At 45.1% G+C, this 72,089-nt stretch overlaps 3 protein-coding genes across 3 annotated transcripts in view; 2 read left to right on the top strand and 1 right to left on the bottom strand.

Moving 5' to 3' along the window:
* Positions 1-45,288: 45,288 nt before the first annotated feature.
* On the top strand, positions 45,289-45,624 carry LOC147973769 (uncharacterized). The gene has a single exon (XM_087524782.1). The coding sequence runs from the start codon at positions 45,289-45,291 to the stop codon at positions 45,622-45,624; it is 336 nt and encodes a 111-aa protein (XP_087380908.1).
* A 9,345-nt stretch (positions 45,625-54,969) lies between these two features.
* On the top strand, positions 54,970-56,240 carry LOC125506371 (uncharacterized). Its single transcript, XM_048671196.2, has 2 exons — positions 54,970-55,591; positions 55,711-56,240. Exons 1-2 carry the CDS (start codon positions 55,121-55,123, stop codon positions 55,858-55,860), a joined length of 621 nt encoding a protein of 206 aa, XP_048527153.1. The 5' UTR covers positions 54,970-55,120; the 3' UTR covers positions 55,861-56,240.
* Positions 56,241-70,581: 14,341 nt separating this feature from the next.
* LOC147973768 (uncharacterized) overlaps positions 70,582-72,089 on the bottom strand; it is a 2,872-nt gene continuing 1,364 nt past the window's right edge. Inside the window, exons 5-6 of the mRNA XM_087525089.1 lie at positions 71,952-72,042; positions 70,582-71,852 (exon numbers count right to left, since the gene is read on the bottom strand). Coding sequence (XP_087381215.1) covers positions 70,693-71,852; positions 71,952-72,042 — 1,251 coding nt within the window. The 3' untranslated portion in view covers positions 70,582-70,692. The remainder of the gene's footprint in view (positions 71,853-71,951; positions 72,043-72,089) is intronic.

Genomic DNA, 72,089 nt, shown 5'->3' with positions numbered 1-72,089 from the left:
GGGCCTGAAGGAGATGATGGTTCGCTCCGTCGCCGGCGAGATAGCCATCCCCGAGCTGGAGATGGTGGCCGCGGAGGAGGCGATGGAGGAGGAGCCGGTGGCCGCGTTCCACCTGGGTCTGCCGGGCCAGGGGTAGGGCTGGTCCTGCACTACACCGGAGATGGTCGCCGTCGTGGGCGTGAACTGGTGCGCCACTCCGCCGCGGTCACCGGAGCGGGAGGCGTCGTCACGGGAGGAGGTCGTGCAAGCACCTCGCGCCGTCCAGCCCGCCCCCGTCTACCACGCACCGCCGGCCCACCTCTGGACGCCACCAGCCTACGTGGACCTCGTCAGCGACGACGACGACGCCGGCGGCCACTGAAGACGGCGACGGCAACGGCATCGACGGACACAAGCAGGAGTGCACTGGCGGCGGCCGTTTTTTATTTTCTTTTTTTATGTTTAATTATGTCAAGTTGGACGTGAAACTGGGTCGTTTTGTGGCCGTGGCGACCGTAACTAAGTTTTATGTTTATTAAACTGTGCTTATTTAATTTTTTAGTCATTTTATTTATGTTTTTCTATTTTTTTAAATTATATCCAGCGCGGATGTGATTTGGGGTACGGCCGCGCGATGAGCGCACACACGATCCAACGGACAAGACTGGATACGGGCGAACCCGTCGACGCTTCAAAGGAACCAAATCCGATCAAACTGGACGTTCGTTTGGGGTCATGCGGTGGAGTTGACCTTATCTCCCTGAAAATCAACCAACACACAAAATCATGCATCTAAGTGCATACTCCATTACTCCTAGAGCTTAGCAAGGAAGAAAAAAAAGTAAATCAAAGAAAGGGAGGCAGGTGGCTGTTGAAGGTCATACTGTGGCGTGGCTGCGCATGCCTCTGCCAGCCGGAGCGTGGTCGAGTAGTGCGCATGCATGGTGTACGGCCCCCATTGCAAGGTCGACACGTCGAGCGCCTGCTCCGGTGGCAGGCACATGTCATCACGGCAGTGATCAGACAAAAGGCTAGCGGAGACGAGACCGTGCCACGCCAACACCACTGCCCGAGACCGAGACATGCCCTCTCTCCTCTGTGCTTGTGCTATCTACTGTATGTAGCTAGCCCGTGGCCGGCCGGCGAAACGAAAGCATCTGCGCGCAGCACGCCCGTCCTTTCGCTTTGTACGCCCCTGTTTCAGTCGGACCAACAAAACCCATCATGCAAGATTTGCCGCGAAGCAGACGTAGACTGGCGCATAGATATAACTGCAACACTTTCATAGGCCGGTTAATTGCCACACCTTTCTTAGGCCAATTCCAACCACGACCCCAAACAGAGGTCTGATTCATCCGCTTTTCGTCCGTTTGGGGCAGGAAAACGAACACGGGCGTCCGCTTGCGGTCATGCGCGCATCGGTGCGCCCAATGGGCTGCCACAAAAATAAAAAACGTAGACTTGCAAATAATACGAAAACATGAATATAAACATAAAACGTCGATACGCCTATACGTCCATAGTACCACATGTCTTAATTAAACTAAAACTTAATAAAAGACATAAAAAGTAGACAAAGGTCATCGCCGGTGGCCGCCGTTCAACTCGTCGTCGTCGCCGGTGAGGTCGGCGTAGGGCGGTGGCTGCCACAGGCAGTGGCGGAGCCAGTATTCGAGTATAGGGGGGGCCGAGTACGTATATTGATCGAATCTTGTTGATAATTACTATTTGCTTCTACTAAAATTGTTGATCATTGGGGGGGGGGGGGCAGGCCCCTGCTCGTCCCCTGGCTCCGCCCCTGGCCACAGGTGGGCTGGTAGCCCCTGCCAGACCGCACCAGCTCCTCCCGTGGCTCTTGCTCGTGCTTTGGTGACCGTGGCAGTGTGGCTGACCATGGGCCGACACCCACGGAGTCAGCCATCTCCGACGCCGTGCACGACCAACTCCATGCCTGGCCCAACAGACGAGGGTTCCACGCGGCGATGGGCGCCTCATGCAGCACCTCCTCCCGCACCTCCTCCTTGATGTCGACGTCCATCTCCGGGATGGCCACGTCTCCGGCCCCCGACAGGGCCAGAGCGATTTCCTGGCCATCCCATTGCCGCTCGTCGTACGTGTTCATGGAGTCCTACATGACAGGCCTCATGAGCCGGGCCTCCTCCTTCTCGGTCATGGGTTGCGGCGGTGGCGGGGACGGGGACGGAGAAGGCTTCGGCGTGATGCCACGCACACGCCTACGGACCCTCGTCTGGGAGGGCTCTTATCGGCACGAGGAGGACGCGGGCGGAGGGGGACGGCCGGCAAAAAAGGATTACCTCTGGTAGTGCTCGTCGCGGAGCCAGGTGTCCCATAGCGGCCAATCTATGGCGTACCTGGAGTCCGCCAGTAGATCCGGTGGGAGGCGGCGGCGCCGTCGGTTGATCTCCTCACAGTGGGCATGGCCGCTCGCGGGCACCAGAGGGATCGGCACACGGTCGGCGGAGAGATGCCAGTTATTTGGCAGGTGATGGGGACATCAATATCATTGTTACACCCACAGCATCTGCTGCTATACATAGTGGACCAATTACTAGAGCTCGCGCACGGCAATTAAATTAACAGGTACTTTTGTTTATTGGTAATGATTCTAATGTTCATGAGAATATGATGTTGCCTAAATTGGATACATTTGTTTTGCTTACAAATGAAGGGCCTAGCATGGATAAGAGGGATGAACACTGAAGCAAGACCAAGCATTGAGATGATGGCAGGCGCAAGGGATCAAGAACGGAGTTACAAGTGATTATTTCAGGACTTTGAAGCCGCCATAAGGAGTGCATGAAGCCTTAGACGAAATATATAAGATGCCACATCATAAATTTCGTCCAGAGGCTATTCTAGGTGTTGTGTCACCTTATTATTGGGCTATGCCCATGTATTTTCGAAATACTTAAGTATAGGCTGTTTTTAGAGTCCGTATGTGTGGGGAAACAAGAGTTAGGGTTGGTTTCGGACCCCTCCTCCAAGAGCCACGAAATCCCCCCCCCCGCTTCCTCCATATATATAGCCCTTAGGGCGTCGTTTAGACTTTGGGTTTTGTTTAGATTAAAGTTTGCATAGCTGCAACTTCGCGTACTTTGTTTGTGTTCAACGACCAGACAAAGTCGTCATAGAACCCCACCTTGATCAATAAAGCTTTCCTCTTATATTCGCAATATCCAGATTGCAATCTTAGTTTCTTGCTTGTTCTTCGTTTGCCTGCAGTAAATAGACCTTCGTGGTCAGGTTGATCGTGCTGCGGCATGGTCAATAACCTCTCGAAGTTGGTTTAGCGATTGCTAAGGCGCGACGTCCTCACACGTTCGTAGTCGGATCGTCAAAGTCGATTTCCTTCAAAACGATAGCCACCATCTCATCGAAAGACGGGACACCTTTGCCTCTATCAAGTGATATCAGATTTCCAGGTTGCTCGGTGATATTTTACAGTTTTTCGTAGTTTAGATCGAGTCTGTTCTTCATACCTACAGTCCACGAAAAAGCCAAACAAATTAGGGTTAGTTCATCATATCCGAACCAATCTGAGCCTTTGCATAGTCTTTTTAGTATTTTGCTTTGTTGAATTTGCGGTTGCATCGTCGTGTCTAGTTGCTGGTCTTAGAGTCTAGTCTTGTAGAGTTTTGAGTTCTGGTCATAAGTTGTCACGCCGCCGCCGCACCATCATCATCGCCCCTGCCATCTACCACCACCGCTTATCCGCCACCGATCCGTCTCCATATACCATCACCAATCCGTATCCATATACCACCACCAATCTGTATCCATATACCACCACCAATCCGTATCCATCTACCACCACCGCTGCCATATCCTACCACCATATATCCACCACCAATCGGAGTCCTTTCATATTAGGTTTGTTTTCGAGATCCATCTAATTTCCGATTCATGTTTCCTTGCCTGAGTAGGTTTCGAAAAAAAAGAGTCTGGAGACCCCCGGGCAGTTTTTAGGCCAAAATTTTCGCAAGCAAAAATATTTTTTCCCTATCCTATATTTAGGATTTTCCGAGTCTTTTGAGCCACGCGCCATCATAGTGATTTTTTGTCGCACTTTTTCGTCATCGCCGCCCTGATTTTCAAAAAAAAGTCAAAAAAAATCGTGCCCATCCTCTCAGTTTGACCTGGGAAGAGTTTTGAGACACTCGCCATTATAGTGATTTTTTGCAAAAAAAAGAGGAGTGCCAAAAAAAGAGCGAAAAAAATTCCAGAGTGTGCTTTTCCCTTGTTTACATGCAGCACCGTGATTTTGTTAGTGTTCTAGGCTCGTGTCTCTAGCACGGTCTAGCCTAGGACCAGCACAGTAACGTCGTTGAACGTTTATTCAACTTTGCATCTCTGAATTGATTATTGCTAATCTTTTTGCTACCATATTCTAAGCCTTCCTAGCTCCACATAAATCTACGTCATGCGTTTGACTCTCCCTGGTAATCGCTCTATCCAAGCTTTGAGAGTTTTGACTACATCGGTTGCCGATCACCGCCTGCTGCTGGGTAAGAACTGGTAAGAATTTGAGATTTGCTTGATGGATTTGTGACACCCACCACCACCATTTTCTAGTAGTTTGTAGGATCATATTCTTGTGTGTTTCTATTGCTGCTAACCGTGGCAGGATCACAAGTCGATAAGACTGACTGGGAGAACATAATGAATAAGGAGTTGCATGATAAGTTTCAGCAAATGATGAGTGGACAGGTGCAAGATGTGCTAAACAGATTTGAAGATGCCATGGAGAAGATAGATGGCATGGATAAGACGTTCGAAACAAAGCTCGATAACAAGTTTAATGAATTGCTCGCGCGTCTTCCACCACCACCGGCTGTACCTAACGCACCTCTACAACAACAACAACAACAACAACAACAACGTCTACCTCGACGTCGCGAAACAGCCCTCCGCCGAGGGAGCCGCGTCCCTCTTGCGCCTGGCCAAACTGTTGGTGCTGCTGTTGATACTTATGTGGCTCCTGCTGCTGATAACAAGGAGGATGATTATGCGGGAGATTAAGATGATGGGGTTGATCAAAATCAGAACTAGGTGCAACCACTAGCACCACAACCACCCGGTCGTCCACATGCAAATAATGGCAATGGTAGGGCTCCCCCTTGGGTACGAGATCATGACCATCTTCCTAAACTGAAATTGAATATTCCACCATTTGAGGGTAGACATGTTCCTGATATATATCTTACTTGGGAGTTAGAAACTGAACAACGATTTACATGTTTACAATATCCTGAGGAGAGATGTGTTCCTGCTGCTGTTTGTGCTTTCACTCGCTTTGCATGTGTTTGGTGGTCTGAACATTGTAGATTATATCATATTCCAGCTACTTGGGCTGCTTTGAAAACTGCTATGCGTACTCGTTGGGTTCCACCATATTATCAACATGAATTACTTAAAAAATTGCAGCGTTTAAGACAAAGAATTTTTTTGGTAGAAGAATATTATCAGGAATTACAAACTTGCATGATTAGATGTGGTATTGTTGAGGAGAATGAAGCTATGCTTGCACGTTTTATGGGTGGATTAAATAGAGAGATTCAGACCATTCTAGAGTATAAGGAGTATAATAATATCACTCGTTTATTCCATCTTGCTTGTAAAGCTGAACGTGAAGTGCAGGATCGACAGGCATTGGCATGAACTAACTTTTCTGCAGGTCGATCTACATCACGGATACCATGCGCATCCTCTACTTCCACTACACCAGCACCTCCATCAGGTGCCACCTCCAGCCGTGATACAAGAAAGCAGGCACAACCACCACTATCTGCCAAGAGCACACCTGCCGGGCTTGCGCAGAGCTCTTCTTCTTCCATGGCATCAACAGGGCACACATGTGATATTATTTGTCGTCGTTGTAAGGGAAGAGGACATTTTGCAAGAGAATGCAAATCTCAGCGTGTGATGATTGCTACTGAGGATGGTGGGTATGAGTCCGCTAGTGACTATGATGAGGAGATTTTGGCTTTTATTACACATGAAGAACACAGTGGAGATGATTCTGATCATGAGACGCAATACATGGCCGCTGAATATGCTCACAAGTATGAATTTTTAGTTTCTCAACGTGTTTGAGTGTGCAGGTTACACAAGCTGAGCAAAATCAGAGACATAATTTGTTCCATACAAAGAGAGTTGTGAAGGAACGTTCTGTTCGTGTCATCATAGATGGAGGGAGCTGCAACAACTTGGCTAGCATGGAGATGGTGGAGAAGCTATCTCTCACCATAAGACCACATCCACATCCTTACTACATCCAATGTTTCAACAACAGCGGCAAGGTTAAGGTAATACGTATTGTCCGTGTGCATTTTAGTATCTCTACATATGCTGATTATGTTGATTGTGATGTGGTACCTATGCAAGCATGTTCCTTATTACTTGGTAGACCATGGTAATTTGAGAAAAATTCTGTACACCATGGTAGAAACAATTAGTATACTCTTGTTCATAAGGACAAAAATATTACTTTGCTTCCTATGACTCATGATTCCATTTTGAAAGATGATGTTAATAGAGCTAATAAAGCAAAACAGGAGAAAAAAAAAGAGTGACAATCAGATTGTGGCAAAAGAATTTGAGCAACAAATGAAACCTAATAATAAACCATGTAGTGTTGCTTCTAAAATTAAATTGAAATGTGCATGTTTACTTGCCACAAAACCTGATATTGATGAGCTAGATTTCAGCAAATCTGATTGCTATGCTTTTGTGTGCAAAGAAGCATTATTTTCATTCGAGGACGTGCCTTCCTCTTTGCCCCTGCCGTCACTCACATTTTGCAGGAGTTCGCTGATGTCTTTCCACAAGATGTGCCACCGGGATTACCACCTATTCGAGGGATTGAGCATCAAATTGACTTAATTCCCGGTGCATCGCTACCCAACCGTGGACCATACCGTACCAATCCAGAGGAGATGAAGGAGATTATGCGTCAAGTACAGGAGCTGCTCGACAAATGTTATATATGCGAACCTCTTAGTCCTTGTGCTGTTCCTATTATACTAGTGCCTAAAAAGGATGGTACGTCGCGTATGTGTGTTGATTGTAGAGGCATTAATAATATTACTATTTGTTATCGTCATCCTATTCCTAGGCTAGATGATATGCTTGATGAATTGAGTGGCTCTACAATATTCTCCAAAGTTGATTTGCGTAGTGGATACCATAAAATTCGTATGAAATTGGGAGATGAATGGAAACAACATTTAAAACTATTCGTTAATAATATTCTCCAAAAGGCATTAATAACATTACTATTTGTTATCGTCATCCTATTCCTAGGCTAGATGATATGCTTGATGAATTGAGTGGCTCTACAATATTCTCCAAAGTTGATTTGCGTAGTGGATACCATAAAATTCGTATGAAATTGGGAGATGAATGGAAACAACATTTAAAACTAAGTTTGGATTATATGAGTGTTTAGTCATGCCTTTTGGGTTAACTAATGCACCTAGTACTTTCATGAGACTGATGAACGAAGTTTTACGTGCTTTCATTGGACGATTTGTGGTAGTTTATTTTGATGATATACTGATTTATAGCAAATCTTTGGAAGAACAATTGGAACATTTATGTGCTGTTTTTATTGCTCTACGGGATGTATGTTTGTTTGGTAACCTTGGGAAGTGCACCTTTTGCACCGACCGAGTATCTTTTCTTGGCTATGTTGTTACTCCACAGGGAATTGAAGTTGATAAAGCCAAGATTGAAGCTATTGTGAGTTGGCCGCATCCCAAAACGGTCACACAAGTGAGGAGTTTTCTTGGCCTCACTGGATTATATAGGCATTTTGTGACAGATTTCAGCACCATTGCTGCACCTCTCCATGAGCTTACAAAGAAGGATGTGCCTTTTGTTTGGGGTACCACACAGGAAGAAGCCTTCACGGTATTGAAAGATAAGTTGACACATGCTCCTTTACTCCAACTTCCTGATTTTAATAAGACTTTTGAGCTTGAATGTGATGCTAGTGGAATTGGATTAGGAGGTGTGTTATTATAAGATGGCAAACCTGTTGCATACTTTTCTGAAAAAATGAGTGGGACTAGTCTGAATTATTCTACTTATGATAAAGAATTATATGCTCTTATTCGGACCTTAGAAACACGGCAACATTATTTATGGCCCAAGGAATTTGTTATACATTCTGATCATGAATCTTTGAAACACATTAAAATTCAAGCAAAACTGAACCGTAGACATGCTAAATGGGTTGAATTCATTGAGACTTTCCCTTGTGTCATTAAACACAAGAAGGGTAAAGAAAATGTTATTGTTCATCCATTGTCTTGTCGTTATACTATGCTTTCACAACATGAATTTAAAATATTTGGTTTGGAGACCATCAAAGATCAATATGTGCATGATGCTGAATTTAAAGATGTATTGCAGAATTGTAAGGAAGGGAGAACTTGGAACAAGTTCGTTCTTAATGATGGATTTGTGTTTCGTGCTAACAAGCTATGCATTCCAGCTAGCTTCGTTCGTCTTTTGTTGTTGCAGAAGGCGCATGGAGGAGGATTAATGAGACACTTTGGCGTCAAGAAGATGGAGGATATACTCGCTACACATTTCTTTTGGCCAAATATGAGACGTGATGTTGAGCATTGTGTTTATCGCTGCACTACATGTCAAAAAGCTAAGTCACGACTCAATCCTCGTGATTTATATATGTCTTTGCCTGTACCTAGTGTTCCTTGGGAGGATATATCTATGTATACTGTTTTAGGTTTACCTCGAACAAAGAAGGGGAGGGATAGCATATTTGTTGTCGTGGATAGATTTTCGAAAATAGCACACTTTATACCATGTCATAAAAGCGATGATGTTGTTAATGTTGCTGATTTGTTCTTTCGTGAAATTATTCGCTTGCATGGTGTGCCAAATACTATTGTTTCAGATCGTGATACTAAATTTCTTAGCCACTTTTGGAGATGTTTATGGGCTAAGTTGGGGACTAAACTGCTTTTTAGTACTACTTGTCACCCCCAAACTAATGGACAAACGGAAGTAGTCAATAGAACATTGTCTACTATGCTTAGGGCTGTTTTGAAGAACAATAAGAAAATGTGGGAAGAATGCTTGCATCATATTGAATTTGCTTATAATCGTTCATTGCATTCTACTACTAAGATGTGCCCTTTTGAAATTGTGTATGGTTTCCTACCTCGTGCACCTATTGATTTCTTGCCTCTTTCATCTTCGGAGAAGGTTAATTTTGATGCTAAAGAACATGATGAATTGATTTAAAAAATGCATGAGTTAACTAAGGAAAACATTGAGCGTATGAATGCTAAATATAAACTTGCTGGAGATAAGGGTAGAAAAGATGTTGTGTTTGCACCTGGAGATCTTGTTTGGTTACTGTAAGTGCATCTAGTGCCCCTTAGTGATTTTGGTGTATTGAAGACTTATGCGTTTGTGAGTGTACACATGTCTATAAGTCTATGAGGAGTTTGATATTTACAGAGAAAGTCGACCCCTAAAAATGAAGTTCTTCGACTGAAGACTTTGGATTTCTGAAGACTTTCTGAAGACTTTGAAAGTGAAGAAATTGGTGTGATCCTGAAGACTTGGTATTCATTCGAGGAACATGAAGCATGAAGACTTTTGTTTCCGTAGTTTCATTTTCTCTTTCTTGAGTCATAGGAAACACCGTACTATTAAAGGGGGTCGAGGAAATACTAAGGAAAAATTTTCAAGTGATGCTCAACTCAAATACTACATCTACCAATCCCTTCGAGTGAAGCCATTGGAAATCTCATACAGTTCAGTCAATTTCTTCAGTGACAGAGACAAAGTTCTTCTGGACTCTGAGGAATTTGTTCTGACTGGGGAGTTAGGAATTCGCCAGTGCGGATTTCCTACACAGTGAGGAACATGATAGCCCTGAGGAATTTGATACTCAAAATTCCGACCGTTGTTGTGCTATGCGCCAGCTATCCCAAAATATCTACCAACCTAACTGTCATATCATTGATGGGCATTTATGTCTTATCATGTCGGGCTGCTCCCTAGGCTATAAATAGCCACCCCTACAACCACGAGCTGGTTGGCTGCTCCGAGAGAAACTGACACTTGTCATTTGAGAGCATCCCATCCTCCTAGGACTTTGAGTGAAAATCATCAAGTGAGGAAACCCCAAACCCAAACACCTACAAACCCAAAGTGATTGAGCATCACTGAAGAGGTTGATCCTGCGTGGATCCGATGCTTGTTACCTTTGAAGATTGTGCATCTTCCAGACGGTTAGGCGTCATGGTCTAGAGCATCCAAGAGGAAATTGTGGATCGCCGAGTGACCGAGTCTGTGAAGGTTTGGAAGTCACCTGAAGACTTACCACGAGTGATTGGGCGAGGTCTGTATGACCTTAGCTCAAGGGGAATACGATGAGGACTGAGTGTCCTGAGCTGCGTGTTGAGGACTGGGTGTCCTCAGGTTTAAATACCTAGCCGCCCTAACCAGACGTACAACTGTCACAACAGTTGGAACTGGTCTACCAAATCATCGTGTTCACCAAGCTACCTGGTTCCATTTCCTCAACCCTTCCATTTCCTCATTTCTGTCTTGGGTGCTTGTTCATATCCATTTGAAGACTTTGACTGAAGACTTTCTCTATTTCCTCAGTTCAATTTCTTCAGTCTGTTTGTCTTTATCCTGTGTTATCCTGTGTTTACGCTTTCTATACTCTGTGCTTGTTTTCATTTCATCATGAAGACCATGCTCATGTACTGTTATGTTTACTTCTGAGTACTTATTCCGCTGCAAGTAGTTCTTCACTCAGGAATTTCCTCACCCTGAAATTCCTCAGTAAAGAATTCATAAAAATCGCCTATTCACCCTCCCTCTAATCGATATAACGCACTTTCAATTGGTATCAGAGCAAGGTACTCCCTTGTTCCGTGTGATTTTGGTATAATCGCCTAGAGTTTTAGTTATGTCGACCACAGGTATGATCAAGGTTTCTGCTGGGTGTCCTACCTTTGATGGGACGGACTACCCTTACTGGAAGAATAAGATGCGCATGCATCTTGAGGCAATTTACAATGATCTCTGGTACGTTGTGGAAAATGGCGTCCCCTCTGTCACTCCTACCATCAACGCTGCTGATGTGAAGGGATTTAAGCAACTCGACTCTCAAGCGAATAACATCATATGTGGCCATCTGAGCAAAGGGCAGTATGGCAGAGTGAGTCCTTTGGAGACAGCTAAGCTTATCTGGGACAAGCTAACCAAGGTCAATGAGGGAGTCTCAACACAGCATGACTCTCGAGTTGACGTTCTTCGAAATCTCTTCAACCACTTCAAAATACTCGACAATGAGAATGTTCAGCAAACCTTCGATCGCCTCACTGACATCTCAAATAAGCTTCAAGCACTTGGTGCTACTGATATCACCGATCATGAGGTGGTGAAGAAATTGTTGTGATCGCTTGATTTCTCATTTGATACCTTGGTATTGATGATACAAGAACGTGGAGACTATAAGTCACTTGATCCCGCTGATATCCTTGAGAGACTAAGCACTCATGAGTTCCAGCTTGCTGAGAAGAGAGATCTCTATAGACCAAGTTATCGTAGATCACGTGCTCTGAAGGCCAAGGCAATGTCTGAATCTGAAGGTGAAGATTCTGGCAGCAGCCTTGGTGACCCTGAAGAACTGAGCCAGGAGCTAGCAATGCTCGTGAGGAAGTTTCAGAAGTTCTCAAGACGTGGTCACTTTGGTAAATCCTCAAGAAGTGGTGACTTGAGATCAGATTCCTCATCCCATGATTACAAGAAGAGAATCTGTCACAAATGCAAGAAACATGGACGCTACATTCAAGATTGTCCACAGTGGGAAAAGGAATCAAAGAAGAATAAGTACAAGGATTACAGTTCTGATGATTCAAAGAACAAGAAGAAATCTTCAAAGACCTCTTCATCAAAGTCTTCAAGGTCCTCATCTCACAAGAAGAGTAGCTCCAAGAAGGCTCGGGCATTCATTGGCAAGGAAATGGACTCTGAGGCTGAATCTGAGGAAAATGAGGAAGAGGAAGAATCTGAGGAGTCAGACTCTGGTGTGGTGAGCCTAGCTCTCGCTACCGCATTCATCAGCAAGTCCATCTTCAACTCTGAAGAAAAGGACCTCTCCAGCACTACTGATGATGGCGATGAGGACTACACTCCCACCTATTGCTTCATGGCAAAAGGCTCAAAGGTACTCAAATATCCCTCCCCTGAATCTAGTGAGAATGAATCTGATGAAAACCTCAAACCCAGCTATTCTAAACTTGCTAAGATGGTTGTGAAACTGCAAAAGGCTCTTGAAAAGGTTCAAAACATGCTAGATAAAAGCGATGATATGTTGGGCGAGGAAATGGATCGCACTCAAATTTTGACTGAAAATCTTCAAAGACTTCAGTCCAAGTTTGACAATCTTCAAGGTCATCATAACACTCTCCTATCTGATCATGAGAAGCTTTCTTATGAATTTCTTCAAAGAAAGCAAGATCTTGAGCAGTTAAGAGTGAGTTATGAAGATTTTCAGAAAGAGCGTGATTCATTACTTGCTCAACAGATCAGCGCTACTCAGGATGAATTTGTTCCTCCTTGTTTGAAGTGCATTGAACGTGAAACTGCTAATTCTTCACCTGAATGCTCAAATGCTTCCATTGTTGCAAATTCTTCAACTGTCTCTGCTATCACTAATTCCTCATCTGAGGACATTGCTAGTATCACTGATGATGCATGGCTGAAGGAATTGTATATGACAGGCATGTACAAAAGCCTCAAAGGGCATCAGGCTCTTTGTGACGTGCTCAAAAAGAAGATCCTCAACAGGAACCCTAGGAAAGAGGGTATTGCCTTTGAGAGGAAACTTAATGCTGATGGGACCTACTGGAAACCTGAGCAGTATCCCAAAACCTCATGGGTTGTTGCAAAGGGACCTTCAGTGGATCCATCTACTTTATCCGGCCTTACATGTGAATCTTCATATTCTTCTGATGAGTCATTTGACTCCAATTATAAACTGTTCAAAAATCAGAATGGTGAAGTATTTGCTAGATATGTTGGCACTAACTGCAGGAATGGTTCTCCTATGAAGAAAATATGGGTTCCCAAAAGGTACCTTGAAAATCTTCAGGTGAATGTCATCATGACACCACTTGTGAAGAATAGGAACCCCAGATCAAATTCTTCATATGGATCAAATTCCTCACATGGATCAAATTCCTCAAAAGGATCAAAGTCCTCATATGAGCATCATCGTGCTAACCTGTCTGTTTCGCAGGGAAGATCTAAGGATTATGGATATGTGCATTACTCTTCAGATCATTATGTTCATAAGTCCTCGAAGAATTTCTCTGCTTACTCTTATGCTTACCCTAACCCCTCTTATGTGAAACGAAGTGGATTGACATCTATGCCACCTTTCTCTTATGGAGCTCGCAGAATGATGAACTCTTTGCCACCCCTTCAGATGTGGGTGGTGAAGAAAAAGAACTAACCTCTTATGCAAGGTCAGGTGTCTAGACGAACTTAATCGTCTGAAGAATTTGCTGGAGACCTGAATATGCTTGAAAGGACGCAAGCAAATCATGAAGAAATGAATTTTCATTTCTCACGTCCTCATACTGCTTTATCTGTTCTATTGCTTGATGAAATTGATACCATATTCTTCACTGATGAAGTATATGAGTTCGTAAGTTGCACTAATTCATCTGTAGGATGATCAACCCAAAGCCACTGAGTGGGTCCTCGATAGTGGATGTACAAATCACATGACTGGTGACAGGAGCTTATTGATGGACTCTGCTTTATCTCCATCACATCTGAAGCATATCACCTACCCTGACAAAGGCAAAATCAAGGTATTGGGTCTAGGTAAGGTTGCAATCTCAAAGGATCGACACATGGACAAAGTCATGCTTGTCGAGTCCTTAGGGTTCAACCTCATGCATGTCTCAATGCTTTGTGATCTTGATATGGTTGTTGTATTTGGCAAGTATCGTTGTGTTGTGATCATGGAAGCTGGCAATTCCAAAGTCTTCGAAGGCTTTAGGAGAGGAGATTTGTATATTGTTGATTTCTCTATAGGACCACAACCTGCTACATGTCTACTTGCAAAAGCTTCAGAAGGCTCGCTATGGCATCGACGACTTGGTCATGCTGGCATGAGGAATCTGCACACGCTCGTGAAGAAGAAGCATGTCATTGGCATTGAAAATGTCAAATTCCTCAAGGATCACTTATGCAGAGCCTATGAAGCTGGAAAGATGACCAAGGCCAAGCATCCAGCAAAGACTATCATGACTACTACTCGACCATTTGAATTGCTTCACATGGATCTCTTTGACCCTACTCACTATGCCATATTTACTAATGCTGCATTTTTATATGGCTTTGTCATTGTTGATGATTATTCACAAAACTGAAGTGCAGGAAGTCTTCAAACGATTTTCCTCAAGGGCTTCAACCAACTTTGGTGTGAAGATCAAGCACATCAGAAGTGATAATGGAACTGAGTTCAAGAACACTAGTCTTGATGACTATCTTGATGAACTTGGTATTACTCATGAGTTATCTGCTCCTTATACTCCTCAGAAAAATGGCGTCGTGGAGCGCAAGAACAGGACTCTTGTTGAGATGGCCCGCACTATGCTTGATGAGTACAAGACGCCTCCTCGCTTTTGGCCTGGGGCAATTGATACTGCGTGCCACATCATCAACAGGGTATATCTTCATAAATTCTTCAAGAAGACTGCATATGAACTCCTGACTGACAAGAAACCCAATGTGAGTCATTTCAAAGTCTTCGGTGCTAAATGTTGGATTAGAGATCCTCATTACAATTCTAAATTTGCACCGAAAGCACATGAAGGTTTTATGCTCCGTTATGGTAAGGACTCGCACACCTACAGAGTCTTCAACACCTATCATCACAAGGTTGTTGAAACTAAAGACGTGCGGTTCGATGAGACTAATGGCTCGCAAAGAGAGCACCCACCTCCTGTGACAGATGAAATACCTCCTAAGGAATCTATTAAGTTCAAGGCTACTGAGGATGTCATTCCTACCAAAGAATCTGCTGAAGAAGTCATTCCAGAACATGAAGAACGTCATACTGATGCACCTGAGGAAAATGGTGCTGAAGAAAATACTGATCAAATTCCTCAACGACAACCCGCTCATCCTCGCGTTGCAAATGAAGTGCAAATTGAGAAAATCATCAGCGACATCAACATTCCAGGTCCTCTCACACGCTCAAGAGCTTCACATTTATCTAACTTTTGTGGGCACTTTGCTTTCGTCTCTATCACAAAGCCCACTAAGGTAGATGAAGCATTTCTGGAGCCTGAGTGGATTCAAGCTATGCAAGAGGAATTGCATCAATTTGAGCTCAACAACGTCTGGGAATTGGTCAAACGTCCAGATCCTCACACGCACAACATCATTGGCACAAAGTGGATCTACCGCAACAAGCAAGATGAAAATGGCCTTGCAGTGAGGAATAAGGCACGGCTTGTAGCTCAGGGCTACACATAGGTTGAAGGAATTGATTTCGATGAAAATTTTGCACCTGTTGCTAGACTTGAAACTATTTGCATATTACTTGCTTATGCTAACCATCATGATATCATCTTATATCAAATGGATGTGAAAAGTGCATTCCTCAATGGTAAGCTTGAGGAAGAAGTATATGTTGCTCAGCCCCCAGGTTTTGAAGATCCAAAGCATCTTGACAAAGTCTTCAGACTCAATAAGGCCCTCTATGGCCTCAAGCAGGCCCCAGGGGCGTGGTATGATACTTTGAAGGAATTCCTCATGAAGAAAGTCTTCAAACCCGTTTCATGATGTCTACTACACAACCTTCTTCTTGTAGACGTTGTTGGGCCTCCAAGTGTAGAGGTTTGTAGGACAGAAGCAAATTTCCCTCAAGTGGATGACCTAAGGTTTATCAATCCATAGGAGGCGTAGGATGAAGATGGTCTCTCTCAAGCAACCCTGCAACCAAATAACAAAGAGTCTCTTGTGTCCCCAACACACCCAATACAATGGTGAATTGTATAGGTGCACTAGTTCGGCGAAGAGATGGTGATACAAGTGGTATATGGATAGTAGATAAAGGTATTTGTAATTTGAAATTATAAAAACAGCAAGGTAACAAGTGATAAAAGTGAGCATAAATAGTATTGCAATGATAGGAAATAAGGCCTAGGGTTCATACTTTCGCTAGTGTAAGTTCCCTCAACAATACTAACATAATTGGATCACATAACTATCCCTCAACATGCAACAAAGAGTCACTCCAAAGTCACTAATAGCGGAGAACAAACGAAGAGATTATGGTATGGTACGAAACCACCTCAAAGTTATTCTTTCCAATCAATCCGTTGGGCTATTCCTATAAGTGTCACAAACAGCCCTAGAGTTCGTACTAGAATAACACCTTAAGACACAAATCAACCAAAACCCTAATGTCACCTAGATACTCCAATGTCACCTCAAGTATCCGTGGGTATGATTATACGATATCACACAATCTCAGATTCATCTATTCAACCAACACAAAGGACCTCAAAGAGTGCCCCAAAGTTTCTACCGGAGAATCACGACGAAAACGTGTGCCAACCCCTATGCATAGGTTCATGGGCGGAACCCGCAAGTTGATCACCAAAACATACATCAAGTGAATCACGTGATATCCCATTGTCACCACAGATATCCACGGCAAGACATACATCAAGTGTTCTCAAATCTTTAAAGACTCAATCCGATAAGATTACTTCAAAGGGGAAACTCAATTCATTACAAGAGAGAAGAGGGGGAGGAGAAACATAAGATCCAACTATAATAGCAAAGCTCGCGATACATGAAGATAGTATCATCTCAAGAACATGAGAGAGGGAGATCAAACACATAGCTACTGGTACATACTGTCGGTGTCAAAACCGGCGGATCTCGGGTAGGGGGTCCCGAACTGTGCGTCTAGGCCGGATGGTAATAGGAGGCAAGGGAAACGAAGTTTTACCTAGGTTCAGGCCCTCTCGATGGAGGTAAAACCCTATGTCCTGCTCGATTAATATTGATGATATAGGTAGTACAAGAGTAGATCTACCACGAGATCGGAGAGGCTAAAACCCTAGAAGCTAGCCTATGGTATGATTGTTGTTGTCTATGTTGTCCTACGGACTAAAACACTCCGGTTTATATAGACACCGGAGAGGGTTAGGGTTACACAAAGTCGGTTACAATGGTAGGAGATTTACATATCCGTATCGCCAAGCTTGCCTTCCACGCCAAGGAAAGTCCCTTCCGGACATGGGACGAAGTCTTCAATCTTGTATCTTCATAGTCTAGGAGTTTGGCTGAAGGTATAGTCCGGCTATCCGAACACCCCCTAATCCAGGACTCCCTCAGTAGCCCCTGAACCAGGCTTCAATGACGACGAGTCCGGTGTGCAGATTGTCTTCGGCATTGCAAGGCGGGTTCCTCCTCCAAGTACTTCATAAAAGATTTTGAACACAAAGATAGTGTCCGGCTCTGCAAAATAAGTTTCCACATATTGCCATAGAGAGAATAATATTTGCACAAATCTAATCTGCTGACATATTCCGTAGCATGACACACCACGGCCAAGCCTCTATCCGAGTCGTTTCATTATCCCACCTCAGCGCGTCATGCGAGGCGGTTTCCTTGGCATTTCTTGTCAAAGTAGAGATTGTGTCCCCTTATTCCGGGATTCTCATCAATACGGGCGTGGGTAACCCAAACACGCCATTGATTACGGCGCTTGGAGATAAGCGAGTTTTACCAGGCTGGTGGAGACACGTAGTTGCGTCCACCCATATAAGGGGATAATGTTGGGTTTCGTAGTAATTTCAAAAAAATTCCTACGCACGCGCAAGATCATGGTGATGCATAGCAACGAGAGGGGAGAGTGTGATCTATGTACCCTTGTAGATCGACAACGGAAGCGTTAGGTTGATGTAGTCGTACGTCTTCACGGTCCGACCGATCCAAGCACCGTTACTCCGGCACCTCCGAGTTCTTGGCACACGTTCAGCTCGATGACGATCCCCGGGCTCCGATCCAGCAAAGCGTCGGGGAGGAGTTCCGTCAGCACGACGGCGTGGTGACGATCTTGATGTTCTACCGTCGCAGGGCTTCGCCTAAGCACCGCTACAATATGACCGAGGTGGAATATGGTGGAGGGGGGCACCGCACACGGCTAAGGAATGATCACGAAGATCAAATTGTGTTCATGGGGTGCCCCTTGCCTCAGTATATAAAGCATGGAGGAGAAGGAGGCCGGCCAAGTTAATTGGTGCGGCCAGGATGCGGAGTCCTACTAGGACTCCAAGTCCTAGTAGGAGTCCACCAAGAGGGGAGGAAGGGAGAAGGAAGTGGAGGAGAAGGAAAGGTGGCCGGCCCCCTTTTCCCTAGTCCAATTCGGACCAGAGGGGAGGGGGGCGCAGCAGCCCCTTGGCCCTTTCTCCTCTTCCCACTAAAGCCCATCAAGGCCCATTGCTTCTCCCGTAACTACCCGGTACTCCGAAAAATACCCGAATCACTCGGAACCTTTCCGATGTCCGAATATAGTCGTCCAATATATCGATCTTTACGTCTCGACCATTTCAAGACTCCTCATCATGTCCCCGATCTCATCCGGGACTCCGAACTCCTTTGGTACATCAAAACTCATAAACTCATAATATAACTGTCATCGAAACCTTAAGCGTGCGGACCCTACGGTTCGAGAACAATGTAGACATGACCGAGACATGTCTCCGGTCAATAACCAATAGCGGAACCTGGATGCTCATATTGGCTCCTACATATCCTACGAAGATCTTTATCGGTCAGACCGCATAACAACATACGTTGTTCCCTTTGTCATCGGTATGTTACTTGCCCGAGATTCGATCGTCGGTATCTTAATACCCAGTTCAATCTCATTACCGGCAAGTCTCTTTACTCGTTCCGTAATACATCATCTCGCAACTAACTCATTAGTTGCAATGCTTGCAAGGCTTCAGTGAGGTGCATTACCGAGAGGGCCCAGAGATACCTCTCCGACAATCGGAGTGACAAATCCTAATCTCGAAATACGCCAACTCAACATGTACCTTTGGAGACACCTGTAGAGCTCCTTTATAATCACCCAGTTACGTTGTGACGTTTGGTAGCACACAAAGTGTTCCTCCGGCAAACGGGAGTTGCATAATCCCATAGTCACAAGAACATGTATAAGTCATGAAGAAAGCAATAGCAACATACTAAACGATCGGGTGCTAAGCTAATGGAATGGGTCATGTCAATCACATCATTCTCCTAATGATGTGATCCCGTTAATCAAATAACAACTCTTTTGTTTATGGTTAGGAAACATAACCATCTTCGATTAACGAGCTAGTCAAGTAGAGGCATACTAGTGACACTTTGTTTGTCTATGTATTCACACAAGTATTATGTTTCCGGTTAATACAATTCTAGCATGAATAATAAACATTTATCATGATATAAGGAAATAAATAATAACTTTATTATTGCCTCTAGGGCATATTTCCTTCAATCTCCCACTTGCACTAGAGTCAATAATCTAGTTCACATCGCCATGTGATTTAACAGCAATAGTTCACATCACCATGTGATTAACACCCATAGTTCACATCGATATGTGATCAACACCCAAAGGGTTTACTAGAGTCAGTAATCTAGTTCACATCGCTATGTGATTAACACCCAAAGAGTACTAAGGTGTGATCATGTTTTGCTTGTGAGATAATTTTAGTCAACGGGTCTGTCACATACAGATCCGTAAGTATTTTGCGAATTCTATGTCTACAATGCTCTGCACGGAGCTACTCTAGCTAATTGCTCCCACTTTCAATATGTATCTAGATCGAGACTTAGAGTCATCCAGATCTGTGTCAAAACTTACATCGACGTAACCTTTTACGACGAACCTTTTGTCACCTCCATAATCGAGAAATATTTCCTTATTCCACTAAGGATAATTTTGACCAATGTCCAGTGATCTACTCTTAGATCACTATTGTACTCCCTTTCTTAACATAGTGTAGGGTATACAATAGATCTGGTACACATCATGGCATACTTTATGGAACCTATGGCTGAGGCATAGGGAATGACTTTCATTCTCTTTCTATCTTCTGCCGTGGTCGGGCTTTGAGTCTTACTCAATTTCATACCTTGTAACACAGCCAAGAACTCTTTCTTTGACTGTTCCATTTTGAACTACTTCAAAATATTGTCAAGGTATGTACTCATTGAAAAAACTTATCAAGCGTCTTGATCTATCTCTATAGATTTTGATGCTTAATATGTAAGCAGCTTAACCGAGGTCTTTCTTTGAAAAACTTCTTTAAAAACACTCCTTTATGCTTTGCAGAATAATTCTACATTATTTTCGATCAACAATATGTCATTCACATATACTTATCAGAAATGCTGTAGTGCTCCCACTCACTTTCTTGTAAATACAGGCTTCACCGCAAGTCTGTATAAAACTACATGCTTTGATCATACTATCAAAGCGTTTATTCCAACTCCGAGAGGCTTGCACCAGTCCATAAATGGATCGCTGGAGCTTGCACACTTTGTTAGCTCCTTTTGGATCGACAAAACCTTCCGGCTGCATCATATACAACTCTTCTTCCAGAAATCCATTCAGGAATGCAGTTTTGACATCCATTTGCTGGATTTCATAAAATGCGGCAATTGCTAACATGATTCGGACAGACTTAAGCATAGATACGAGTGAGAAAATCTCATCGTAGTCAACACCTTGAACTTGTCGAAAACCTTTTGCGACAATTCTAGCTTTGTAGATAGTAACACTACTATCAGCGTCCGTCTTCCTCTTGAAGATCCATTTATTTTCTATGGCTTGCCGATCATCGGGCAAATCCATCAAAGTCCATACTTTGTTCTCATACATGGATCATATCTCAGATTTTATGGCCTCAAACCATTTTGCGGAATCTGGGCTCATCATCGCTTCCTCATAGTTCGCAAGTTCGTCATGTTCAAGTAACATGACCTCCAGGACAGGATTACCGTACCACTCTGGTGCGGATCTCACTTTGGTTTACCTACGAGATTTGGTAGTAACTTGATCTGAAGTTACATGATCATCATCATTAGCTTCCTCACTAATTGGTGTAGTAGTCACAGGAACAGATTTCTGTGATGAACTACTTTTCAATAAGGGAGAAGGTACAATTACCTTATCAAGTTTTCTACTTTCCTCCCACTCACTTCTTTCGAGAGAAACTCCTTCTCTGGAAAGATTCCGAATTTAGCGAAAAAAGTCTTGCCTTCGGATCTGTGATAGAAGGTGTACCCAACAGTCTCCTTTGGGTATCCTATGAAGACACATTTCTCCGATTTGGGTTTGAGGTTATCATGTTGAAACTTTTTCACATAAGCATCGCAGTCCCAAACTTTAAGAAACGACAGCTTAGGTTTCTTGCCAAACCATAGTTCATACGGTGTCGTTTCAACGGATTTAGATGGTGCCCTATTTAACGTGAATGCAGTTGTCTCTAATGCATAACCCCAAAACGATAGTGGTAGATCGGTAAGAGACATCATAGATTGCACCATATCTAATAAAGTACGGTTATGACGTTCGGACACACCATTACATTGTGGTGCTCCAGGTGGCGTGAGTAGTGAAACTATTTCACATTGTTTTTAACTGAAGGCCAAACTCGTAACTCAAATGCTCTTCTCTACGATCAGATCGTAGAAACTTTATTTCTTGTTACGATGATTTTTCACTTCACTCTGAAATTCTTTGAACTTTTCAAATGTTTTAGACTTATGTTTCATCAAGTAGATATACTCATATCTGCTCAAATCATCTGTGAAGATCAGAAAATAATGATACTTGTCGCGAGCCTCAATATTCATCGGATCACATACATCAGTATGTATTATTTCCAATAAGTCAGTTGCTCGCTCCATTGTTCCGGAGAACGGAGTCTTAGTCATCTTGCCCATAAGGCATGGTTCGCAAGCATCAAGTGATTCATAATCAAGTGATTCCCAAAATCCCATCAGCATGGAGTTTCTTCATGCGCTTTACACCAATATGACCTAAATGGCAGTGCTACAAATAAGTTGCACTATCATTATTAACTTTGCATCTTTTGGTTTCAATATTATGATTATGTGTATCACTACGATCGAGATCCAATGAACTATTTTCATTGGGTGTGTAACCATATAAGGTTTTATTCATGTAAACAGAACAACAATTTATTCTCTTACTTAAATGAATAACTGTATTACAATAAACATGATCAAATCATATTTATGCTTAACGCAAACACCAAATAACACTTATTCAGGTTCAACACTAATCCCGAAAGTATAGGGAGTGTGCAATGATGATCATATCAATCTTGGAACCACTTCCAACACACATCGTCACTTTACCCTTAACTAGTCTCTGTTTATTCTGCAACTCCTGTTTCGAGTTACTATTCTTAGCAACTGAACTAGTATCAAATACTGAGGGGTTGCTATAAACACTAGTAAAGTACACATCAATAACATGTATATCAAATATACTTATGTTCACTTTGCCATCCTTCTTATCTGCCAATCACTTGGGGTAGTTCCGCTTCCAGTGACCAGTCCCTTTGCAGTAGAAACACTTAGTCTCAGGCTTAGGACCAGACTTGGGCTTCTTCACTTGAGCAGCAACTTGCTTGCTGTTCTTCTTGAAGTTCCCCTTCTTCCCTCTGCCCTTTTCTTGAAACTAGTGGTCTTGTCTACCATCAACACTTGATGTTTTTCTCGATTTCTACCTTCATCAATTTCCGCATTACGAAGAGCTTGGGAATCGTTTCCGTTATCCCTTGCATATCATAGTTCATCACGAAGTTCTACGAACTTGGTGATGGTGACTAGAGAATTCTGTCAATCACTATCTTATCTGGAAGATTAACTCCCACTTGATTCAAGCGATTGTAGTACTCAGACAATCTGGGCACATGCTCACTAGTTGAGCGATTCTCCTCCATCTTTTAGCTATAGAACTTGTTGGAGACTTCATATCTCTCAACTCGGGTATTTGCTTGAAATATTAACTTCAACTCCTGGAACATCTCATATGCTCCATGACGTTCAAAACGTCTTTGAAGTCCCGATTCTAAGCCATTAAGCATGGTGCACTAAACTATCAAGTAGTCATCATATTGAGCTAGCCAAACGTTCATAACGTCTGCATCTGCTCCTGCAATAGGTCCGTCACCTAGAGGTGCATCAAGGACATAATTCTTCTGTGCAGCAATGAGGATAAACCTCAGATCACGGATCCAATCCGCATCATTGCTACTAACATCTTTCAACACAATTTTCTCTAGGAACATATCAAAATAAACACAGGGAAGCAACAACGCGAGCTATTGATCTACAAGATAATTTGCAAAATACTACCAGGACTAAGTTCATGATAAATTTAAGTTCAATTAATCATATTAATTAAGAACTCCCACTTAGATAGACATCCCTCTAATCCTCTAAGTGATTACGTGATCCAAATCAACTAAACCATGTCCGATCATCACGTGAGATGGAGTAGTTTCATTGGTGAACATCGCTATGTTGATCATATCTGCTATATGATTCACGCTCGACCTTTCGGTCTCCGTCTTCCGAGGCCATATCTGTATATGCTTGGCTCGTCAAGTATAACCTGAGTATTCTGCGTGTGCAACTGTTTTGCACCCGTTGTATTTGAACGTAGAGCCTATCACACCCGATCATCACGTGGTGTCTCAGCACGAAGAACTTTCGCAACGGTGCATACTCAGGGAGAACACTTCTTGATAATTAGTGAGAGATCATCTTATAATGCTACCGTCAATCAAAGCAAGATAAGATGCATAAAAGATAAACATCACATGCAATCAATATAAGTGATATGATATGGCCACCATCATCTTGTGCTTGTGATCTCCATCTTCGAAGCACCGTCATGATCACCATCGTCACCGGCGCGACACCTGGATCTCCATCGTAGCATCGTTGTCGTCTCGCCAATATTATGCTTCCATGACTATCGCTACCGCTTAGTGATAAAGTAAAGCATTACAGCGCGATTGCATTGCATACAATAAAGCGACAACCATATTGCTCCTGCCAGTTGCCGATAACTCGGTTACAAAACATGATCATCTCATACAATAAAATTTAGCATCATGTCTTGACCATATCACATCACAACATGCCCTGCAAAAACAAGTTAGACGTCCTCTACTTTGTAGTTGCAAGTTTTACGTGGCTGCTACGGGCTTAAGCAAGAACCAATCTTACCTACGCATCAAAACCACAATGATAGTTTGTCAAGTTGGTGCTGTTTTAACCTTCGCAAGGACCGGGCGTAGCCACACTCGATTCAACTAAAGTTGGAGAAACTGTCACCCGCTAGCCACCTTTGTGCAAAGCACGTCGGGAGAACCGGTCTCGCGTAAGCGTACGCGTAATGTCGGTCCGGGCCGCTTCATCCAACAATACCGCCGAACCAAAGTATGACATGCTGGTAAGCAGTATGACTTATATCGCCCACAACTCACTTGTGTTCTACTCGTGCATATAACATCAACACATAAAACCTAGGCTCTGATACCACTTTTGGGTTTCGTAGTAATTTCAAAAAATTTCCTACGCACACGCAAGATCATGGTGATGCATAGCAATGAGAGGGGAGAGTGTGATCTACGTACCCTTGTAGACCGACAACGGAAGCGTTAGGTTGATGTAGTCGTACGTCTTCACGGTCCGACCGATCCAAGCACCGTTACTCCGGCACCTCCGAGTTCTTGGCACACGTTCAGCTCGATGACGATCCCCGGGCTCCGATCCAGCAAAGTGTCAGGGAGGAGTTCCGTCAACACGACGGCGTGGTGACGATCCTGATGTTCTACCGTCGCAGGGCTTCGCCTAAGCACCGCTACAATATGACCGAGGTGGAATATGGTGGAGGGGGGCACCGCACACGGCTAAGGAACGATCACGAAGATCAACTTGTGTTCATGGGGTGCCCCTTGCCTCAGTATATAAAGGATGGAGGAGGAGGAGGCCGGCCAAGTCAATTGGTGCGGCCAGGATGCGGAGTCCTACTAGGACTCCAAGTCCTAGTAGGAGTCCACCAAGAGGGGAGGAAGGGAGAAGGAAGTGGAGGAGAAGGAAAGGTGGCCGGCCCCCTTTTCCCTAGTCCAATTCAGACCAGAGGGGAGGGGGGCGCAGCAGCCCCTTGGCCCTTTCTCCTCTTCCCACTAAAGCCCATCAAGGCCCATTGCTTCTCCCGTAACTACCCGGTACTCCGAAAAATACCCGAATCACTCGGAACCTTTCCGATGTCCGAATATAGTCGTCCAATATATCGATCTTTACGTCTCGACCATTTCGAGACTCCTCGTCATGTCCCCGATCTCATCTGGGACTCCGAACTCCTTCGGTACATCAAAACTCATAAACTCATAATATAACTGTCATCGAAACCTTAAGCGTGCGGACCCTACGGTTCGAGAACAATGTAGACATGACCGAGACATGTCTCCGGTCAATAACCAATAGCGGAACCTGGATGCTCATATTGGCTCCTACATATTCTACGAAGATCTTTATCGGTCAGACCGCATAACAACATACGTTGTTCCCTTTGTCATCGGTATGTTACTTGCCCGAGATGCGATCGTCGGTATCTTAATACCCAGTTCAATCTCGTTACCGGCAAGTCTCTTTACTCATTCCGTAATACATCATCTCGCAACTAACTCATTAGTTGCAATGCTTGCAAGGCTTCGGTGATGTGCATTACCGAGAGGGCCCAGAGATACCTCTCCGACAATCGGAGTGACAAATCCTAATCTCGAAATACGCCAACTCAACATGTACCTTTGGAGACACCTGTAGAGCTCCTTTATAATCACCCAGTTACGTTGTGACGTTTGGTAGCACACAAAGTGTTCCTCCGGCAAACGGGAGTTGCATAATCTCATAGTCATAGGAACATGTATAAGTCATGAAGAAAGCAATAGCAACATACTAAACGATCGGGTGCTAAGCTAATGGAATGGGTCATGTCAATCACATCATTCTCCTAATGATGTGATACCGTTAATCAAATAACAACTCTTTTGTTTATGGTTAGGAAACATAACCATCTTCGATTAACGAGCTAGTCAAGTAGAGGCATACTAGTGACACTTTGTTTGTCTATGTATTCACACAAGTATTATGTTTCCGGTTAATACAATTCTAGCATGAATAATAAACATTTATCATGATATAAGGAAATAAATAATAACTTTATTATTGCCTCTAGGGCATATTTCCTTCAGATAAGGTTCCACGTTTTCACCTACGCCTTCTTCCTCCTTTGCCTATCCATTCTCGCGCACTGGAGCTCCAGCACCCAAGTCCGCACTCCCACCTCAACCTTCTCCAGCCATGTCCGGAGCGGGAGGCAAGTGGATGGTCTCCTCCGTCATGGAGGGACACATCAAAAAGCTGAGGATGGCCGGATACCTGTCGAACGACATCGCGCACCGGCTTACCGAAAAAGGGCAGCTCATCCCCACCCCTAGGCCCCATGAGAGGGTGGTGTTCCTCCCCCATTTCCTCCGTGGACTGGGCTTCCATCTCCACCCATTTGTCCGGGGGCTCATGTTCTACTACGGCCTGGATTTCCATGATCTGGCCCCGAACTTCGTCCTCAACATCTCGGCATTTATCGTCGTGTGCGAGGCTTTCCTCCGCATCCGCCCCCATTTCGTCCTATGGCTCAAGACTTTCAACGTCAAGCCGAAGGTGGTGCGCGGCAACCAGACGGAGTGCGGAGGTGCCATGGTGGGCAAGATGGCCAACATCCTATGCGGCTCACCTCCTGGAAGGAGACGGGCCTGTCGTGGGGTAAAAAAGGAGAGCTGACCGGACTCCAAACATGCATCCAAACCCTGGTGGACAAGAAGCTCAAACTTGTCAACATAGTCCAGGTTATGCTCATCTGCCAGATCCTCCCGTGTCAACTACGAGCTTTCAACCTGTGGGAGTTCGACCCGGCGCAGCACTGAACTCTGAGCAGGCTCTGTGACACGACGTACGAAGATGCCTGGAGGGTGCTTTTCAAGGGCGCTGAGGCCCCCGCATCCACTACCGAGGATCGCGGATTCAGTACGCAGCATCATGCTCATGCAGTAAGCTGTTATTTTTCCTTTTACAGGATATTAGGTTATCATAGTTTGACTCCATGCGGGATCTAAGCTCCCTTACCTTTGACAGGATTGGCAGGTGACGTCCGGATAGATCAACTGTCTGGCTCCCTTGCCCGAAGGCCCAGCAGACGCTCGCTTGGCGAAGCTGCTGGTTCTGGCACCCTATGTGGTGCCGGAGAAGAAGGCCGCGAAAAGGGCCACGGGGACTCGAAAGAGTGCCTGGCGCCAGGAGGTGTCAGATTCATCATCCGGCGGTTCCGAGGCGCATTCCTCCCGTGAAGATGAGGAGGAAGAAGAAGAAACCTCTCCCCCTCCAGCGGGAGGAGAGAAGAAAAGGAAGGCCGCCCTCTCTGGGGAGGCCGGAGGGTCCAAGAAGGGGAAAACCCTTCCCCCGGACTACTCCACCGACGCCGACAACGGCGGAGAGGAGTGGTAGCCCAGGGCCAAGCCCCTGGCAAAATCGTAAGTATCCGGATACCGGAGTAACTCATAGTATTCGTTTATTGCACAGCTTTCCCTCATGTCGAATATGTTTATGCATCCCACCCAAAGACCGGCTCGACGCATCGTCGAGCGGCTCACTGGACTCGTCGGATGTGAACTCGCTTCCGATGGCTTCCTCCCCCCGCCCTACGAACGACACTGAAGTGTTGTCCCAACAGGTTCCAAGCCGGGAGGAGGTGGTCCTGGAGGCGCCGCAAGGCGACCTCCCGGACTCCAGGAGTAAAGGGGATGAAACCCCCCAGGGCTCCAAGTCCGGCTCAAGGCCGGACACCGCTCCTGAACCTTCAAAGGTTCCAGAGTCCGGCGGGCGACCTCCTTCCAAGAGGAGCAAGCCCACCGTGCCGGTGACCCCCGTCCAACCGGGGGCGCCGGACAATCTGTTGGAGGTGCTCGAAGGCGCCTCCATCGACGAGGGGCACCACACTATTATGAGTGCGGTGGTCCAGAAGGTTCAGTCCGCCAAGAGCGGACTGACTGAAGCTTGTACTAGCCTTTTAACAGGCTTTGAGGTAAGTAAAGAATGTGTAAATAATATTACCGCATAGACAGTAGCCCTTGATGCTCTGTTTGGCGTTCGGGAAGAAAAGCCGAATAGAGGATCAAATAAAATTCGCAGGAGTCTAACAAAAAGAAGTCAATATGTGTATGCAGGCTTCCCTACTTGCGTCCGCCACACAGACTACGGAAGTGGACACGTTAAAGCAGAACCTCGAGCGGTCCGAGCAAGAGCTCGGGCGTGCCAAGAAGCAGCTCGAGGACAATGAAGGTAAGAAGTACCTTGTTTAAATATATATAAAAAGGTGCAATTGCAAAAAATGACAGGACTATCGTGGCTATTGTAGGGGCCACGTCTGAGGTGGCGACCCTTAAGCAAGCGCTGCTTGAGGCCGAGAAGAAGGCGGCCACGGAGCGCACCGAGTGGGAGAAGTATGAGGCCCAGGTTGGCAAGGTGCGGCAAGAGCTCCAGGTTCTCATGAAAAAACATGAGAGTTTGGAGCTTGACTCGAAGACGCGAGCGTCCGAGCTCGCGGCGGCTATTGAAAATGCTAAGTCTGCCAAGGCCGAATCCCAGAAGACCCTCCAGGAGTTGGATGAGGTGAAGAAGATAGCGGCGGGTAAGGCATTCTTTATGCAAAGCAAACACATAAACGTGAGTTACTTGTTACTTACCCGAATTCGGAGCTCTCCAGGAGCGTTCGCAGATCTTCCCCGGAGTGTGTCTGATGCCGCCGCATTCTATCGAGCCGAGGAGGGCAGCTTGACAGAGAAGGTGTTCTGGTCTCAGTATGCTGAGGCCGGACACCCCGTGCCCCTGAGCGACCAGCTGAAGCAACTGGTCGAGCTCCACAAGGCGGCCGAACAGGCCATGAAGGGCCTCCTAGTTCGGCTGTGGCCTGGAGAGGCTCTCTTTGGGAGCTATTTCGGGCTGGTGCGGCGGCTGGTGGAGGCCTGTCCAAGGCTCAAAGTCATCAAGCGCTCCGTTTGCATTGAAGGTGCCCGTAGGGCCCTTGCCCGTGCTAAGGTGCACTGGGGCAAGCTGGATGCTGAGAAGCTTGTGAAGGACGGGCCACCGCTGGGGAAAGAGCATCGCAAGCCCGAGAATTATTATAAGGATGTTCTGAAGGGTGCCTGCCTTGTGGCGGATGAATGTTCTAGGGATGTAATTTTTGAGTGGAACTTTCTCGTTTTGTCCTATGCGCTGAAAACTTGTTCATATGCTCTAAGCAATGTTGTTGGAATTTAAAATATTACCTTCTGTGCGGCTGTTTATCAATTCTAAGAGATGGCAAGTCATCGGCTTCTGCCCCCATGCCGCTAGTGCTGGGGTGTTCGGGGATAAACCTGAGCGCTCTTTTTCCCATGTTTGGGTCCTTCGAGGGAGGCGCTCAGCCCAACGAACAAGGAAATCAGACTATAATGCGTGAACACTCTCACTTAGCCATAGAATTCTATAATTTTAAATTTCGGCGAAGCCCCTGGTATTCGGAAGACCGAGTTTGGGGCGCTATCCACGCCTTGGCCGGACAGAGCCGGCTCCTCGCCCTAAGAGGCATAAGTCTTTAGGGACTCGAAAAAACCTCTCGAACAGCGACCAGCTCTCGCTTCATCATGACAGTCAGTTTTAGCTTTCTCCACTGAGGTGCTCGACCCAGCTCAACTGGGGCACAATCGCAGTGGTTCTCCTAGTGCTACCTTAGCCGATATAGCGGAACGTAAGGCACCAAAACATAGGAGCCAGGCAAACCCAACTATTGACCCAAGACATGATTCGAAGCCGATGCATATAATGCTATAAGTTCGGGGTGCCGCACTTGTGAAAGTGTTCGGACTTCTCACACCATATTGAGGGGTACTAAAGCCCCTGGCGTATTTTGGCCATACCAAATTGTACGGGTGCAACATGTCGTCAAGGAACATATATTTATAACAAGGTAATGCAAAAATAGACAAAAGCTATGCATTGTTTATTAAAAATAGCTGCGATCAAAGCAGAACGATACAAATAATGCGATAAACAAAAAGTTGGACTATTTAACATGTCTGCTCCAGGGGCAAGCTGCGGAATAGTATGTGAAACAGGTATACTGCTCATGATAGAGACCACCTGTGAGTTCCGTAATGCGGCGTGGTTTGTCTGCCTCCCTTGTTCTTGCATCGTTTGTGCGGCAATTGAACTGCCGAACAGGCCTTCCGAAGAATGGAGTCCTGAAAGTAAGAGAAAAATTAAAAAATCGGCAGTCCCTGGTGCGGTTTAAGCCGTGTTTTGGGCGTGCCATGATGGTGCCCCTCCCCCTGTACCCATGGTATTTTTAGAGCGTAATTATGTACGCGAAGCACTGATGTCGCCTTTTTGCGAGGGTTGGGGTTGGGGCCGCATTGCTACGCCTGCTCAGAACATGCCAGGCGGTCTTGCTGTAGGTTACTCCGGGCACGCTTGATAGTGTCCAGACGTTTAATGGCCGGACTGGAGAACTGCCTGGAGAGGCTGCTTTGTACTTCCGCTGCAAGGGCCGCCGTGTGCTCCTCCGTTCGGAGGGAGCGTTCGGTGTTTCCATTGACCGTAATTACTCCTCGAGGGCCTGGCATCTTGAGCTTAAGGTATGCGTAGTGCGGGACAGCATTGAACTTGGCGAATGCGGTTCGCCCGAGCAGTGCATGATAGCCGCTGCGGAATAAGACTATGTCGAAGATTATCTCCTCGCGTCGGAAATTATCTGGAGATCCGAAGACCACTTCAAGTGCGACTAAGCCTGTACAGTTGGCTTCTACACCTAGTATTACACCTTTAAAGGTCGTTTTGGTGGGCTTAATCCTCGAGGGATCTATGCCCATTTTCCGCACTGTATCCTGGTAAAGCAGGTTCAGGCTGCTGCCTCCGTCCATAAGGACTCTAGTGAGATGAAATCCGTCAATAATTGGGTCTAGAACCAATGCGGCGAATCCGCCATGGCGGATGCTAGTGGGATGGTCCCTTCGGTCAAAGGTGATCGGGCAGGAGGACCATGGGTTGAACTTTGGGGCGACTGGCTCTACCACGTATACGTCCCTTAACGCGCGCTTCCGCTCCCTTTTGGGGACGTGGGTTGCGTATATCATGTTCACCGTCCGCACTTGTGGGGGAAAAACCCTTATGTCCACTGTTGTTCGGCGGCCGGGGCTCCTCGTCGTCATCGCTATGTAGCCCCTTGTCTTCATTTTCGGCATTTAACTTGCCTGCCTGCTTGAACACCCAACAATCCCTGTTGGTGTGATTGGCCGGCTTTTCGGGGGTGCCATGTATCTGGCACAAGCGATCGAGTATTCGGTCCAAACTGGACGGCCCCCTAGGATTCCTTTTGAATGGCTTTTTCCGCTGACCGGATTTAGAGCCTCTGAATCCAGCATTAATTGCCATATCCTCAGCATTGTCGCCGTGAATGCGGCGCTTCTGCTTGTTGCGATGCTACCTGCCACTACTGTCCCTGGTATCCGGATTACCAGGGTTCTTGGTCATGTTGTTACTACGAGCAAGCCAGCTGTCTTCTCCCGTGCAAAACCGGGTCATGAGTGTCATGAGTGCTGCCATAGACTTCGGCTTTTCTTGTCCTAGGTGCCGGGCAAGCCACTCGTCACGGATATTGTGCTTGAAGGCCGCTAGGGCCTCTGCGTCCGGACAGTCAACTATTTGATTTTTCTTTGTTTGGAACCGTGTCCAGAATTGCCTGGCCGATTCATCTGGCTGCTGAATTACGTGGCTTAGGTCATCGGCGTCTGGGGGTCGCACATAAGTGCCCTGGAAATTGTCGAGGAATGCGGCTTCCAGGTCCTCCCAACAACTGATTGACCCTGTTGGCAGGCTGTTAAGCCAATGTCGAGCTGGTCCTTTAAGCTTGAGTGGGAGGTATTTGATGGCGTGGAAATCATCGCTGCGGGCCATGTGGATATGAAGGAGATAATCCTCGATCCATACCGCGCGATCTGTTGTGCCATCATATGATTCGATGTTTACGGGTTTGAAACCCTCGGGGATTTGATGATCCATTATTTCATCCGTGAAGCATAGTGGGTGTGCGGCGCCTCTGTACTGGGCTATATCATGACGTAGCTCCAATGAGCTTTGTCTACTGTGTTCGGCCCTGCCGAATTTGTGGCCGGCGTGACGGTTACCGTCTCGAGCCGTGGGGCGCCCACGCGATCCGTAGATCGATCTTGTTTGCCTTGCCTTGTCCTCCAACATATCTCTTAAGTCCGGAGCGTATTCCCGTGCCTTGGTACGGGGTGCGACTTCAGTGGAGGGCCGAGAGGTCTCTCTGTCGCGGCCACGAGGTGGCCGGTCGGCCGCATCAAGTACTTCCTCCTCTAATCGGGGTAGCAACCTGCGCTTTGGGTAGCTCTTGGAGGGGCGTTTGAGTTTATGCTCTTCGGCCGCAAGGACTTCAGTCCATCTGTCGACTAGCAAATCTTGATCAGCTTTAAGCTGTTGCTGTTTTTTCTTGAGGCTTCTTGCCGTGGCCATAAGCCTGCGTTGAAAACGCTCTTGCTCGACGGGATCCTCTGGCACGACGAATTCATCGTCATCGAGGCTTGCCTCGTCTTCAGAGGGAGGCATATAATTATCGTCCTCGACCTCTATGTCAGCCGCTCTCTCATGAGAGCTGGTTTCCCCATCCTCCTGTGCTAAATCTTGCTGGAGGGGGTTTTCTTCGGCACTTTCCGGAGTATTATTATCTCCCGTGCTGGAGTCGCCGCATTTGTTTTGGCGGGATTTTGAGCGGCGCCGCTGACGCTGGCGCTTAGGCTGTTTCTTGGAGGGGTCATCCTCCGCTGTTCCATCGCCATCTCCTTCTTTTGGGGTGTCCACCATGTATATGTCATATGACGAGGTGGCTTTCCAAGGCCTAGTAGGCGCTAGTTCTTCATCATCTCCTTCATCGGCGTCCATACCGTCGATGTCTTTGGAGTCAAAGTCGAGCATGTCGGTTAAATCGTCGATAGTGGCTACAAAGTGGGTGGTGGGTGGGCTTTGAATTTCTTTATCGTCCGAATCCCAACCTTGCTGACCGTAGTCCGGCTAGGCCTCTCCTGATAAAGAGAGAGACTTCAGTGTCTTCAGAATATCGCTGAAAGGCAAGTGCTGAAAGATGTTCGCGGCAGTAAACTCCATGATCGGCGCCCAATCGGATTCGATCGGCAGGGGCGCAGAGGGTTCGGAGTCCGGAGAGGAGTCCAGCTCCTTGGAGTCATAAGTCTCGCAGAGTGCGGGGCTGGTGTTCGGCTCAATCGCCGTTGGGATCGCAGCCCCCGAGGTGGCGTCCAACCGCCCATCCTCGATCGGTGCAGTTGGCTCCGACTTAAGGGTCAAAGCTGATGCGGGTGCGGCCTCCAGGGCACTGTTCGGCGGCAGAGCTAGATCATGCTCGTCGGGACAGTGCGGCACGCTCGGCAGTGGCTCGAATCCGTCGAAGATCAAGTCTCCGCGGATGTCATCCGTGTGTTTTAAACTTCCGAATCTGACCTGACGGCCAGGGGCGTAGCTTTCGATCTGCTCCAGACGGCCAAGTGAATTGGCCTGCAGTACGAAGCCGCCGAAGACAAAGATCTGTCCGGGGAGGAAGGTCTCACCCTGGACTGCATCGCTATTGATGATCGTAGGAGCCATCGAGCCTGACGGCGACGACACAGAGGAACTCTCAATGAAAGCACCAATGTCGGTGTCAAAACCGGCGGATCTCGGGTAGGGGGTCCCGAACTGTGCGTCTAGGCCGGATGGTAACAGGAGGCAAGGGACACGAAGTTTTACCCAGGTTCGGGCCCTCTCGATGGAGGTAAAACCCTACGTCCTGCTCGATTAATATTGATGATATGGGTAGTACAAGAGTAGATCTACCACGAGATCGGAGAGGCTAAAACCCTAGAATCTAGCCTATGGTATGATTGTTGTTGTCTATGTTGTCCTACGGACTAAAACCCTCCGGTTTATATAGACACCGGAGAGGGTTAGGGTTACACAAAGTCGGTTACAATGGTAGGAGATTTACATATCCGTATCGCCAAGCTTGCCTTCCACGCCAAGGAAAGTCCCTTCCGGACACGGGACGAAGTCTTTAATCTTGTACCTTCATAGTCCAGGAGTCCGGCTGAAGGTATAGTCCGGCTATCCGAACACCCCCTAATTCAGGACTCCCTCACATACCCTCAGCCCCGAGGGAGAACTACTCCCTCCTCGTCATGGAGAGCATCGGGATGATGAAGGTGGCCATCGGAGAAGGATTTCCCCCTCCGGCAGGGTGCCGGAACGGGTCTAGATTGGTTTTCGGTGGCTACGGAGGCTTCTGGCGGTGGAACTCCCGATCTATTGTGTGTTCTGCAAGTTTTAGGGTATATGGAGTTATATAGGCAGAAGAAGCACGTCAGGGGAGCCACGAGGGCCCCACGGGGTAGGGGGCGCCCTAGGGGGTGGGCGCGCCCCCTACCCTCGTGAGCTCCTCCTTCCTTCCTTGACGTGGGGTCCAAGTCCATCGGGTGGCTTTCGTTCGAAAAATAACTTCTCTAGTTGATTTCGTTCCGTTTTGACTCCGTTTGATATTCCTTTTCTTCGAAACACTGAAATAGGCATAAAACAGCAAATATGGGTTGGGCCTCCGGTTAATAGGTTAGTCCCAAAAATAATATAAAAGTGGAAAATAAAGCCCAATATTGCCCAAAACAGTAGATAATATAGCATGGAGCAATCAAAAATTATAGATACGTTGGAGACATATCAGTTCACTTGACCCAACTCTTTTCACTGAATCTTATGACGGTGAATTGTTTGTGTGCCAAATTTATGTTGATGATATCATTTTTGGCTGTACTAACCAGCGTTACAGTGATGAATTTGCCTATATGATGAGTGAAGAATATCAAATGTCTATGATGGGAGAATTGAAATTCTTCTTAGGTCTTCAGATTCGTCAACAACACAATGGCATATTCATATCTCAGGAGAAATACCTCAAGGATGGACTGAGGAAATTCGGCATGCAAGATTGCAAACGAGTCAAAATCCCTATGCCCACAAATGGCCATCTATGCATTGATGAAAATGGTATTGACTTTGATCAAAAGGTATACCGCTCCATGATTGGTTCTTTATTGTACTTATGTGCATCTAGGCCAGATATTATGCTTAGTGTTTGCATGTGTGACCGATTTGAAGCTACACCGAAGGAATCACACCACAAGGCTGTGAAGCATATTCTTCGATATCTAGCTCACAGACCAACACTTGGATTATGGTATCCCAAGGGCTAGGCTTTTGATCTCATTGGATATTCAGACTCTGACTATGCTGGTGATCGTGTGGACCGCAAGTCAACATCTGGCACATGTCATTTCCTCGGACGATCCTTGGTCTGTTGGTCCTCGAAGAAACAGAACTGCGTATCACTGTCTACTGCGGAAGCTGAGTACATTGCTGCTGGTTCTTGCCGTGCTCAACTGCTATGGATGAAGCAAACTCTCAAGGACTACGGCGTCAACGTGAAGAATGTGCCACTCTATTATGACAATGAGAGTGCCATCAAGATTGCTCATAACCCAGTTCAGCACTCGAAGACAAGGCACATTCAGATTCGTCATCATTTTCTTCGTGATCATGTGTTGAAGGGAGACATCTCTATTGAGCATGTGAAGACTGAAGAACAGCTAGCCGATATCTTCACTAAGCCCTTGGATGAGAAGAGATTTAGCAAGCTGCGGTGTGAGCTAAATATCCTAGAATCTTCGAATGTTCTTTGAAAAGGACACTCATCCTAACATTTATGTAAAATTGATGACTTAGATGTGCAACACATGAAGAAACATTTTTCTTCAATCAATGAAGAATAACACTCTAAGGCCTTATACAATGGGAGGTGCTTAGAGAAATAAACCAGGCTTTCCTTAAGCACCGATACTTATTTGTACAAAGTAGACGCTTAACTAAGCGTCTCTTCTGTAGAAATAGGCACCGGTGCTTTAGAAAATCTCGGTTTATTTTTCTAAGCACCCCTTTAAGCATCTCCCATTGTACAAGACCTAAGTGTGAAGAAATTAATGAAGAATTTGATTCTCGGAACCCTACAACAATTGTACGCGGTGTCTGAAATCATCATTCTTATACAGTGGGTCACGCCACAACCAAAAGTTGAAAGTCTTCAATTTGAGTTTTTTCCTCAGTTTTGAAATTCCTCAGTTGTTTTTCAACTTGGATTGTCTTGACCATTTCCGTTGTTTTTCTTCATTGGCTATATATATATATGAGTTTATGTCCTCTACAACATTCACTTATTGCTAATTCTTCAAGTTGTCTATTCTGCTAAGTGAATGTGATCGGACCCTTTCCCCCTCTATGCTAAACTCAACCTAGTCTATTCACAAATTCTTCATGTGCGTTCTATTTGAAACTCGTTCAAAATCTTCACCGTGTCCTTGTCAGCAGAAGAAATTGCGAATGGAACTTTAAACTTATCTTATCTGAATTTTCGTCCTTTGCCGCTCAAACCATTACACTTTCTACGATAATACTTATCTTATTCACCCACGATCGCACATGATCGTCACCTCTCAGTACGTGGGTGACACATGTCACGCGAATGAGAAGGGTCAGGGGCATGTTCGTCCTATTTCCTCGGGCGAGCAGTTTTTCACTCAGCCTATAAATACCCTCTCCCTTCCTCACTTCACTTTTACTCTGCTCGACCTCCCTCCCTCACTCGAGCTCTCAAACCCTAGCATTGCCGCTACTTCCATCGTCGCCGGTGAGGAAGAGCTTCACTACCTCGACCTCGTCACTGCCGTACTCATGACAGACGCGGATTTCTTCACTCCGCCGCCGCCATAGCTGTCTTCCTCAGCCAAGTTAGGGCATGGAAGATCTGAACCGATGAGCTTCAAATCTACACTTCCCAGTTCGTCGTGTTCTTCGTCTAGGGTGATTAAAAGTTACTTTTACTACCCTTGTTGATTCGGATGTTTCTCTTCAAATCTTCAAAATGTGTTTTCTTCAAATCCTCACACACTGGACACCTCACATATCATCTGTTCTTGATCTGTTTCTCTAAGCAACATTTTTCTTCAAGATTCCTCAATTATGTGGATTTTCAAATCTGTACAACTCTGGAACCTAAGTCAAAGAACGCTTAGTGAAATTCCTCAAGATTCATCCGGTCAAATTCCTCAAACTTGTTCTTATTGCAAAATCTTCTGAGAACGCATATGACCTCTCCAAATTCCTCGCAACTATACTCTGTTCATAGGTACACATGTCCACTGCTGAATCATTAGGTTCTCATCAACTTAACTCATTTGCAGCGTTCCTCGAAGAAAAGTTGCATACCTCTTCAGAGAACTCAATCGTTCAAAACCCTCAGCTGAAGAAAATGGCAGATGGCAAGAAACCTCAGAAGGGAGGAAAGAAGCTGGAAGTCAACACTGCATTTGAAATCCCTGAGGATATATACAAGGATTATTGCACTCCTGATGAGGCTACCCATGGAAAGGAAACTAAGAATGAGCGCAAAGTGCGCATCCAAAGGATAGAGAGGAGATGGGCACGGGAATGGAGAGAATACAGATATGTTACTCCCAAGTATATGAAGAAATTCGCTCTTAATCCTCCATGCCGAAGACCTCTGTTGGCACCTGGACAAGTAGCTGATCCCACCAGCCTCAAGCGTGGTGAGGATTATCCTGATGAATGGGCCAAGCGCCAGGCCAAGCTAGCCAGAGTACCTAAGGAAGCAGTGAGGAAATTTAATGAAGACTCTGCTGCTGCTGCCACTACTGAGGCATCTGCAAGCAAGCCAAAGAAGGCCATGCCAAAGAAGCCGGCTCATAAGCCAAGTGCTTCACTCCCAATGCCCTCACGGCCAAGTTCCTCAGCAATGCCCTCACGGCCAGATTCTTCAAACCCCTCACGGCCAATTCCTGAAGCCGCACCAGCTCCTCCGTCAAAATCCTCAGCACCTGTGCATCTCGCCACGTGCCAAAGGACTACAGGCATCTCTATTGCCTCAGGAGCTTCTGCTAGTTCTTCAGCTGCACCAAATTCATCAACTGGCCCCTCTCTGCTGAAGACAAAGGCCACTGCTGGACGAGGCTCTTGACCAAGTCCTCGCAAGAAGCAGGTTGCCTTTCAAGTGCCGTCTGATGAAGACGAAGCTGATGATGAAGAACTTGCTGAAATCATTAGGGACAGGCAACTCAAGGCCGCTAGAGCCAAAGGCACAAGTGTGCCTCTGCTCTTGGATCCAAAACTGATCCTTGAGTACATTGATCTCTGGCACAAGGACCCCAACAATCCTATGCCCGACTTCAAGTTGACTCATGGCAAAGTCATATGTTGACTCACTTCATTCAGGAAGAAAAATGGAAATTTGACAAGGCTAGGCATTTGAAGAAAGCGCAGTACAAAAAGGAGCGCTTCCTGAAGAAAAACGTTGTCTCTATGACAAATGAAGAACTTGTCACTATTCAATATGAGATCAAGAAACTCAGTGATGAATTTGACGCATACCGCGCTGATTGGCTGGGAGCCAAGGTCCGTATTGTGAAACTAACTGAATAGTTCACTTCCAATGTTGCAGCCCCAATGCAACAAGAAAATCCTCAGGCTGACGCATCTGCTCAGCCTACTGAAAAAAATGCTAGCACCGCTGATGATACTCAGGCTGCTGAAGAAAATACCAGTACCAGGGCTGATGACTGCATTCCAACCGCTGAAGAAATTGCCAGGACAACCACTAGTGTTGCGCCTGGAGAAAATGAAGAAGTGAGGGAAACTGCATCAGTTGTGCCTGAAGATCTTGAACCAAATTCCTCGGCTCCTCCTGCGCCTACACCATCTCGGATCCTAACATCTCCATCAGATGTGAAAAATACCAAGGCTGCAGAGCATGCAACTGTGAAGAAAAGGAAGGCATCGACTGCATCAGATTCTTCAGCTCCGAAGAAAATGAAGCCACTGACAAGCTCATTTGAAAATCCAATTGATGTTGTTCCTGTCTCATCTATGCCATCAAAGGACCTTGTTCCTTTTGATGAAGAATATGCGATCCCAAGAGGATCCGATGAAGACATTCCTTCTGCTGCTTCCTCAGAGCAGTTGGATGAAGAAATTGAAGCGGATCCAATCCCTTCAACCCCAATAGTCTCATCGCCCACGCCTCGGCTCACTGCTGAAGAGGCCAGCGTTGAAGAAATGAATGAATACGAAGATGTGGACATTGGATGCACAACTCCAGTGTTGAACAACGACTTTTGAGAAAGTCAGCATCCCAATATTCCTCTGTTCACACCCCTACAACAAATTCCTCAGTCCCCTGTCACTACTGAAGTACAAATGGGATCTGAAGAACCTCACGCCACACCGTCTGTCCATGAAGAGATTCCAGCCACTAGTGCTGAAGAAAATGTAAATGAAGAATTGATGTCCTAGGCTGCCACTGAAGAAGAACCTGAAATTCCTCAGCCTGCGGAACCTGAGATCGAGATCCCTGAGGTTGTGATGCAATTGATGGACACTCCTCACCCGAAGCCAAAGGATCCCTTCTTGAAGAAGCAAAAATTCAAGGCTGATTACTTCTTCGACGAGCATGTATTCTTCACGGACCACAATCCTTATGACTTTGCTCGTCTTAGGAGGAAGCGCTTCTGGACTGCCAGCCAAGCCAATTTCTATTCTTCACTGTTCTTCAACAAGGATAAAGTCTTCTACCACGAGCATATTCCTCAGGTGGACATGAATCACTGCCTTGCTTCTCCCTTGTCCTCAATGTGCTTCATGACGCAGGCCTCCTCAACTTTTGCTCTGACATTGTTGATTGGAATGAAGAGCTTATTCTTCAGTTCTACGCTACACTGCACATCATAGGTGATCCTGATGATATCAACACATGGGTATTGGACTGGATGACCGATAACACTCATTATAAGGCACCGGCCTCTGAATTACTTCACACCCTGCCCATCTATCCACCCCTTGAAGGAGCTCGCTGTCTATACCAGGAGCCTGAACTCACTACCCATTACATGCAAGTGCTGATGAAGCCCCTGAAGCCCGGTCAAGCACCAAGGACCAAATTCCTCGTGAAGGAATTGCTATATGTGCCCAGAACAGTCTATCACATTCTGACAAGGACAATGAGTCTTATCAAAGGCCACGACTCGTCTGATGAGGAAATTGTTGGCATCATGAAGAATCTGCTATTCAACATCATACATGGCATTCCTGTCAATTATCATGATTTCTTCATGAGGACTCTGGCAAATGTTTCACTCTCTCTGTTTGAGTTGAAGCCTTATGCTCCTTGGATTATGAGATTCCTCAGAACAAGGTCTTCACTAAACTACAAGGCTGACTTTCAGAATCACCTCAGCTACTTGCCCCCAATTGAAGTCCTCAAGCAGAATTATTCCTCAGCTGATGAAAAGGGCAAGGCACCTGCTGTCATTGATGAAGGCATTCGTCCATTGGATGGTCAGTTTCGCAAAGCTGCATCTTATTCCACCAATGATGACTCTGCCACTCATGATTCTGATGCACATGCATCCAAGCCAAATCCTCAAGCCACAGCTCCAGGGTGATGACTGACCGTGAGCTGCTTCTTAGTCTTTGCCAGAAGGTGGATCGAAACCATAAATGGGTTAAGCGTCAGTTTGGTTCTCTCTTTCACGACATGACTGCTACACATAATGCAGTGAAGAAAAACGATTACTACCTACATGAAGTTTTCGATCGCACCTGGGCTATCTTATCACATCTGTATGGTGAAGAAGATCTGAAGCAAATGGGTCTCAAGGAGAACTTTGATTGGTCTGCACCTCCAGCGAAGAAATTCAAGAAAGTCAAAGTTCCTTCCTTGGGGCCAGCTCATATTCTTCATCCCGCGACACCGACGAGTTTGAAGACTTGGACGACACTGCTGCAGGCCCTACAACAACAAACGACCCCAACAACGCTGGCGCTCCTCCATCAACTAGATATTATTCAGGGGCGTTAGTCCTCATTTTTCGTCCCTTTTGGTCATTTGATGACAAAGGGGGAGAAATTTGAGTTAGTCTTCAAGCGGGTCTACTTATTGGGCGTTTTTTTCTCTGTTACAACTCTCCTTCTTTTGAAGACTTTTGCTAGATCGAGTTGTAAACTTAAACTCTATGGTGGTCTGACACTTCTGCTGAGTTTTTCTGCATGTTTATTCCTCATTAATGTTAATGCACGCATGCTGAATTACATCAGTCACCATATTTCATCATGCATTTCAAATTCTTCATATTATATGCGTGTATGAACTACAAGATATAGGGGGAGATCTCCATGATTCTACTCTTCAAAGTGTGCATTGCTTCAAAAACAAATTCCTCACGATGCACATCTTCAGGGGGAGTTCTTCTATATCTTGCAATCAAATTCCCCAATTTCAGTATTTACACTTCATATGTTTATCCCCGTTGAAAACTTAACATATATTGTCATCAATCACCAAACAGGGGGAGATTGTAAGTGCATCTAGTGCCCCTTAGTGATTTTGGTGTATTGAAGGCTTATAGGTTAAGGGACTAATGCGTTTGTGAGTGTACACAGCTCTATAAGTCTATGAGGAGTTTGATATTTACAGAGAAAGTCGGCCCCTAAAAATGAAGTTCTTCGACTGAAGACTTTGGATTTCTGAAGACTTTCTGAAGACTTTGAAAGTGAAGAAATTGGTGTGATCCTGAAGACTTGGTATTCATTCGAGGAACATGAAGCATGAAGATTTTTGTTTTCGTAGTTTCATTTTCTCTTTCTTGAGTCATAGGAAACACCGTACTGTTAAAGGGGGTCGAGGAAATACTAAGGAAAAAATTCCAAGTGATGCTCAACTCAAATCCTACATCTACCAATCCCTTCGAGTGAAGCCATTGGAAATCTCATACAGTTCAGTTAATTTCTTCAGTGACAGAGACAAAGTTCTTCTGGTCTCTGAGGAATTTGTTCTGACTGGGGAGTTAGGAATTCGCCAGTGCGGATTGCCTACACAGTGAGGAACATGATAGCCCTGAGGAATTTGATACTCAAAATTCCGACCGTTGTTGTACTATGCACCAGCTGTCCCAAAATATCTACCGACCTAACGGTCATATCATTAAAGGGCATTTATGTCTTATCATGTCGGGCTGCTTCCTAGGCTATAGATAGCCACCCCTACAACCACTAGTTGGTTGGCTGCTCCGAGAGAAACTGACACTTGTCATTTGAGAGCATCCCATCCTCCGAGGACTTTGAGTGAAAATCATCAAGTGAGGAAAACCCAAACCCAAACACCTACAAACCCAAAGTGATTGAGCATCACTGAAGAGATTGATCCTGCATGGATCCGACGCTTGTTACCTTTGAAGAATGTGCATCTTCCAGACGGTTAGGCGTCATGGTCTAGAGCATCCAAGAGGAAATTGTGGATCACCGAGTGACCGAGTCTGTGAAGGTTCAACTTACCACGAGTGCTTGGGTGAGGTCTGTGTGACCTTAGCTCAAGGGGAAGATGGTGAGGACTGAGTGTCCTAAGATGCGTGTTCAGGACTGTGTGTCCTCAGGTTTAAATACCTATCCGCCCTAACCAGACGTACAACTGTCACAACAATTGGAACTGGTCTACCAAATCATTGTCTTCACCAAGATACCTGGTTCCATTTCCTCAACCCTTCCATTTCCTCATTTCTGTGTTGTGTGCTTGTTCATATTTGTTTGAAGACTTTGACTGAAGACTTTCCCTATTTCCTAAGTTCAATTTATCTAGTCTGTTTGTCTTTATCCTGTGTTATCCTGTGTTTACGCTTTCTGTACTCTGTGCTTGTTTTCATTTCATCATGAAGACCATGCTCATGTAGAGTTATGTTTACTTCTGAGTAGTTATTCCTCTGCAAGTAGTTCTTCACTCAGGAATTTCCTCACCCTGAAATTCCTCAGTAAAGAATTCATAAAAATAGCCTATTCACCTCCCCTCTAGTCGATATAACGCACTTTCAGTTACATTTGCGTAAGGATAGATTTCCTAATTTGTGCAAATCAAAGCTAATGCCACGTGCTGATGGTCCTTTTAAGGTGTTAGAGAAAATAAATGATAATGCATATAAACTTGAGCTGCCTGCAGATCTTGGGGTTAGTCCCTCTTTTAACATTGCAGATTTGAAGCCTTATTTGGGTGCGGAAGATGAGCTTCCGTCAAGGACGACTTCATTTCAAGAAGGGGGGGATGATGGGGACATCAATACCATTGTTACACCCACAGCCCCTGCTGCTATACATACTGGACCAATTACTAGAGCTCGCGCACGGCAATTAAATTATCAGGTACTTTTGTTTCTTGGTAATGATTCTAATGTTCATGAGAATATGATGCTGCCTAAATTGGATATATTTGTTTTGCTTACAAATGAAGGGCCTAGCATGGATAAGAGGGATGAACACTGGAGCAAGACCAAGCATGGAGATGATGGCATGCGCAAGGGGATCAAGAACGGAGTCACAAGTGATGATTTCAGGACTTTGAAGCCACCATAAGGAGTGCATGAAGCCTTGGACGAAATATACAAGATGCCACTTCATAAATTTCGTCCAGAGGCTATTCTAGGTGTTGCGTCACCTTATTATTGGGCCAGGCCCATTTATTTTCGAAATACTTAAGTATAGGCTGCGTTGCCATCTCCCAGTAGCGACGGCACACATCGACATGGATGTATGGCCTGTCGCTATGGCCAGCCGCTGGCGACGCTATCTGGAATGCTGGCGGCGCAGGTGGCGGAGACGGCCGAGGAGAAGGCAGTGCAGGCGGGGTGGATCTGTTGGAGCGGCGTCGGCTCGAGGAGGAGCCCATGGCGCCGGCGGCGAGGTGGGCAACCGGGGCGCGATGGTGGGGAGGTGGCTAGGGTTTGCTCCTATTGGCAATGGAGGAGGCAGGCTGTCTTGGAAGTGGAAGATGTGAACTGGCCAGTCCATGGCTTCCACATGAAGAAGGACGACGACCCCATGACTGTGTCAATGACAGCTGGCCCCGTCGTGCATGTGCATTCAATTTGGGCGGTGGAGGTAGGTGGACGGACGTCACACATCCCCATGGCGGGCGAGGTGCCCGTCCATTCGGCGTCCGCCTGGACGCAAACCAGGTGCAAGTTTGTGCCGGAAATGGGGTGGGACGGACAAAAACAGACAGAATTTGAGGATACGGCCGCGCGTTAGGCCATGTCATCTGTCCGTTTTGATTCAAACGGACATGAGCGAATAGGATGGGGTCGCGCGTTGGAGTTGGCCTTAACCTCGTCGATCTGAGAGAAATTTTTTGTTTTGAAAAGGAGGATAACCCTCGGACATCGGGCTACGCATAGCCATCGAGAGAGGAAGAGAAAATACAGGTATCACTGTGAACGTGACGTCTCAGTGAGAATCCAATTTTGACAAGGGTGAGTGTTGAACCTATGGTTTTGCATGTATATATCTTGGCCCACCTCTTTGTCTTTCTATAGTTGAAGTCGAGGCGTACGTTCTACATCCATATATACGTGCTTTATGCACCAATCAATATATCGAGTTGCATGGCCAAAAGTTATCTCTCAACATGGTATCATACCTACGATCCTAACCCTAACCTGCCGCTGCCTCCGCCGCGATCTTCATAGTCGCGGCGTCTCCCACGCCGCTCCGCCACCGCCCCGTGTCCCAACCGCCGTCTCCCACATCTTTCCTCGCTTTCGCTCCCCCCTCTAACCCTAGCCGCCGCCGCTGTCTTTCCACCACAGCCGCCACCACCCATTCCCCTAGCTGCTGCACCTCCCCTCCTCCCGCGCCGCCATGGAGTCTCCCGGTTCCTCTATCTCCACCCACACCAATTCGTTCGTCGGTCCCGACCCAGTCCTCATCCGCGATCTCAACATCCTCGGTCGGGTTCCCGTCATCCTTGATCACCACACCTTCATCTACTATGCCTGAAAGACGTACTTCGCCCTTGTGTTTCGTGAATACAATTTCTGGGATCACATCGATGGCTCCATGGACTCCCGCTTCATGGTGAACGATGACGAGTGGATGACCATCGACGCCACTCTGATCCGCTGGTTCTACACCACCATCTCGAAGGACCTCTTCCACACGGTGGTCTCCACTGAGGATAATGCTCACACCGTCTGGAGCAAGCTCAACAGCCTCTTCACCGACAACAAGCTTCAACGCAAGGTTTTCTTGCACGGCGAGTTTTTTGGGTGTCAACAGCACGACTCGCCCATTGACGACTACTGCATGCGCCTCAAGAAGCTTACCGATGAGCTCCGTGACCTCGGTGAGAAGGTCTCCGACGAGCTTCTTCTCAGCACGCTCACCGTCGCCTGAACGATGACTTCGGGAACGCTGCCTCCAACCTCACCCTCATCATCGATCTAACTTTTCCCAAGGTCGTGGAGTATCTGAAGCTGGAGGAACGCAGGATGAAGATGGCGCGCACTAGGGCCACCCACACGGCCCTCACCGTCGGTACCCGCGGTGGTGGTCCGCCAGCCGCCCCGGATCCTTAGCCGCGGCCTGGCCCGGGTCCCTACCAGGCGCCGCCCCCGCCTGGGTTTCCCTACTTGCAGCCGCCGGCTCCCCAGCCGGACCCACCGATCATCATCGTGGCGACCGTCGTGGCCGCAAGCAACAGGCGTCGGCCGCCACCCAGGGCGGCGTGCCCCACCAGCCGCACCAGCCGGCGCCCTGGCAGGCCAGCCAGAACCCCTGGACGGTGTTGTTCACATATACTCCATGCCCGTCCCACGTACCCACGTCCCCGGCTTCCTCGGCTCCCATCAGGCCGCTCATCAGGTGCTACATGCGGCTCCTTCGCCGTACGCGCCCGCGCTACCCTATGGCTACTACGCGCCCTACGGGGCACCCCCTTCAGCCGGCGAGTTTCCCCTGCTCCTTGCGGCGCCCCCGCCATAGCCGCAGCCTTCAGCTCCGGCGCTTCCACCGGCGCCCTGGGATCCCGCACTCCTACCAGCCCTGCACTCCCCTCCCACGCCATAGCAGTACATTGGTGGTGGCGACTGGGACATGGATACTGGAGCCACGGCTCACATGGACTCCAACCCTTCTAACCTTCTCGCCGCTCACCCCGTTCACACCACTGCTCGCATTATCGTGGGTGACGGTTCTTCCATGCCCATTACTCATGTTGGCCATGCTGCCTTTCCATCTAACTCCATGCCTCTATCACTTTCTAACATACTTGTCTCTCCTGACATCATTAAAACTCTTGTTTCTGTTCGTTCTTTGACACGCGAAAATCCCATCACTGTTGAATTTGACATGTTTGGCTTTTCTGTTAAGGATGCTCGTACCCGAATGATGCTCCATCGATGTGACAGCCCCGACAATCTCTACCCGGTCCACTCAGCCACCTCCTCTGCCGCCGCACCCATGGCGCTCTCCACCGGAGTGGACCTCTGGCATGCTCGACTAGGACATCCCAACCCAGCCACCCCTCGTCATATTCTTCGGAGTTTTTCTTTCACGTGTAATAAGTTCGATGATCACACTTGTCATACCTATCGTCAGCAAACATGTTCATCTTCCATTTAGCACTTCATTGCATGTCGCATCCTACCCGTTTGAGTTAATTCATAGTGATGTTTGGATCTCTCCTGTTGCAAGCAATACGGGCTATCTTTATTATCTTGTTTTTCTAGATGATTTTTCACACTATGTGTGGACCTTCTCGTTGCGGCGAAAGTCAGATGCCATTGCCACTCTCACCGCCTTTTACTCTTATGTCTTCACGCAGTTTGGACGTCCCATCCATGCATTGCAAATAGACAACGGGAAGGAGTTTGATAATCTTGCCACCCATAACCTTCTCACCACACACGGCATGATTTTTCGTCTTACTTGCCCGTATACTTCACAACAGAGCAGGCGCGCCGAGCGCATGATTCGCACTCTTAATGACTGTGTTTGCACGCTTCTCTTTCACGCCAACGTGCCACCACGTTCTTGGCCTGACGCGCTCCCCACCGCATAGGTCCTTCTTAACATTCGTCCTTGCCGCACTCGTGGGAATTTCACACCTCACCACCTCTTGTTCGGCACGCCACCCTCCTACGATGAGCTACGCATCTTCGGTTGTACGTGCTACCCTAGAATCGCTTCCACTACTCCCCATCAGCTAGCTCCTAGGTCTTTGGACTGCATATTTCTCGGCTATCCACCCAACACCAAAGGCTACCACTGCTATGATCCTATCTCACATCGGGTGATCACTTCCCGACATGTTTACTTTGATGACAAGGTTTTCCCGTTTCAGCAGGTATCTCCGGGTATTGCGGCCTTGCCTGCTCCTAGTGGTCCTCTGGTGAGCTCCCCTGGTGACGGGCGCTCGAGAGCATCTCTCGGGCCGACTCCTGGCTTCGAGGGCGTCCCTCGCACCGTGGGTCAAGCCTCTCCCCGCCTGGCTGCCTCAGGGGCCGCGCCCCTCCTCGGGTCAGTACCGCCGACCCCGATGCACCCCGCGTCCCCGACGCCCCAGGCGTCCTCGGCGCCCTCGACGCCCCATGCGTCTCAGGCGCCCTCGACGCCCCTGGCGTCCCCGGCGTCCTCAGCGCCCCCTCGGCCGGCGTGGCCTCGCTCGGTGCCTTAGAGGAGACGGGTTCATCATCATCATCACCCGTCGCCACCCCGGACCCGCTACCCCTCCCGATGACTCACTCTCGGGCTGGCACTCTTCGCCCGAGCACACGGTATATCAGCGATGCGTACCTTCTCGCTGCTTCCGCCTCGGAGCCGTGCCCTCGCCCATCGTCACCTCGAGCCGTCCTCCAGGATCCTCATTGGCTCGCCGCGATGCAGGAAGAGTTTGACGCTCTCCAGCACCTGGCAGCTCGTTCCTCCGGCGCCTCGTGCCAACATCATCATGGGCAAGTGGGTCTTTCGGCACAAGACTCGTCCGGACGGCACTCTCGAGCTACAACTCGCTGAGCAGGTGTTTTGTGAGCAGCCCACTGGTTTCGTCGACGCCGGGCATCCCGACCACGTGTGCTTGCTCTCTCGTTCCCTTTACGGGTTGAAGCAGGTGCCACGAGCCAGGTACCAGCGTATCGTTGCGTTCCTGCAGCCGCTTGGCTTCACATCCACTCGCTCTGATGTGTCCCGCTTTGTTACCATCACGAAGCTGCCACGGCCTATCTACTGCTCTATGTCGACGACATCATCCTAACAGCATCCACTACCGAGCTCCTTCAGCGGCTCATCGCTCGTCTTCGCGATGAGTTTTCCCTCAAGGACTTGGGGCCCCTGCACTACTTCCTCGGCATCGAGGTGGTTCGACAGCCAGATGGGTTTTTCCTGCACCAGCAGAGGTATGCTCATGAGCTTCTTGAGCATGCTAGCATGCTTAACTGCAAGCCCGCCGCCACGCCTGTCGACACAAAGGCCAAGGTCTACGCTCTGGAGGGCTCTCTCGCATCCAATGCAGCCTTCTATCGCTCTATCGTGGGCGCTGTGCAGTACTTGACCCTGACGCATCCAGATTTACAGTATGTTGTTCAGAAGGTTTGCCTTCACATGCACTCTCCATGTGACTCTTATTGGACCATGGTGAAGCGTATCCTTAGTTACATACGCGGCACCCCGTCCTTGGGACTCACGCTGACGGCCTCCGCCTCCACCAATCTCGTCGCCTACTCTGATGCGGATTGGGCAGGTTGCCCGGACACACGGCGCTCCACCTCGAGCTACTGTGTCGACCTTGGGCCTTCGCCGGTCTCGTGGTCGTCCAAGCGACAGCCCACGGTATCCCGCTCGGGTGCCAAGGCAGAGTATCAGGCAGTGGCTAACGCCGTTGCCGAATGCTCTTGGCTTCGTCAGCTGCTCCAAGAGTTGCTTTGTGAAGTTCACAAGGCCATGCTCGACTACTGCGACAACGTCTCCGCCGTGTACCTCTCCGCCAACCCAGTCCATCATCGTCGAACGAAGTATATTGAGCTCGACATTCACTTTGTTCGCGAGCAGGTGGCTCTTGGGCACATCCGGGTCCTTCATGTCCTGACGGCGCAACAGTTCGTCGATGTGATGACAAAGGGATTGCCTACTTCCGTATTTGAGGAGTTCAGGTCCAGTCTCTGCGTCTCCGGCGACACTTCGACTGCGGAGACGTTGAACATATGGTTTTGCATGTATATTGTGTATCTTGACCCATCTCCTAGTCCTTGTATAGTTGAGGTCGAGACCCACGTTGTACACCCATGTATACGTGATTTATGCACCGATAAATACATCGAGTTGCATAGCCAAAAGTTATCTCTCAACAGTGAGAATCTGTTGCTACTAGCTACTACAAAGTGTGACATGGGTGAGAATCCAGTGTAGCTAGTTAGTACTCCTACACATGTACGTGAAAACAAAGCCAAACACTTACGGACAACGCTGGCACGGTTGTACAGTCGAATGCAGCCAGCTCTCTGATGCACCGGATTCTCTTGCTCGCTTTCTCATGCCGGTCCATGGCCATGGCCATGCCCCTCTCCTCAGTCCTCACAATAGCAAGGACTCTAGTACTACGTGCTCTACTGTCATGCATAGTAGTAGAGCCTAGGGTAGCGTGCACCTGTGTGCTAGCTAGATTGAAGCAGCAAATCAATGGCCTGGCCAATATAGCGGGATGCAGGAAACAGTGATCGAGAGCGTGGCAAGATCTCCCTCCACCGGAGCAAAAAAAAAAGAAGGAGCATGCATGAACAGTCGTCAATGCATGCAGTATGATAATATATCTACATGCAAATGGAAATATGGAAGGATATTCATCAGCTATTATTGGCCCAGCCAGCACTGCGCTGTCTGCAAAATATGCTTCCCCATATATGGTCCATACGCAAAAAAGTGAAAATGCACGACCTAATCCATCATATATGTACACGCGTCACACCTTAGCTTGCACTCTCTGCTCAAGAACTATTGTGGATACATTTTAACTAGTTTATATTTAGTTGTTTCAATCATAATTTCAATTCAGTTTTAGAAACATTTCATATAATTTTTAATTATAGTAATATTTTAGTCAATTCAGAAGAAGAAAAACACTAAGGTTTGGCACAAATTCCAATTATTTCAGTCTTGTTTTAAGCTAATTTAGGAAAATCAGACACAAATACCAATTATTTCATAATTTTAATAGGTTTACTAGTAATTGAAATTCAAGTGAAATATCAAGATATAGACTTGTTAAACGTCATTGAAATGGTCATGAGATTTGTGTGACTAATGAAAGAAAGGGAGTTTTAAGAAATGAAACTTTGGAAATCGTACTGAAATTATTCTGAGAACTGTGACAATTGTGACACCAAAATTAACAACATGTATTTTCCATGAAGTGTTTTGAAGTAGTGCTAGAAGTGAGATTATCGAGAACAAAGGTTAAAATTGTTAGATATTTCTGAAACTAGGCTGCGAAAATTGTGTTGCAACCATTGATGTTTGTTCAATTTGTATGATTTTTTATTTGTGCGGTGGCGTGACATGGTTATGAAATTATATGATTTTCCACAGAGCGTGAAATTTATGAAAGTAAACTTGTGAAACGTTACCGGAATTATGTGAAATAGTATTAAAACTGTGAAAAAACCAAAATGTTTATAGTATCAATTGAAATCTTACAGAAATAATTCATATACATGAGTCAATGTATGTGGAATGTATAGTTTTATTTATAATAAATAAAATAGAATAAACAAATAGGAAAAGTTTGAATGTTGAGAACATGCGGTGCCCCATGTTTGGTTTTGGTAATTGATGACAATCTCTATGGACTAATGGTTGCCTTGAATTATATTTGAAGGGTTTGTTCATAGGCTTTTCTTGAAGTCCACGTGTTGGTTTCAAAGAGTTTATGAGATGGCGAAAGTGCTTTTCAAGGAATTATCCAAAGATTGGTCATGTGAGAGTTGAGTTTATTGCAAGCATGTCTTGAAGAAGAAGATTGTGTGAACATTCAAGTTTACCTTCAAGACATCATCCTAATGAAGAGAGTTGGAAATATTCAAGGTTGATCAAGACTAAGTACAAAGAGTGATTCAAGTTGATCAACACAGAAAGCGCACATGTTGTACCAAGAGGGATCAAGTGATCTCATGGTATGGTAAGCATTGTCCATTACGCTTTGTGTACTAACCCATGGTCTACGTGTGAGTTCTATGTGGGGTTAGGTATGTTTTCATGGGTTTGCATCAAGAGGAAGATCTCATATAACCCATGGAGGATGACATCAAGTGGTGATCGCCATCAAGATTGCGATGTGCAAGTTCAAGTGGAGCATCATGAAGAGATCATCCTTGAAGCTTGTCGTCCATTGTGTTGTCACTAGACTTGTGAAGATGTGCCAAAGAGTGGCTCACCCATAGTGGAGTACGGGGGAGCAATCAACTAGTCTTCATCAAACCAGTGCAATCAAGAAAGGTGGGCCAACTTGAGGAAGTAAAGATCATCATCATCTAGCTCAAGTGGACTATGTGCAAGGCAAATGTTTGCCCTTGATAGGTTTTCTATTTTACCAGTCTCATGATGGTAGTTGGGAGACCGAGTTGTAGGATCGATTGTCGTACTATCAAGGGGGGCTATCTAGTGAGTAGCTTGGTCATATCGTTTGTCGAGAGCTTTAACCGTTGCATCCTTGCATCATATCTCTTGGTTCTTTTTTGGTTCTTCTCCTTGTGAGATTTGGAGCTTATGGTCATCTTCATGGCAAGCTCGAGTTCATCGAAAACCAATTTCATATGCATCTTCTTTTGTGTTTTCGGCGTTGGAGTTTTTACCGGTCTTATTTGAGAAAGGGTTCTCACCATTTTATTTTGGGTATTTTCTCAATTGCTATTTCTTGATATTTCTATCAATATTGTGTTTTCTCTTGTCGTTAGCTTTCCAACAAACTCATTTTCGTTGAATTCGGAGCTCGTATGCGAAAGTTGTGGCTGTTTTGATCTTACCTATTTTACATAGACCGGTTGTACCGGTTGACCGGTACTACCGGTGTTTGGGGTTGTTGTACCGCTCCAGACTTGGTCCGGTGGTTGTACCGGCCCTGTACCGCTCTACCACCGGAATGGGTTCTGTTGTGGAGCGGTTATTAGGCGATTGTGGGCCGGTTTTACCGGTTAGTTCCAGTTTAACCAGTACTACCCCGGTGCCCCGGGCGGTTGTACCGCTTAGTGATTTTCCTACAGGTAGGTTTTTTCTCTACTTTAACCGGTTGTACCGGTTCTACAATTTTCTGCACATAACAGGCAGATTCGTGGAGTCCTATAAAAGGGGATCTTCTTCCCCATTGGACCCTATCTCTTGAGCTCGTGTTCTTCCCTCATTGTTGACCTTTTTTGAGCTTGCTATCTCTCAATACCTCCATGGATTCTTGCTAGTTTTGGGGAGAAAAGAGACAAGATATCTAGATCCACATTTCCATCAATCACTTTCTCCTCTATGTGAGGGGAACCCCTTGGATCTAGATCTTGGAGTTCTTCATGTTCTCTTCTTTGTTCTTCCTCCCATTTTCCTCCCTAGTATTAGTTTCTTTGGTGGGATTTGGGAGAGAAGGACTTGGGCACTCCGTGTGCCGTTGCCATTACATTCGGTGCATCGGTTTGAGTTCTCCACGGTGATACGTGAAAATGAAGTTGAGAAGCTTGTTACTTTTGGGTGTCATGGTGCCCTAGATGGTTGCTGTTGTCAGAGCTCAATCATTGGGGCGTAAAGCTCTAGGCAAGCGTCGGGGTCTCCAATTAGGTTGTGGAAATCGCCCCGAGCAATTTGACGGGTATCGGTGACTGCCCCCAAGAGTTGCCAAAGTGTACGGGTTCGGTGACTGCCCCCAGGGTTGCCATTTGTACGGGTTCGGTGACCGCCCTCAAGGGTCCCTTAGTGGAATCACGACATCTGGCATTGCGCAAGGGCTTGAGGAGATTACGGTGGCGCTAGTGGCTTTTTGGGGAGCATTGTGCCTCCACACCTCCCCAAACGGAGATTAGCATCCGCAAGGGTGTGAACTTCGGGATACATCATCATCTCCGCGTGCCTCGGTTATCTCTTACCCGAGCCCTTTACTTATGCACTTTACTTTGTGATAGCCATATTGTTCCATGCCATATATATATATCTTGCTATCACTTAGTTGTTTATCTTACTTAGCATAAGTTGTTGGTGCACATAGGTGAGCCTACGTGTTTTAGGTTTTGTGCTTGACAAATTAAATGCTAGTTTTATTCCACATTTGTTCAAGCCTAAACCGTAATTATTTTAAAGCGCCTCCCCCCCCTCCCCCCCCCCCCCCCCCTCCCTCTTTAGGCGACATCCACAATCTTTCAAATGTGAAATATGATTTTTGGGTTAATGATTGAAATATAGAAGATCCGTGAAAAAAATAGTTAAACACATCGAAAGGAATTTTCTTTTGAAAAGTGTGTGAAAACAGTTTCAATAAATTATTTTTCAAAATATTTAATCTATAAACAAAACTCTTTTGACCATACGTTTAATGGAAGGGGCCCATTGGTGTCGAAATATAGAAACGAAGATACACATATAATAATCTAATGCAGGACTACACCCATATAGGTGTAGCCAGACATGACAAGCTGGTGGTCCACTCGGGTAAATACGACTTTCTGAAGAAAGAACGGCTGAAATAATGGAAGATTCATGAAATAAACCTATAGAAAAATAATATTTTGAAAATTATGTCGAAAACACTTTTAGTAATGTTTCGTAAAACATTTCAAAATATTGCATTGCAAATTTATTTATTTTAAAGAAAGACCGACATAAGTCTAGACACTGAATGGGAGAGAAGGAAATCAATCACCCTAATCCAATCAATGTCTCTGGGCTTCAACATATCTTGAGCGAACAAACACGTGTTAGGGTTTCCCGTGCCTCCGTCGGCATCGCCGCCGATCTGCCTAGTCTCCTTTGGCCTTAGGGCCATGGAGACACGGTTGATCCCGGCCATTGACGGTGCAAGGGCTTTGTTTTTAGGTGTTTTTTTGAATTTGGTTAGGATTTGTGTCCTGCTCAGGATGCCAAGTGCACGATGGCTCTCTGAAGATGGAATGCAGTTCTCGTCTTCTATCCCCGTCTCGTCCAGCGATGCATCAAGCATCGTTGGAGGGCGTGTGGAAGTGTCTTTGGCAGATCTCGCGAGATTCGACGGTGTTTGTCTTTGATGGATTTGATTTTCGTTCGTCTACATTCTTGTGTCTACAGGTTTTGATCCTTCTGATCCACGCTTCTCTTCATCAACGACATTTGTTATTCTGGTGTGCTGGTCCTGAGGGACATTAGCACGATGAGTTTCCAACGGTCTACTATAACTAGCTTTGCCTCACTCCGACGAGGGAGGGGGTGATGGTGGCACGTCTTCGGCTTGCTCCAGTGCTTGTAGCTGTCGTCAGTTGGTCTACGAACATGGATGTAATCTCTATTATCTTTGGTGTTTTTTGTACTGTCTTGACAGCTGATGAATAGATCGAAAGTTAGATCGAAAGTTATTCCAGAAAAAGATCACTATGATACAGAAATACAAATATAGAGAAATGCCGAGAAGAATCAAACGCACACATACATGCATGCATGCGTAGCCAGATATGACAAACAAGCAACACGCCATTGAAGCATAATACTCCGGTAGATTACTTGCACCCACACACACCAGGCCACCCATGGGTGGACAGGGCGTTGCGTTTGTGGCTATAAACTAAGAGAAGAGAGCCACAAGGAGCATGCCATATATACTTAGCGTTACGCGTGTGCCAGCGTCTCTCACCTTGCACACATATTAGGTGAAGGCCAAGTAGGATCCAGTGGAGTGTTTCGGATGGAGGAGTTGTGGAAGGACATGTCCCTGCCTTCCACCCCGGCCGCGCTGCAGTCGTACCACATCCGCTCTCCAGCCGCCGCCGTCTACCCCCAGGACTACCTCGCCGGCCCGGTGCCGCTGCGGCGGGGGGCTCCTTACACGGCGCTCACCCTCAGCTCCTCCGTCCAGTTCACCTTCCACGGTGGTGGTCCCGGTTCCGGTACGCCCTCCGGCTCCAGCTCCTGCAATGACTACCCCTTTGGCTTCCCCTCCGCCTCCGGAGCCAACAGCGGCAACAACAACAGCAAGAGGGTGCAGGTCGATGCTCCGGCGGCGGTCGACCGTCAGCGCCGGATGATAAAGAACCGGGAGTCGGCGGCCCGGTCGCGGGCGCGGAAGCAGGCCTACACCAACGAGCTGGAGATGGAGCTGGCGCAGCTGCGCAGGGAGAACCAGATGCTCATCAAGCGCGAGCAGGACTTCATCAAAGTACGCGCATATTCACCATGGCCATTTGTAGTTTAACGGATTACGTCTACATATACTTGATGCTAGCATGCAGCATTATGATATTGGTTGTGTAACTTGTGTTGCACATCTGGATGCAGGAACGTTCGGCGACGGCGGCGCAGGCGGCAGTGCTCCCCGACTGCAGCAGCAGCAGCAGCAACGGCGGCGGCAGGAGCAGGTCCAGCAGGTCCACTCTCCACTTCGAGCTCGAGCAGAGGCAGAGGTGCCGCTCCGCCCCTGCGCCATGATCGGCGGCGGCCATGGTTCATCGACTGCAGTAGCTTAATTATTCCACTAATTAATTAGTTATATACAAGACTACCAATGCATGTGCTTGCTACTTATACATGATTAATTGTCCAAAGCTAGCTCTTGGTGATGGACATATCAATATTAATGGGAGTCGTGAACTATGCATGTGCATATGTAATCTAGCTAGTACGTAGTAGTAGCTTTGTTGCAAAATTAGGCTAGTATGTAATATATCTCCTTAATATTGAGGTGATGGACGAATCAATCGATCCAGCTATGTAAATTAACGGCATTTCCGTCACAAGTAGGTGATGGCTGATTGTATGATAAAAGATCGATTGTGTGAGGCCAGACCGTACGTGGATTCGATTTCCTTTTGTTCCTGCTTTATATGTTGTACTACCTAGCGGGCAAGACGTGGAATGGAATCCTATGTAATATATGTCCCCACCGGCGAGCACCACGCATGCACCACAAACATAGTATTCACCGTTAATTTCGTTAGCTACTGTATCTATGTGTGCATGTTTATGGACGACAATGCTATGCTAATCTGATGAGAACGGACACGGTCCTAGTTTCCTAATATGGTGTGTATTCCATCTTTTTAAAGTTAAACTTTATCAACATTGACCGAGTTTATGTGATGAGAATATCGAATCAACACCATTAGATTAATCATGAAATCTATATTCATATTAGATTAATCATGAAATCTATATTCATATGGTATATGTTTGGTATTGTAAAGAGTGAAGTGCATTGTAGATCCCCAAACTATTTTAAGGGTGTCATGTAGGTTTTCGAACTATGAAAATCGTCATCTAGGTCCTTAAAGTGTAATAAGTGTTTCATCCAGGTCCAGAATCAGTTCAATACTAAAGTAGTCTGAGGACCTATACTTTGCCTAGCATGACACACTCACTATACTTTGAGGACCTGAACAACGATTTTCATACTGTGAAGACCTATGTGACACCCTTAAAATAGTTCAAGGACCTACGTGCACTTCACTCTATTGTAAACGTTGAAAAGGTTTTCTATAAACTTGATGTGTGAAGCTCAACTTTCATGGAAACGAGTGCCCGCTATATTATGTGATGGAGGGAGTACTAGAGATGGAAACAACCTGACTTCGACAAGTGGAAATGGCCCCAAATGGAGTATAAACCTCCACTATCATTTCTTTTCTTTGCACGGATGATCGACACGCAATACCCACCTTTCCCTAGCCTCATTGTTCCCCTTCACATCAATCCATCTAGCTAGTACTACCAAACATGCATGTGCATCTTTTCTTTCTCGTCTTTTCCCTGTTTGTGCGTGCATAATATCTCCTTTTTTCAAACACTTTAGATTCCCCACATCCATCTATTCATGCGTATTCCCTTGATTTCCTTATTGTAACCAAAGAGATCACTTCCAAAACTGCTCACAGTTGAGCTAGAGATACTCCATCTGCACGTAAACGGGCGTACAAACATCACCGTCATCGAGATCACACAATGCACTAAAAAATAATACATGTGCGTAGCATTACAGCCTGGAAGGAATCGAGTGGACAAAACACTCGCTAGCCGGAGGATTCCTGCCGCTTCTGCCTGAACGCTTCTGGTTTCCTAACTCTTCCGTTGAAATAATTTCTCTAGTACTCCCTCCCTACGGTCCAAATTAATTGATGCATACTTAACATAAATACATTTCAGCTGGCAGCTCCTTGTCTCTTCCTAGTGTGGGGGCGGTGGCTAGAGGCTGCAGGTGATAGAGGTAAAATGTCTGGTGGTCCGAGATGTATACTCTGTCTGCATTATCTTCTTGCTCTCCTTTTCCCACTGTTCCCTTGTAGCATGAAGACACTGATTTCATTAATGAAATCAGAGAGGGAGCGAGTGAGGTGTCGCAGAGGCCGGGCTCCATGGAGCCCGTTTTATCAAAAAAAAAATCAAAATATACTTAAAAGTTTCAAAAAATATCAAATCTTTTTATACAAATACATATGACTGTTTGTCAAGTTACAAAAAAGTTTCATCAGGTAATTCGATTATTTGCATGCTACACAAAAAAGATAAATATCTGGACCAAAAACAACAACGATAAAGCCCATTTTAATCTGTGTATTTATCTTTTTTGTATACATTACATGTTAACATATATGTTCATGAAATTTTATACATGTACTAGTAGAATGCCCGTGCGTTACCACGGGCTCTTGATATATTTTACCAGAGTTACACGTTGCTTTACATTGTCACATTTTTAACATGTAACACAAACTGAAGTCCATTATTGCAATGTAACAAACTAAGTGATGTTACAACTTAACATCTATTACAAAAATATTAATATCTAGATGATGCGCTTAAGAAATTCTTTCACAATATCAGGAAAGTTTCCTCTAGCTTCATTCCCACGATGATTTAGCAAGTATAATAAAAAATGCTTCCTCAATTCATACCCATCCTACAGAATAAATAAATGTAGTTAGTATGAAAATTTCACGCCGAAAGTCTTAAAACATGTAACCCACATTTCTCACCACGCAAATTGGCTTGACCAATTCTTTACCGTTCCACCAGAGCATAAAATGAAAAACAAGATAGCCAGACACATTCCTGAAAAATTTGAAATTAATAATATAAATAATATAATGATAACAAAAGTAAATAATCTTGTTATGAATTCATTACCCGTCTATACTCGTTGGAACACCGGCCGGAAATAAACGATGCCATTTATATATATCGGAATTCCACCCAGGAAGCTTTATTTCGAGTGCTTCTTTGAAATCCCTTGAAATATTTTTTAATTTCAGTGAATGCCTCAAGTTTTTATCCTCTGACGATTGTGATAATTGAATAGGATCCATAATATATAGACGACATGCCTCTTTGTCGATGACGTACAATATGTATCGGCCGATAGATGCATAGGGAAGATAAATCTACAAGTGGAGCTATTAGAAACAAAAACAAAGCATGATAACAATGGACATAATATTTTATTTACCTTATTGCAAGATGAGATGTCGGTCTCCATCCCAGGCCAGCTATCAAATAATGTTGCCAATGTCTGGATAGTTTCCTTCTCACAAAACTTTTGACCTCGTGTTGACTCTAGCAGCATGGACTAAGTAAAAGAAGACATATTGTTTCAACATTTTGATACTAATGGCACCTAGAATGAAGAGTTACGGTAACTTACACAAAATCGTAGATCCATGTAGTGTATAGGAGGGTCTGTGAACAATACTCCCTCGTCACATGCCAGCATAAGCACGGCGGTGTTGAAGCAATCATTGTCCATGGGCTACTCCATGTTAAGTATGCACTGAAGTTTCTTAAGAGTTAAACTCATGGGATCGGGTGTGGAGCTCCGGACCCATACCTTCCTGTAATTTGGATGGTAAGAAGAACAATAATATACATCCGCACATTAAATATTGATACATGATACTTACTCCAAACACCCAGCATCATTGATCGACATGATGTAGTTGCACAGGCCGGCAAGTATTTCACGTTGGTCCGTGGGAATGATAGTGATTGGGGCAGGACGTTTCTCTTCGACCACGTCAGAAGGATTATCCAGGATCTCAAGATCAGAATTAGCTAAAGTTTCTTCGTTGACAGGTTGATGGTACATGGGACATCCTCTTAGCTTATTAAGATCTGAATCGAGCAAAATAATTGCTAATTTTTGCCGAAAATGTTTCATATCCTCCTACAAATAAATTATGAAAACAATTTAGAAAATATTTTGATAAATTTTTTTGAGATAATGTATAAAACTGAAATACCTGCGTGAACTGGTCTGACAGTCCATGTGATGACCAGTATTCCATATAGTTTAGCATAAACAATCCACATGATGCGCTATAATATGATAAAATAATGCCTCAGAATGCCACACAAATGAATCTAAAAACAAACCATTATCACAAGTGTTTACCCATCGGTTTGTATTGCCTCATGAATTTGCTCTACAACCGTCCATTCTGTAATATTGAGATCAGGCCACTTATGACCTCTGATAAACTCCGGAATATGCTCTGCAAGTTTCAGCCATTTCTCGAGCCCTAGTAACTTTTATATATATATATATATATATATATATATATATATATATATACATACATACATACATATATATATGAGAGATGGTAGGGATGAAGTCAAACAAAATAAATGTTAAGATGAGAAAATAAATAGATAGTTACCGTAGTAGCAAGGTCATTGCGTTTGACATTCTCACCAAGTGAGTCCAATACTTGGATCTCTCGTTTTTTGGCGTTGGCAACTGCTAGATACCAATGGTAGCCCGGCATGTTAATCGGGATGAATAACTGGTGTAAATAAGATACAAGTCACAGTTAAAATTAGATATAGTTATTAATAAATCATTAAGCATATGAACTAAATAAAAACAATTCATAATTATATGCATGGATTACGAGACAAAACTAACCATATCTTGTTGTAGATAAGTATTAACATGACGCACAATGCGACGATATTTTGATGGGTCTATGTTTCTTTCCCCGTCTTCTTTTATCTGGCCCGATACAAACGTGCTAATAATGTGTACCTTTTCACCCGCCCTGTTTTGTAAATGCTCGTGAGCAAGCATGCAATATATGTAAGCATTTATCACCTGCAAACAACCATTAGATTATATATATAAATTATGATATTATATATAATAAATTAATTACAAATTTTGTGCAATTGTTCTTACACCGTCATGTAAGAACATGTCATTTTTTATAAGGCATTCCAAATCGTCAGTTGATAACATGGCATCTCCAATGTCAACAAACCGGGTATTCTTAGGGGCAGACTTGATTGTTTCGATGATTGTAATATCTCTAGGGGTACAAACATAGTCTATGAAATTCATAAAAAAAGTGAGCCAGCTTAGTGAACAATAAAATCCAAAATTGTTGAATACAAAAGGCAATATCACCAAAAATTCTTGATAATAATATTTAAAATTACCTTGTGGGATAACATGTAAATTGACATCCTTTTTTGGTTTATTATGAGAGATAACCTCATCGACGTGATTATGTTGTGGGTTTGCAGCCCCTTGCAGTGATATTGCATCTCAACCCTCAAAGGAATCTTTCCGTGCATCTCCAGAGTCCATATCCATGTATACTATATTTTGAAGAAACAAGAATATAAATAGATCATTCATTTTATCACATAGAATATAGATACAAAGTAAGGTTAGCTTTAGGCACCTCTTCTCGCGGTGTTTCAGTGTGATCTGTCATCGTTGCCTCAGTGCGTATGTCGTAACCCATCAATTTATATCTATGATGAAATATATTAAATATTTTTCACGGCATTATAAAACTATATATAATATATAATAGAATTGTAACTGAAACTAAAACAATGGTTTTATCGGATAATAAGAAAAGCATTTGGTTATATTATAAAAATATGCTGCTTAAATCATTTCACAAATAGAACAATTCGGAGAAAACAACAAACTATAATGTTCATTTAAGTTAGAAGGCGTTTGAAATCATATAAACTATTTTAAATAAAATGATGGGCTATGGAAAATTGACAAACAAAAACTAAAACAAACAACCCAAAATTAACAAAGTATATTTGTTTTTTATATGATTTTGTTGTGTTACCCTTAATATATGTAACAAGCATAAAAATATTTATTTTTTTGAACCATGTTTATATATATATATATACAATTTTGTTTAATTACAAATACATAATTACATTGTTTTTTGTTTAATATCATTTTGTGAGGTAAAAAAATAATTACAACAAAAATCATCCCAACATTAATAATAAGTATACCATGATGAAATATAAATGATATTCCCTACTTCATCATATTATTATATGTAATATATAATAAATATAAAAATGATTGTAAAACAACTTTTTTGTATGCAAAAAAGATAACCTATTTGATATTATTAGAAATATATGTTATTTAAATAAATGTCATACCACATGTTTATATAAACATGTTCACAAGTTTTAAAAAATGTTCATGACATTTGAAAAAGCTTTTTGCTTTTTACATAATTGTTCTTGATTTCCAGAATATGTTTGCATATTTCATAATATTTTATTCAAAATATGAAAGTGTTATTGCTTTTTAAAGAAAACTGATATATATTTTTAAAATAAATTAGGTATTTTCAGAATTTGTTCCTCAGATTCGAAAAATGTGTTTGCTTTTTAGAAAATTTTTATGGATTTACCAATAAATGTTCTGACTTTTCAAAAACTGTACTGGATTTTCAAAAAAGTTATTGTTTATTGGAATTAGTTATCAAAATTAATACAATGTTCATATTTTAAAAAAAAATTCACGTTTATGAAAATATTCTGGATTTTTTAAAAAGGTTATGATTTTCAAAGTTTGTTCTCAATATTCAAAAAATGTTTGTGTTTGTAAAGAACTGTTCATGCTTCCAAATTTGTTCGGGTTCTTTTTAAATGGATATCATTTTCCAATAAACTTCAAAGTTTCAAAAACTTTTCGATTTGCCAAATTTGACTAAATTTGACAAAATTATTATTTGTTTTAAAGTTTATTCTCAAAATTTAAAACATGATCGTGTTTGAACAAATTGTTCGCTATTTTCATATTTGCTCACTGTTTTAAAAAATATTCGTGTTTTCAATAAGTTATATTGAAATTCAAAGTTTTTTCGGTTAGGTTTTCAAAAGAGAAAAAAAGTGATGAATCAGAAAAGAAAAAAAGTCGGCCCATTCGGGACGAAACCTTTACGTGGCCCAGCCCCCCTCGCGACGACCCACCTCCCCTGGCGCGCCCGGCTTTTCCACCTCCCCGCGCGTCAGCCCACCTCCCCGCCTCTCCACCTACCCCGCCGCCTCCCTTATCCAGTCACTCGCTCCTCTCCCCTCCACTCGCTCCTCTCCCCTCCACTCACTCCCCCCTCGCCCCACTTCCCATCCGCCGCCGCGACGCCGCGTGCGTCCACGTACAGGTTGGCGGCCGCGCGGCTCCGCCCGGCGAACGCCGCATCAGGCCCTCTCCTACCTTCTCCACTCACCTCTCCTCTCCACTCAGTCGCCACCTATCGCCCTCTCACCTCCCCCCGACGCATCACCGCGCACGTCGCCTTTCCCGCAACGACCAAGACTCCGCCCAGCGACAGATGCGTCTCCGGCGAGCCGTGTGCGGCGGAGAGGACGCACGCAACGAGCTTCATCGCGCATGCGCGGCTGCTGGATCCGGTCGTGGTCGGTCCAGATCCGCGACGTTGCTGGTTTCCGGCGATTTCAAGGTTGATCCGAAGCGGGGAGGTGGGCCGACGCGCGGGGAGATTTCAAGATTCGTTGCTGGTGCTTCGATCTGCAACGACAGAAACTACGGTACGCTGGTTCGAACCCTTTCCTCATCTACTTCTTCCATTTGTGGATTCCCTTGCCTGATCTCCTCCTCGCCTTCTGTTTCGAGGCGGCTCCCCGACGGCATACGCACGGGCCACGGTGGTGCAGCCAGTCGTCTTCATCGCCGGCAAGAAGCACCACCACGAGGTGCAGTCACGGTGGTGCAACGTGTGGTCTACATCGTCTACCACTCTGCCGTCTTCCGCAACCAAACCGCCGCCCCCCTTCCCCCACACCCACTTCCACGGCATGGTGAGACAAACGGACCCTCCCCCCTCCCCCGTCCCCTCTAATGGCCGGAGGTCCGCGGTTTGCTGTAATTTAGGGCTAGCTACTTGAGCGTGTACTGCTACTACGTTAGCTTTAGGAGAAGAGAGATGGATTTGAGACTATCAATCGATCGAGAAGTGTTTTCAGATTGCTTGCGCATGGTCAACTCTTCTGACGATTGCCCAAGCTACTACAAATACTCCCCTGGTAGATACAATCTCGGTCATGCAGTGTACCTACGTAATACCTTCCATTTTCTTGTCTTGGGGACATGCATGTTTTAATCTTGTTTAGTATTTTATCCTATTTTCTTACTATTTTTATAATTTATGATCCTACAGATGCGAACTGGCCAACTTTGCTAAGTATTTAGGACAGTTTAGTTACTTGATCAGACTCTTTATTCCGCATAATTTGGAGGTTTGATTAAAAAAATAGCTCCAAGCTTGAAATCAAATTAAGATACAATTGCATTAAGTCTAACTGAACATAGCAATAGACCCTTACATCTAAGTATTGACTGACATAGCGACAAGGGGGTTTACATGCACTTTTAATGAGGTATGTAGCAAAAGCATCAGCTTAGTGTGAAACATGCATGCGGCTAGCTGCAGTTTAAGTTTTGTACCTCAGTTAATTAGGTGTGGCTAGTTTTCTTGTCGGCTTCTTGCGTCTTATATGGTGAACATACACAATGCTATACGGTCAACATACAGAAGGTTATATGGTGCACACACAACAGTAAAGTGTGTGAATTAGTTACATATATGGTTTCTTATCTAGAATATCGAATGTTGTCTTCTAACAAAAAGAATTAAAAATCTATGTGTATAATATATTCATTGCACTATTTTTGCTTGGGCACTCCGTGTCGTCGATCAACACCTTTACTTCTATATCTGTGACTTTTGATAATGCGACCTATAGTTGCCCAATGCAGAGGACTTGCTTGCGAACATAAAAGAACAACTTTTTAGGGATTGACCGTAGCTTTTATCTATTCCCATTGCGACACTAACTCATGGAGCATATTGCCGCCTTTTCAGCACGAAGGGCAATTTTTTGAGTATCAATCTGACTAAGCATGTTTTTATCTACTGATGTTGGACATCTATGGGACGCTTGAGGCCTACCAGTGATGCTCACTAAATGCAAATACTCAGCAACACCAGAAAGAAGATAAGTGTTCTTATTTGGTGTACATGATTTATCACTTGCCTTTGATAAACATACTTTCATTTTTATGGATATTTATTAACCTTTCTTATATTCACATAAATATATTAATTAAATATAATATATTTATTTTTTTCATTAACTTGATGATATATAAAATTTTGATATAGGTATCTGCCTGTGCGTAGCTATGGGACAAATGATATATCGTGCCTAACACATAACTTTACAATCATCATCTATATCAAATAATATAATTGCACAACGGGAGAAACCAGTTTATTATTTTTCATCACGACTGTCTAAATGACAAATGAAGGTACAAATGAAGGTGCCGATAGAGAGACGGGAGAGATAGTGTGCATGCCTGCAATTATGACTTTCGGCTAAGAGTTAGCGTGACAAATTATATTATGAAACTAAGCTGTTTTTTTGGTCACGCTATCGTCGTGTATAATTAGTTTAAGAAATTAGAGCGTAATTAGGGAATTATAAATAAGAATTAAGGGAAAATCAGATTGTCATTGAGCATAGTTAGGACACACGTAGCATCCATAAATGAACTGAAAAGCAAACTTTATTATTGTTCAAGTCCGAACGGTTACACGGGATGATAAAAGAAACAATCTATCATGTCAACATTACTGTAAATTTGCTTATGCTTCGTCCTTGTCAGCTGGTCCTGGCTTCTTGTCCCTCTCTTGAATAAGCTTCTCGACCAACTTCGTCAGAAGATTTATGTGTTCAATCAAAACCTGCACCAACATGCTAGTATGCTTCTGTGCCTGTAGAATCTCATAGTTGTTGGATCCCCAAACGTCTTTCCTCGCTGCACTTGACCTTGTGTTACGCTGGATATCCCAGCCTGAGGGGAGATGTGCATGAGGGATGTGATGCACCTCACGACGTCGGATTAGGCTAGCAAAATGGTTCGACGAAAGCATGGATGGGAATTGCACAGGCAGGATATGCTCATTCTTCTTTAGTTTCTTACATCTCGGTGCAGATCCCTCACCAACATTCCCATCTCTGCTCGGTTCTTCATCAGGGTGCAGCTCCTTCTTATCTTCTTGTTCTTGTTGATGATCATCAGCACCATCGATGCTGTTGGATGATGACATGTCAAAGATAGGTGTAGTGGCAAGGGTGCAAGAGCGGTATGGTTTGGGTTTGGCTGTTTAAAGGGTGAAGCATTTTATAGATGTTTATAAGGAAACAATAATTACAAAATCAAAAAATGAATCAACTCATATGATTACAATTACTATATATTCACTGGAATCATGTTTGTGATTCTGCGTGATCAACCAAGTATTAGATTACAAAGAAAAATATTAAACATGCCATTTTGTAAAGACCGGATATGATCACATGCCGTAATTAATACTAAGTATGCCGATAATATATTATTTGTTTCCGGATATTATATCTGGACATCGGCATCTTATATTTTCGATATATATTAATAAGTCTGCGTCTTGTAAAATTAATTAATTTATAATTTTGGTTTGAGGCTATGTTTTAAACATGCCAATAAAAAAATAACCTGCATGCTAAATAACAGGTCACAAAGTATTAGCAACATAAAAAATCCATCAAAAAGTCCTCCAATGTTATCCTTTAGGATTTATATAAATAACTATAGTAATTTCTTTAATAGTTTCATGTTGCTGCGGTTTAATTATTTATCATGGACTTGGAGCTCCATATAAATCTAGTGCATGCTCTCATCAAAAGCTATAAAGAGATTCCTAGTATTACATGGCAGCTAGAAAAGGATACACATTTCGATGAACATTTAATTATTTGATGCCAGCACAGAAAATAGTCATGGCATGGTCAACTATAAGTCGACCACCCTCGTTCCAACCAGCCATCTTCGTGGAATCCTTGCTGTCCCACGCAGGCTTCACATCACACGATGCTCGATATCAGCCTAACACAAGTTCTCATGGACCAGAAAACCATGAAACGATGCTTGCTCCCTGAAGCAATCCTCGTCAGATCCAAGATTAATGCAGCCTTGTACAAATATACAGTTTAGAACTGTTTCTGTCGAGTCAATAGTAAACTCATAAACGTAAATGAACCAATGGAATGGAAAAGAATAATATGTAACTTGAATTGAAATGTTAGTTAATTAGTATAGCTGGGTGAAAGTACTGGTAATATAACTTTTGACGATAATTGCACACTTCAGCAAACAGACATTTGCATTGCCACAAACTACAGAGTCTAATGGGTATTTAAACTTATTAGAAAATGGGATTACACGCACTTTATTAATTATTAAAAGTACATATGCAAAATATAATTTCAAAAGTTGGACAAACTTCCCTTATTCGTGTGTTGGTCTTATAATTCAAACCGTTCTGAATCTTTTAGTTGTGACATATTAGAATAATATGTAAATTTACAGTCAAGCATAGTATCAAATAACCAAAATAAATAAGAACAGGTACGATAACTTGCCTTAATTAAAAAAGACCCTTTGCATGTGCAATGAATTTAGCAGGCCAATCATTAAATCTGGATTACAGCTAACACACTAAATAGTACGCTGTGTAACATGTACACTGACATAAAAACAACAATAGTAGAAAAAACATAACAACGATGATGGTGACAATATGACGGATGACTATTGAACTGCAGTGCGTATCTTGCGATGATCGAATATACCTCCAGCTATCAAAATAACATATTAAAAAATACATGTAGAAAAATGAATTACATCATGTCTAGACAATCGCATGAGTAATTGCTCTGTCATTACAAAACCTGCCTTGATATTAACGGGTCTTCAACCTGTAAGGACTTCCTTGTAGACGATGTTCTTCATCGAGGTCAGTAAGGACACGCTAGTTCTTTTACGCTTTTTTGGATTGTCTTTATGCTTGTTGGTCTTCTCCTTCGGCTTCTCCTTCTGAATGAGTATCTTTATGTTTCTCTTTGCGGTGGCTCGAGACAAAGCAACATAGAGCTGACCATGTGAGAACACGGGATTGGGTAGGTAGACACCAACAATCGGGATGGTCCGCCCTTGAGCCTTGTTAATGGTCATAGCAAAGCTAAGCCTTATAGGAAATTGTTTTCTCTTAAACTTGAACAGAAACATATCATTTTCAGATGGGCAGAGAGGTATTCGAGGAAGGAAGACCCTCCTGCCAGCGTGTTGTCCAATCACGATTTCTGCATCAATGGTGTTCCTCTCAAAACCTCTAACAACAAGCCTAGTGCCATTACAAAGCCCATTAGCTGGATCAATGTTCCTTAGAAGTATCACAGGGCAGTTCAGCTTTAGTTTTAGAGCATGCGGAGGAAGCCCGTTAGGAGTCAATCCATTAAGAAACTCCTGAGCATAGTACCCATATGGGTCATCCTCCGCACTATCAAAACTATGGTAGATTACTTCATCTCCATGAAAACTCTCTATCATGCGGATGTTTATTTTGTCTACATTGTCGTCAGTTGTGGAAAGGATTGCTCGAGATGTCATGTAATTCGAATCAGCCATGTTGTCCTCTAGACTCGGAAATACGTGCTCAATAAGCTTCTCCAGGTCGTCAACCTCGCCTGTAGACGGCAGACAAATATCTTCAGGGAGTACTATGTTTCCTTGATCATCAACTTCCTCAGTGCCATTGCCGACCCTTAGCAAGTAATCGGCAAACCACGTGTCATTATGAGCCCTCATGTTGGTGATGAGCCGAAGCTGACGCATGCCCTTCCATAGATGAGAGCTTCGGAGGGTTGCATCAATTATCTGGCCCCGCGACCCCCTTCTGACGACCGGAAGAACCTGCCTAAAGTCCCTGCCGAAAACAATAGTCTTTCCTCCAAAGGGTCGGTCGCGTATTCCCATTATGTCGCGCATGCTATTATCCAATGCCTCAACCGCTTGTCGCTTTGTCATGCTGGCCTCGTCCCATATGATCAAGGAGGCCATCCGTAGCAGCTTGGCGTTCCCACTCTGCTTGGTGAAGCTGCACGAGGCTCCATCATCGCAACTCAATGGGATCTTGAACCTGGAGTGGGCAGTCCTACCGCCAGGCATGATAGAAGCGGCGATGCCGGACGTCGCGGTAGCGATACCAATCTTGCCCTGACTTCTCACCTTGGCAAGCATCGCCCTATATAGGAAGGTCTTACCTGTACCTCCAGGGCCATCAACAAAGAAAACACCCCCATCACCGCGTTCAACATCCCCTAGTATCTCATCGTATGCGGCCCTCTGCTCCATGTTGAGTGAAGATGCCAATTTTGTGTCATCCATGTCAAACTCAACAGTTGATTCCTCGATAACCTCTCTTGCCTCGCCCTCTGTAGGGTCAAACACATCATCTATGTTTGGAAGAGTGAAACCAACAATGTCTTTACCCATTGACTGCAACATTCCCCTAATGTCAAGCAACACCATCTGCTCCACCTCGTCAGTGGACGTGCGTGATCGACGATAGTCATCTGACATAGCCTCGAAGTGCCGATCCCATAACCCACGCACATCGCCTGGCTCGCAGTGAACCAAGATGGTTGCGAAGAGCCTCCTAAGTGAACATGGCATCGCCCACTACTCAGCCTCATTAAGACAGTCGTCGAGCGTGTTGTCTGCCTCGATGAGTCCCAACCTTTCAGCAGCCTCTCTAAAGCTCCAACATAGCACGCCATCCACGGTGAGCAAGTCGTCGAAGGATGTTTTGCCTGTAACATGGTTAAGCAACACCCGCAGGTAGTATCGCTCCCCCTCGGCAGGATTGGCAGACACTATGCGCCAATTTGAAAACGCTCGACCCGCGGCTTCCAATACTTATTTTTCTTCTGCCACGTAAAGTTCCGGGAAAATCCTTGTACAATATATGCCTAGCCCGAGGGTGTTCCAGGTTAGCCTTGAAATACTCCGTTAACATGGATTTTGAAGCATTTTCGGAGGCTACAACATTCTTCAAGTCAGCCTGCGCATTGAACGCAACCCTGTGCATATTAGGGAGATGAAGGGGCAACTGCAAGACAGGCGGGTAATTGGCGCAAAGTGGGAAGCCAAATATCCTCCACATAGCCTCCGGAGGTGTGACCCACCTAGCGTCAACGTACCTCTTGATCTCATCAATGTTACCATCAGCGTCGGGCTGATCGATGCTGAAAGAAGCCTTATCATGGCCCTTGTAAATGTACTTGTAAAGATATTTCACAGCCTTAATGCTAGAGCAGACCTCAACGTTGATGTGGCAATTGAACATCCGCAGTAGGTATGGGTTATAAGGCACAACATCTTCCCTCTGACCTTAGCACGTCTTCCATCGTCTCTCCGTCGATACACTGGGTATGAGTCCTTCCCCTGTGCTGTGTTCTCATTGAACGCCCGTGGATATCTGCACTTGCAACCGTTTTCTTGCATGCAAACATTCTTCGGGTTGAGAGCACCACATGGTCCATGCATCATATGCTTTACCACCATTGCATACAATTCCGGATACTTATGCTTGTCTGGGAGCTCCGCGGAAATGAGTCGGTCATACTATTCCGGGACGATAAGCTTATATGTTGAGTCCATGATCAACAAAAAATGTGCGTGGGGGAGGCCCCTTTTTTGGAACTCGACTACGTATACGTAAGCAACTACAACACCCAGGATATGCTTCTTGAACAACATGTACTTCATGTGCTCTAGTTTGCCATAGAACACACGAGCCACAATATCAGGTCGGTCTTGCGCCGTCTGACCAGGCAGCAACTCGTTTGTTATCTCGTCCCATTTAGGATTGCAAGTCATGGTGAGGAAGATGTCTGGCTTCCCGTATGTATGGACAATTGCCATGGCATCCATATGTCTCTTCTTCATGTCGCGGTCGCCACTAGGGTATGTACCAGGGAGCACTATTCTAACCCCAACAACGCTTGCCCGCGTCTCCCCTGAAGTGATGGCATCAACCACTCCTTTATACAAGTCGGCACGAATCTGCGTCTGGTTCTTCCTGTACCACCTCAACCGACAGCTCTCAATCTTAACGTACATGTCAACAGCCCATTGTTGCAGCAGTCGTGCTCCACAGAGTATGGGATTGAAGATTGCAGGCCGTGTCTGCAGCATATAACAGTAGTAGTCTCTGACGGAGACGCACAACCTGCTATTTCCCTCTGCACACGATAGTATATGATCAAAACAATGCTTACCTTTAGAAATAATTCATGTATTGAAACAAAAAGGTACACAGATGTCATACCTGCATCCTCATCATCATCTTGGACAAGTTGAGGATGTAGTACAACCTCCCAAGGAACATTACGTTTAGGTAGTTTCGGATGCCAACCTAGTTCGCCCCTTGGATAGAATAGGGGATAAGACAACGGGTCATATGCTCCGGATGACACGCGTATGCTATGCCTTTCGTTGTTGTTACCATAAAGTGTTATCCTATGGTCAAACCTTTTTGCCAGGTCGCTGCCCTCAACCCAAATTGCAGCAACCTCAGATGACAAAGGTCTATTATATTTTCTTTGATCAAGCCTCTTATCGGTGTTTAGGTCTATCCTATAATCATCAAGGTTCCCCTTGTGTGCACCCAAACTCCTAAATTGCTGGGAGTAAGGGTTCTCTTTAAGTATGTCTACTAACTTCTTCACGACCTCTTGATCTAATTGATTTGTGGCCGCCTTACGATGGGTTATGGTTGGGTCGTCATCATAGAAGTACAACTGCAGATGTTCTGGACGTGAGCTAGGCCCGAACGAATGCACATTGTGATAGATGGTTCCGTGTACCCGGAATGTGTATACCCCGGACTTCATGTTCGTGTAGTTCTCATCAAGGCTGACGCCAAGGGTTGTGAAGGCGAAATGCCCATTGAAGAACCGTATGTTCTCACGAAAATGTCTGGAATCTGCATCCATGCTGGACCATAGCCTCATAAGCTCTGGGATTGGTTCCGGTTGTTTAAGCTCGATCTGTCCATTGCAACAGCAGAATCCGTCAGTCTCAGAAACAAACTTTCTGGCCTTGCAGTGTTTGCAGTTTGTGTCGAGCTTCAGGATGTGGGTGTGGTCTGGTATGTTTGTGTACACACAGTCTAATGGATCAACCTCGCCAGATATAAAAGACGTCATGCTAGCTTCCTCGTCATCCTCGAATGCGTCATTATCGGATCCTATAGGCATTCGTTGAAACATGATCATGAAAATAATATTGACATAGTACTACAACTACAATGAAGATCCTAGCCTTCCTAAAACAGACTTGACCATACCTTGGTCACGATACAAGTAGTACTCCTCATCCATCATTTCGGCTGGTGTCGGATCATCGCCCATGATGGGCTCTGGGAACACATTGATGTCGTTTGCATTATAGTTGAACAGTCAGGGACAAAGACCTGATCAGGTCA

The sequence above is a fragment of the Triticum urartu genome, chromosome 5A (assembly GCF_056163025.1).
Source record: "Triticum urartu cultivar PI428250 chromosome 5A, HENAU_Tu73, whole genome shotgun sequence".
Lineage (NCBI taxonomy): Eukaryota > Viridiplantae > Streptophyta > Magnoliopsida > Poales > Poaceae > Triticum > Triticum urartu.
Note: the sequence above shows the minus strand (reverse complement) of the source record. Positions and strands in the feature narration are given on the sequence as shown.

Excerpts from the sequence above, each read along its gene's own strand:
- LOC147973769 (XM_087524782.1), top strand. The coding sequence starts at position 45,289 with ATGGACTCCCGCTTCATGGTGAACGATGACGAGTGGATGACCATCGAC.
- LOC125506371 (XM_048671196.2), top strand. The coding sequence starts at position 55,121 with ATGGAGGAGTTGTGGAAGGACATGTCCCTGCCTTCCACCCCGGCCGCG. Across the intron at positions 55,592-55,710 it reads GCGAGCAGGACTTCATCAAA|GAACGTTCGGCGACGGCGGC; the intron begins GTACGCGCATAT and ends ATCTGGATGCAG.